The 72089-nt window shown below is 35.1% G+C and overlaps 2 protein-coding genes across 5 annotated transcripts in view; one reads left to right on the top strand and one right to left on the bottom strand.

Moving 5' to 3' along the window:
• The window catches only part of LOC106059550 (uncharacterized), a 17742-nt gene extending 2474 nt beyond the window's left edge, over positions 1 to 15268 (top strand). The window contains exons 1-6 of one of the 2 annotated variants that reach the window (XM_056039952.1): positions 1505 to 1651; positions 3691 to 3789; positions 4861 to 4978; positions 5491 to 5574; positions 10570 to 10635; positions 12781 to 15268. In XM_056039952.1, the coding sequence (XP_055895927.1) occupies positions 3691 to 3789; positions 4861 to 4978; positions 5491 to 5574; positions 10570 to 10635; positions 12781 to 13667 (1254 nt within the window). In that variant the 5' untranslated portion in view covers positions 1505 to 1651 and the 3' untranslated portion in view covers positions 13668 to 15268. Of the gene's footprint in view, positions 1 to 1504; positions 1652 to 3690; positions 3790 to 4860; positions 4979 to 5490; positions 5575 to 10569; positions 10636 to 12780 lie in introns of those variants that run through there. The other variant, XM_056039951.1, reaches the window with a different exon arrangement.
• Positions 15269 to 35762: 20494 nt separating this feature from the next.
• LOC106056693 (O-acyltransferase like protein-like) lies at positions 35763 to 61768 on the bottom strand. Of its 3 annotated transcripts, none has more exons than XM_013213511.2 (16): positions 61511 to 61768; positions 58871 to 59289; positions 54902 to 55059; positions 54350 to 54437; positions 52176 to 52269; positions 51273 to 51499; positions 50016 to 50183; positions 49126 to 49219; positions 48099 to 48191; positions 47299 to 47467; positions 46428 to 46507; positions 45392 to 45517; positions 44601 to 44715; positions 43795 to 43984; positions 42565 to 42707; positions 35763 to 41815 (listed from the first exon to the last, which is right to left on the bottom strand). In XM_013213511.2, exons 2-16 carry the CDS (start codon positions 59262 to 59264, stop codon positions 41693 to 41695), a joined length of 2262 nt encoding a protein of 753 aa, XP_013068965.2. In that variant the 5' UTR covers positions 59265 to 59289; positions 61511 to 61768; the 3' UTR covers positions 35763 to 41692. The 3 variants fall into 3 exon arrangements, with proteins under 3 accessions (XP_013068965.2, XP_055897658.1, XP_055897657.1); XM_056041683.1 differs by lacking the exon at positions 61511 to 61768 and adding an exon at positions 61308 to 61415; XM_056041682.1 differs by lacking the exon at positions 61511 to 61768 and adding an exon at positions 61304 to 61401.
• Positions 61769 to 72089: the final 10321 nt, after the last annotated feature.

Raw genomic sequence — 72089 nt, 5'->3', positions numbered from 1 at the left:
CTTAAATAGCAGAATTCGTTTACGGCGTCCAGCTTGTTATCGTCTATATATATATATATATATAGGAACCTTGGTCCTGTATAAGACGATATATTAAATTCCAATGCAAATACTGATTATATATTACTACATAAGGGCAGTCTAAACTAAGATTACGAACAAAAACTATCCTCCTTTAGTGTTAGCATAAAATTCTAGTCATTGCTTTACCGTGCTTACATCTGCAGTATTTAAAGTGTCAATACCACTGATTGGTTTTGCAATCTGATCAGTATAAAACTGAAATTAATTTCATAAAATCCAAAATATTGCCAATAAAGTCATTAGCAAAAAACAAATTATACTAATTTAGACATCTGTTTGATAAAAACATTTATATCTAAGATGAAAAGATGTCAGATAAAACATCGCCTGGGTCATTGTCAGGACTTATTTAATTTTTTATTATTAAATTGTCTTGGTATTAAAAATGTCATTTGGATTGCAATGAGCGTTTGTGTTATACTTAATTTCTTATTTCTTATTACTTAATAAATATATCAGTCCCAATGTTCAGCCTAACAGTCACACCATACACACCGAGTTGTACATAAACTAATAAACGATGTGTATGAGGATTTATAATTAAACTATAAATTTAATCCAATGAGATTTATACAATGAAATGACATATGACTAATAGGAATGAAAAGATATGACTACAAGTACATATTGCATAAAACAGTTTAATTAAATACTTTTATGTATTTCAAACAAAAATAACCACCTTAGAGTATGATTTCCAATCGTATTGACCTCAACAATATTTCATTTCAAGACAAAGATTCTATAAAATGATCAGTTCACTTCATATAAAAATGTTCATGGTAACATATGTATCTTCTAGATCAACATCTACAACAGTAAACTCTGGTTTACCTCACGGAACTGTCTTAAGTGGCCCTGAATGCACGGTGCTAAATTTCCGGTACCTATATTTCTAGTGCATAAATTTCCATACACTGAAATTAGTATCCTCAGTGTTAGACTCACGAGTTTTAATGCGGAAAAAATGTTAAGCTACGTGACCGCTTTAAAAAAAAAAAGGCTTTGGGTCCCTAAGAAGAGTTAGGGTAGTTTGAGCTAAGGGAGGACACGCCCATGATACTTTTTATACGGATCTAAGGGCCTTTAGATGCTGCTCTGTCATTACCATAAATTACCAAAAATAAGCATTATCACAATATGGGGTTTTCCATTAGCTTTGACCCCCACATCCCCTTTAGTTGTCGACCCTCTGGGCATTAGCCCACATGACCAAAATAACTAGCCCGCCTTTGATTGTGCACATTTTTCTAGCTAGCCATCCGCTGAACTAAACCTATGCGTTGGTCGGTGATGGTGAAACCAATCTAGCTGGAGTATGTCAGTGTCACTTCCTGATTAGATAACAAATTCAAGTTTTGAGAACGAAACTTGACAAACCAGAAATTCCTCTCAGATATCGAAAGAGTTTAAACTAACACATACTTGACAAAGTAACATTATCAGGAGTTGTTGACTACTTTGTGCTGCAATCCATATTGCATCGATCAATTTTATATAATTTAAGGTTTAGACCTTTTTATTCAATAATCTAGAAATCTAGCCTAGCGATCTATCGGATGAAAAGGTAACAGAAACTTAACAAATAACTTGACTGTTAGTTCTACGCCATTATTATTATAGCTTTTATATAGCGCTACTTTCATGCTTATAGCATGCTCAGAGCGCTTTTGGTCCAATCTCTTTTGTGGACCGGTGTGTGTGTGTGGGGGGTATCTAGGAGTTGGTTTTCCGTGGTGCCTTTAGGCGCTCAGTAAACACAACTCTGCCCGAGCCCCCTACTAGGTAGCCAAGCCAAGCCAAGTTCAAGCGCACTTGGCCTCTCGACCACGCTTCCCAAATTCTAACTATTCTTATCAGTCACTGATAGGGAACACGTTCAGGGTATCGAACTATTTCTGCACGCTTCTGTTCTGTGTGTCTTGACTCGTTCATAAATTTCGTTCGTCGCTCATTTCCTCAAGTAAACAACGACGCACGGGGCTAATTTGCTTTTTAATTCATTCGCTAATAATAAATATTTTTTATCTAGCTGTTACACCGTTTATTTACCTAGATTCAATTAAAAACTCGAAATGTAACTTTTGACAGATGGTTTTGAACCCGAGGCCTCTAGTGTCATGTCGCTCATGGCATTTTAATAGTAGCAATCCTAATTCTAATAAAAATTAGTAAATGCAATATTTTCAATTGTACTCAGGTTGTAAAAAGCGAAAAAAAAAATGTCTGTTGAACTTCGGACCAGTGGACTATTGTGTACTCGTGTGGACCAGTTGCGTCAGTAGGGGAGAGCGGGGGGAGCAATCCGCACCGGGAGACACCCGTTAGGGTGGATAACACCCAAGTGGAAAAAAAATGCACTTTTGCAATAACTGACAATTTTTTTAAAAAGTAAGTGTCATTGGCTAAATGTCGGAACCTGTTACTCACAATTAATAAATATATCTATATACATTTTTTTTTATAGATTTTGGTTAAACATATTTTAATTGTTTAATGAAATTCTTTTAAAAATGTCCAAATCGTTACATCATACTTTATTTCACAAGTAAGGCGTAAACCTTACTGTATACGATCACTGTTTGAGTTTGGAAAAAATGTTGGTTTTTTTTCCAAAGCAATTTTATCTAATCTATCAAAACAATAGGTATATGTATAGATGTGTATAACGTTGACTTCATTTATGTGGTCATTCTTCTTTTTGAGAAAATGCTTCTTGTATAACATTTTTTGATACCGCATTGGGTGACACCCACCGTTGTGACGCCACTGGTGTGTACTGGTGTAATGTGTGTGAGTGCCCTAGATAAGACGGTTTTGAAACATACATACTTTGAACGTTTGAATCTAATTGCAGTACACATATACAAATGAGTTGTTAGTTTCCATAATATATAGTTCTTGATCTATAAAGGTAATCTATAAAGTGTGGTTTTATTAAAAGTAAACTAGTTTATTATTTGTAAACGCCCATATTAACTAGCTCTGTATGTTTCTCACACAATCGTCATCAATTTTGCATACAAGCTCGTGTTCCATGACAACACATGAATCAAGAAAAATCAAACATTTAATTAATGTTATCTTTCTATAGACCACTTTCGGGGGCCCTAAAAGTGCATTTCGTGGCACATACTTCGTAACGTTAGGTAGGTCAATATAATGGGTAGTTCAATGTAATTCATACGGTTTGCATATCTTAAGTTAATACAAAAGGATTCACATGAAGATGTGTAAAAGTATTTTACTATTTTTAACAACATACAGAATATGGCGAAGTCAAAATTTCAATAGCAGTTTTAATTTTTGAGATGTTAATGTAACCAATAGACGAACAGACCGGACAGGCTACTGAGAATTAATTATAAATAATTATACATTTACTAGATGGAACCCTTGCTTTTTCCAAGTTGAAATAGTTTGTTCATTTTTTTTTTTTTAACAGGAACGGAATCCTTTTCTTTCCCCAAAGGGAATTCCCTCTCCCCCCAAAAAAGGTTTTTTTTTGACAGAATATTAATTTTCTAACTTCAATATCAGTAATTAAGATCATGCATTAATTTTGAGTTATCTTATCTAAACTCACTGATTTTATATTTCATTTAGATGAGTTCTTACTTAACTCTGGCAGACATTGCTTCAAAACTACACAGTCTGGAAGATATCGAGAAATCATTACAAAAACTTATTGCTGAAATACAAGCGGTAAGTAAATCAAAAGAATGAAAACTCTTATTGTCTGTAGTGTAACTTTTTTTTAAAACAGATTTGGATTCTCTCGTTATTTTTTTACTAGATCAATAAAAATATATATATATATATTATAGGCCTATAGCCCGTACATATATATGATAACGGTACCATACATTTGTGACACAAACAAACAAAAAAAAACAAATTAAAAAATAAAGATTAATTCATTCTCATTATTTATTTTTTATAGCCTTTTAAATATTTTTTTTTATTACATAATATAGATCCAGAGTTTTCATACCATTAGCGAATGACTAGATCTATCACGAACTATTAGGCCTACATGATACTACCGACACCGTCTAGCCGGTAGTGACCTTGTGACCTGATTACCGTAGCGATAGACGGCGCGGTGCTGCCACTTGCGTAACATTCTTCAAAAGGGTCCTTCGATGTAAAGTTTTACCATAAATTAAGATATTATTTTTTTTTATCAATGCCTAATAAATTAAGATATTTTTTTTTTACTTTTTCTCATTTGGTTTAACATATTCTGCCTGGCAGAGTTGGACAAGATTCATATGTCTTTCTACCATTCTATCTATCTATCTATCTATCTATCGATCTATCTATATCTATATCTATCTATCTATCTATATTAAATATATATATATATATATATAATATTTATTGTCCATACGGAAATTTGTCTTACAATTTGTGCATTACTCCAAACAAAAAACATTATAACTATAAGAAACCAAAGTGTACATTCACACCAGACTCACTCATAATTTACATGTGACAAAGTTTATACCAGATTGTTCTTATTTAATGATTTGATTGCCAGGGGAACAAAAGAGGGTTTCTGTCTGTTTGTCTGTCTGTTTGTCTGCCTTAAATCTATATATTCCTTTAGGTGCCCAAGATTCAAAACACGACAGCAAATTGATCCCCAATTGTGACAGCGTTAATCAATTAATTTGGTAAAGAAAATGTTTTTATCCATGCAATAGTTGTTATCAATTTTTATTGTTTTTATTTTTTTTATCATGATGTTGTGTTTTAAATTTCACTCTGTAGGCCAAGAAGATAGGTGAAACGTGGCTTCAGACTCGAGATGAATCTACATATACAGAAATAAAAGAGTTTCTAGTTGGTCGCACTAGCGAAATATTGCAAACATGTTTTTCTGTTGGAAGTAAGCTAATTGATATATATTTACACAGAAACGCCAGCATATTGATTTAAATTTACACACTTCGGGTACACAAATTGCGATGGGCCAGCTTTCATTCCTTGCCCCCCTCAAACCCATGCCGTCGTTCAGGAGGTTACGGTTAAAATATAATAAGCTTCATTTCAATTAAACTTCTTTCAGATCTATAATCGATGTAGACAATAGAATACATATTATTATCTTTTGCTTGCTTTGCCTGTGTCCCATAAGGTTGTTTTAACAGTCCAAGTGTCTTTAAACATATAAAACATTTATCAACTGTTTCAGAATGGCATTAGTGTATTAATTACTTTTCTGTACTTTATCACTCACAAAATCCAATTCACGATTGAATAGAATTTGCTAGACGGATAAATAAATAAAACCTGTAATAAAATTAGTATTACATTAAAAAATAAAGTCAATATTTTCATTCAAGTTCAAGTTTGTTCGTTGTTGTTTTTTTTTTATGCACGATTTTTTTCCCATTCAAGGTCAAAGCATAAATCAATCATCTGAAACTACAACACTTCAAACTGTGGAAGATGGTGAGTCTGCAACTGTCTCCGCTTATGAAGGTAAAGTAGATATATCTGAAAAGGTATCTGTAATGTATATATTAAACTGTGGTACGCGCACTGGGCTGTCGGCCGGTGGTCTCGATGGTTAACGCCGGGAACCCTGCCCGCTGCCATCCACAGTCGTGCATTTTTTAAAGATATATAGTACAAAACAAGATCACAAACACGGCACCCGTCGGATCTCTATAGGATCTACCTATTTGCAAGGAATATTCAAGACGGGATTTTGCTTTGATTGTCAAAGGTATTATGTTTTAAAGATTCATTTGGCGTTGGAAAAAAAAAATTTTCTGTAAAATATTGTACATGTTTCGGATATTCCTTCTAGGTTAAAGATAATATAAATCGTAAATATAAATCAAACCTCCCTCTGAACGACGGGTATGGCAGCGAGCAGCTATGAACCTGGGACCGTTGAAATAATCAGGCCAGTCCGCTAAGCGCACAACAAGCCATTACTGTTAACTAAATAAATAACTAATAAGTAATTATTGATAAAAAGATAAGATTACACATTTCGGCATGACAACTACCGAATATGTTCATATGTCAGACGAGCGACTTTAGATAATCTTTTGGCATCGTTTTGTAATTTAAAAAATATAAAAGAACAGGTTTCGAGCTTGTACTTTGACAACGTCTGTTCGAATTCCCAGCGCAGTTACCAAAAACGCTATAGACATTTTCATTTAAATGGAACTAGGATAAGGATGTAGATCTACCTAAACTAAACTTCTGATTTAGCACTCTTAATATATATATATATATATATATATATATATATATATATATATATATATATATATATATATATATATATATATATATATATATATATATACTAGCCTGACATTACCCGCGGCCTGCGGGTCTAAGTTTGTGTTTACAAATTTAGTGGATTGGATTTAGATGTATGTTAAACTTAGCTAATGATCCTTTCAAGTTTTTTTCTCTTTCGCTACGAAAATAAAATTAGGTTTACGAAAATAGGTTTACATACATTCATACATTCATATCTATTAAAAACGAAAAGAGCGATAGCTTTGTTAAATGAATGGGATTATTAAGTGAACAATTAAACGAAATAATTTTTAGTACGCGATTCATGAATGAATATAGATCTAGGCCTATCTCAACCCGGCTTCGCAGCTTTCGTAAACGAATGCAGTCTATTAAAAATGCTTTAGAAAACCAAATTTGAATGTTTATTTGATCAAAATAGGAAATGAATGGACTATAATTAGTAGTATAGTATAAAACTATATGTACTAAGAGAAGTTTTATCATCTTAGAGTTGAATTAGAGTTTTAGATCTAGGGATGGGATTATAAAGTAAACAATTAAACGAATTAATTTTTAGTAAGCGATTCATTACGGTATTGTCTAATGAAAGAATGTTTGTCAGGAAATCTGCAGTCGCAGATATAACGAACTAATTAATTCAAAAAATGCTTTTGAAACACAAAATTGAAGGTTAATTTTATTATATTATAAAATCAATGGATCTTCTGTTGTATTTTCATGTGTCAAAGTAAAAAACTATCTGCGCAAAGTGTATTTCTAAAAATTAGATCTAGGTCTAAATCCTTTCGATCTTTTCTATGTCAACATTGTAGACATGGCCTAGATCCATAAAATACTATAGCTGTATTAGAATTGGACAACTTTTTTTTTAGGGTCTTAAGTTTATTTTAGGGCTACAATACATACACTAAGGTCTAAGTTGGTACCTAAGAAACATTCCTGCCAAGTTTTATCAAGATTGGTCAAGCGGTTTTGATGTCTATAAGTAACATACATACATACACCTCACATTCTACTTTATAGTATATATATATATATATATATATATATATATATATATATATAGAGAGAGAGAGAGAGAGAGAGAGAGAGAGAGAGGGGGGGGGGGGAGATAGAGAGAGAGAGAGAGGGAGAAAGAGAGAATAGAGAGAGAGAGAGAGAGTGAGAGAGAGAGAAAGAGAGAGAAAGAGAGAGAAAGAGAGAGAGAGAGAGAATCTCAGATAAATCAAATACCGTTAATTAAATTGTTGGGATGATCTAGTATAAAAATCATATCTACCTTATGGAGAGATTTTCATAACATACTTTGGTGTTAGGAAGTTGTTTTCCTTAAAAATCCGGAACATAATATTACGATAAAATTAGATTTTGTAACGTTTAAGCTATAATATTAAATGTAGTGTAAGATAGAAGTGCGATTTTAAATAAATAAAGTTAAAATGTTTTTCATAAAAAATCCAGAACAGCCAATTTTTTAAATGAGAAGAAGATTATTTGTTTTATTTAATAGAAAAGGGATTTCAAACAGTTATTTGGCGTTTGTAGAGTTTTCTAATTGAATTCGGAACAATTTTGGCGACGATTTGTAAGATTATTAATGTTATATAGGTCGATTTCTTTTTCGAAACAAAATTCTTTACCGTTTAAAAAACTTTTGCTATGTTTCAGTAAGAAAATTTAATGTAAAATAAGTCTAACAAACCTAATATCGGCCACTAAAAGGGATTTTCAATAATCGTTTCTAGTAAACTACTTTCTTATTTTACAATCCTGAAGAACCTATTGTCGATATTTTTGAAAAAAAAGTCATTTGACATATATTTGTTTTAAGTTGAAAATACGGAACGATTTGATATTAATAATTAAACTATAGTGACGTATTGTTAAAGAATATAAGTGTAATGTAAGTCAATGGTGTGATTTCAAACAATCATTTCACATAGTTTATTTTTTATATAACAATTTCAGGAACAACTTTATAGTTAATGAAATATAAGCCCGTATAGAGATTTTCATTTAGCATTTATAGGCTATTTACATTAAAAAAAACAGAACAACATATGATTGATCAAGTGTTTTCAACGTTTAAGCCATGATATAAATATAATATAAATTAGAAGAGCAAACAGACACTCGTTGACATTCATATGTTTTCACAAACCCACCAGGAACAATCTATTATAGATACTTAAAACTATAGAGGTTTGGGAAGGAACATCAAAGGTTTAATCAGATTTTCAATGGCTTATAGTGCTGTTGTAAATTTTTAAATTTAAACGTGACGGACAGACCGATCAACAGACAAAACGCACAAAATTAAGCCGCTTTTATCCTGATGGGGCACTAAACAAAAAATAAATAAAATCTGATTTTTTTTTTTTTTTAAATTAAGGAATTAGTTTAGCGCCATATCACTCCGCGGCGTTACGCTACTGCACGAAAGTCGCTGCATAAAAAGTCCGTTTTAAAAAATGTGCGTAATATTTACATATAAAGTGCATTCTTAGCCTTTATAAACATACATAAATGTTTTCTTTTAATTTTAGCAGCTAGGTGATCAGAAAAAATACCTATAACTAATATTTATCTTTGTTGTGAACATTTCTAGTACATTTATAAATGTATTCGCCTTAATGATACTTAAAATACACAAATGATTGTCTTTCTTTGTTAACTTATTAGAACATTGCCTCCCTTACATTTACGGAATTGTTTTAGAATAGGTGCATTTTTATGAAAAAAATCGCTTGCATAATTCATTTTATAAATTAAACGGTTTGCTTTTTAGAAAACCATAAGTAACCGTTGCACCTAAACTTTTCAAGCCACATCGCATGGTGAAATAATATTTTTCGTATCTCTTCTAGTTTTCGAGATCTGAGTGTGACAGACGGACATTTTGCACAAACCTAATAGCGGCTTTTTCCCTTTACGGGGGTCGCTAAAAAGAGAATTATGTTTAAATTTTCTACGGCCGTCCTAGTGTTAAAATTAATAATATATATAATATTTCCACTTAGATCTGCTATTATTCATGTACACGTTATTCAAGTTTTGAGTATACTTAATATTGATTCGGGTATTTTACACTGACAAAGTGCCAGTTAAAAGAGTAACAAATAAAACTAAAACTAATAAAAACTACTTATTTTATTCATGACAAACCAATTACAAATACTAAAAACTCAAAATATCTAGGTGTAATAATATATAAAAATATATGGTAAAGTATCATATTGAAGAAAACGATAAACTAAAATGTTATTTAACATTGGTTAGGCCAATATTAGAATATGCATCATCTTTGTGGGATCCGTCAAGGCAAGAAAACATAAAGTAACTAGAATAAATACAAAATAGAGCAGTGAGTTTCATAACAAACGAATATTCTCATTTGACTAGAGTAACACCATTAGTAAAAATCTTTAAACTTAGAGACACTTCAGGACAAAAGAATAAAAAGTAAAGCAGCAATAGTGCATAAAACAATAAAACAGAATTTACAAATCAAAACAAAGCCTAATAAAATACTCTAAAATGCACAAAGATAGAGTCACATTTCTTTTTCCATATGATATGACAAATTCGTACAAGTGCTCATTCTTCCCTAGTGTCATTATAGAATGAAATGGGTTGCCTGAGCCAGCCAAGAAAACCAACAACTAGCAGAGTTTGAGTCATTGATTAACATGCATGACGCACATGAAGTGCGTAGGACGTAATTACCTTCTTTTTTTTTTTTTGAAGTAACGTCTTAAATTTATAAGATAAGAATTACATATTATTGCATATACATCTATATTCTTTTAAATATTAGAATGAATTTAAAAAATAATTGAACTAGAATATGCGGAAGTAAATCCTGGCGATGAAGATTTATTAGCTTTTAGAAGTAAAATGCTATCATTAAATATAGTAGGAAATGTGCGAGTGGAACTTTCTTTGCACTGTCTTCACGATGTTACTGAGTTCAAACCCTGTCCGCCATAAAAATAAAAATAATTCATAATGTCAATTAGACCGCTAGTCTGTCCATGGTTAGGAGACGTATTATAAGATCCTTGCATTAAATGTATTTATTCTGATTCGTCACCACTTGGGATGTTTTTACAAGTTATTTAGTCACTAAAAATATCATACACTTAGATGTATTTACTATTTAAATTTTATTTATTTATTTTATTACAGACTTTCTTTGCATACAGACTTGTCAGTCCTATGCCCCATGTGTAGAAAACTGCACTCATATAATAGGTAAGTATCATTAGATTTTAGAATGTACGTTAATGATTAATATGAATTTAATTTTTCATTATTTAAATGTATACTTATTAAATAATTTCATACTTAAACAGTATTTTCATTACAAAGTGATTTCATTGAAAGCTTGCTAGGTAAAATTTATATAATTATAACAATATATAACTCAGTTTCAAATGCAGTCATTGGAATATTATTTTCAGGACTTTGGTCTAGTGTTGTGTTGTCCAAACTATTAATTGTACTTTTTGTTTCTCAAATTAACGTAACATTGGCGTGTGTAAATATATGTTTCTTGAGTTTTATACTTTAAAACTAATTTCAAAAAATGATTAGTGCTACGATGAACAAATTCTCGTGAATTTAAAAAACAAAACGTGTACAAATTGTATAAATCGTATGTACAGTAACTGACTAGTAATATTGTTGCTAAATAAATTACAGTGAATAAAATTCATTCTGACGTTCAAAGACTAATGAGTGATGACCAACGACCAATGACTGCAATAGGCAATATCTAGCTTTGAATATTTTTAGAGTCAGTTAATGACTTTTCTGGATCGATTCATAATATGTGACTTTTTTTCTCAAACCTTCTATTAAGTCCTGACTACTTGTTCAGTTAAATATCTTTTCAATGTTTTCTTGAAGTTTCTTTTCATAAATAATGTACACAAACACCATTCTTCGACCAACACTATTGACCCGTCTCTACAAGCCAACTGAAGCGCTGAAGAGTAACATCTAAAGCTGATAGTTTCAACGCTAAGGGGCCACCACACTCGTTACATCCACCAAACATCAACTCTTCAATACCTAACACCGCAAGGTAGCGAGGGTTTGAAAACAGAGTACTTCTCTTCTATATATTAATAAGGCTTGTCTTCGAGTCCGAAGATTAATAAGGAATGCAGTATTACCCGTGGCTACGCACCCCCAGCTATGACCTACATATTTTGCCACATCCATGGCAAGCTCTTCTATGTACAAAATAAATAAAACACTACAAATAGAAAAACGAAACCTAATTTCCACATTTCTTATTCAATACGCTAGAAAAAAATCGTACAAGTGCTACTTCTTTCCTAGGAAAACCTACGACTTTGCAGAGTTTAATTCAGTGATTGACATGCATGACTATATTGACACATGAAGGCATACGACGAAATTGTCTTCTTTTTTTTTTTTTTTTGAAGCAACGTCTGTGATATATAAGATAAGAATAAGATATATGAATTGGTTAACAAGAAGACCTCCATCTCTGAAATTCTCCTGGTATCCGCCTTTACCATTTTGTCAATAGGATCAGTTTCGCCGAGCAGGCCAGGTAGTTAAATTGGAGTTCTTTGAGAACGCTATCTTCATAATTATTTTCTTAGATGATGTTATCTCCATTGGGATTTCCCTCCATCTATAATACCAGGAAACCAAAACGAATACTTTCGAAAAGAGAAACAGCTACTGGTTAAAATAACAATTTAGAATACTAGGCAAAAAAAGTGTTGCTGTTTATTATCTTACTTATAAATTACAGACTTTGCATCTAAAAAAGAAGATATATACGACATATGATATGTTAGTCAATGACTTAAACTCTGCTAAGTCGTTGATTTTCCTGGCTTATTCAGGCAACTCATTCCATTCTCTAGTGGCAATAGGGAAGAAGGAGCACTTGCATGAATTTGTTCTAGCTTATAAAATAAGAAATGTACCTCTATCTTTGTGTCTGAGTATTTCATTAGGTTTTGTTTTTCTATTTGTAAGTTATATTTAAGTTTTTTATGTATTATAGCTACATTGCTTTTTATTCTTCTATCCTGAAGTGTCTCTAAGTTTAGTGATTTTACTAATGGTGTTATTCTTATCAAATTGGAATATTTGTTTGTTATAAATCTGACTGCTCTATTTTGTATTTGTTCTAGTTTCTTTGTTTTCTAGAGTTGAGGGGCCCGCCCCAAACAGAGGATGCGTATTCTAATATTCGCCTTTTTCATGTGTGCATATTTCATATAAGAAGCAATTATACATTTTGTTGTATTTAAAAGGAAATGTAAAATAATTGAAAATATATAACTAGAGCTTTATTTTCATCTAACTAGGGTTACTCTTTTTAAATAATGCTTGTAATAACCTCTACAGGTCAACATGAACAGGTTATAACAGAAGACAACGTTGTTGATGTACAGAAACACCTGGCAGACTGTACGAAGAATCCAGGTCATTCAAAGTTTATACCTGTTGACTCATTTAGTGTTGACCATCTACCTGAGCCTCGCCGTAACAGTTATTTACATGCCTACATTAAATCTTTGGCTAACCTGACTGTGAAAGTAAGTGTCACTCTGGCCAGTCCACAGCGACCGAAATTCTGGCCAGGAACAGACGTTCCATATTTTTTGTACGCCATGAGAGGAAGTCGACATCTGAGAACAGGGAGCGGCAGAGTGAGCAACGTGTCCCACCACATCGACATAACCTGTCCATGTCAGAATTGTTTCAGTTCCAATGATTGGAACTCTGAGTGGTGGGAAGTCGAAGTACTCACAGCAGCGAATCTTGTTTTTGACAATGTCGAGGCAAGTCACACAACCGTGAGATTGTTTTATGATAACGAAGACAGTCCCGATGTTACTTTGTGCGGTGATGCCAGGGTGGGTTGGATAAACATCAACAAAGACAAGTGTTTATTGAAATTTGTGACCTGTGATGATAGACTGGGGGGAAAAATTCAGGAAGCCCTAAAGCATTACGAATCCGTAGAAAAACTGTTATATGAAAACTATCGCGATATTTATTCGGGAGATCAAAGATTTATGTGGATAGTTTCCCACCCACACGGAGGTTCAAAACAAATCAGCCTTGGAACCTGGAAGTATAACTACAGTGTGGCAAGTGAATATAAGCTTATCTACACAACTTGCACATGCCCAGGAAGCAGTGGAGCTCCCATCAAAGGAGTAAGATATAGGCTGAATGTCCACAGTGGCTGTTTAAAGTCAGGTCTAAGTTACAGCTGTTTAACATGAGTCATTTTACTATGTTTGTATTCATGGGAACTTCATGCCACTAATTTGTTTTGAATTGTATTAAGTAGAAGATACTTTTTTTCGCTACATTGTTCATACTGTAATGAATCTCATTATCCAGGCTCTCTGCAAACTGCACCACACGACACCATCAACTCCAAATTAACCCTTTAGAGCAGCGGTTCTAAACTTTTATTATAATTACCTGACCCCTTTAATATTATTCCCTGCTAAGCGGCAACCCCGCAAATGTAAAATTATTTTCATTCATAGTCCTAACTAACTTTACTATTGCTAAAGTTTTGAATTAGTAATCGTATAGCATGATGTATTTTCATTGTTAGAAACTGATCATAGCCACATTGTTAGAAACTGATTATACCAAAGCTTTATGTAATTTTAATGTAATTATTAAATTAAACCATTTTAACTTATTATTAAAATGTTCCTGGAATTGTCCTGAAATTATAAAATATAAGAAAAAGTCATGAAAATCTCCTGAAATTATTAAAATCTTCTGAAAACTGATGCAAATCTACTTAAAACAGACAAAATTGTCATTTCAGGGTGTCGCCAATCCTACTCGCAATTAAAAAAAAAACGGTATGGTAAGCTTTCATTAAATAAAAATGTAATAGTAAGCCGAATTTTATTCAAAACAAGAAGTTCAAATACTTAATTTACTTTAATAGTCACTGGCATACAAATATAGATCTAAATTTATCTCGACCTCTTAAAAAAAAACATCAAAAGCGATATTTTGCTAGTCGATAGTAGGCCTAAATCTAAAAGGCAGATCTGAATGTTTATCGGCTTTTTGTTGGGAAAACTACTATCTACTGTATATGGCTCGTAAAGTTAATTTGACAGTGATTTTGTACTTAGTAAAGTATAAATAAAATGCAAAGACGAATTTATTTTCTAATACAAAGTCTTAATTTTCACTTATTATTCTTATCACAATCCAAATTAGGCCCCGCGCAATCAGTTTCGCATAGGGCCCCGCAATCTGTAGGACAGGCCCTGACGCCCCCAAAATCCAAAACGCACACGAGAACTCTAATATCGTTATACGTTCCCTCTCCGGCCCACACGAATTAAAGGTAAGTCCTACGTTGCAATCTTTTACTGTTTTTTTCGGCTCTTTAATTAAATCTATATGTTCTTATGTTGCTTTTCCACCTGCCGCAACCCACACACACAAACGCTGTCAAATTTTTGGCCCTTTTTATTGCAATGACAGCCCTCAATTATTTTTTAGCTTCCTCCAATTGATCAAACCCTCACCACACACTTTTTAGCTTTTTGAATTCTAGATCTAAATACTGCACTGTTGGTTAGTTTGACCTTTTTTTCTTTTGCATCTTTTAGTAATACTAACAACATACGACACCGCTAACATTTCTATAGGCCATCATTTTTTAGGTCTAGATGGAAGAGATGCTTTTTTCTGTAGGCCCTTATTGATTTCCCCATTCTCGTTCCCAACACTACATTTATTTCGGCATTGTGCCCTCTAAATAAAAGGAAGTATCAATTTTTAGTGTTTATTTGAAATATGTTGAATGTAGCAAAACGACAGTGCTACATAGTATCATTCCTTGCTCTCTCTCTCTCTCTCTCTCTCTCGGAAAAAGAAAGAAATAGATATCGATCTATCTTTTTGATGCTATTAGGATAAGTTTCAATTTTTAAATTTAGACTCGTATCTAAAGGCACATTTCCATTATGTCGACTTTGGGAAAAAGAAACAAAATATGATTAAAAATACAGGTCTTTTTTTTTTAGTATTTATATTTATGCTTTACATAAAGAATGCGGCCTTTTGTGGAAATGCCAAAAAAACAAGGTTTAATAGAAAGATTGCATATGTTTGCAAATTGCAGTGCTCAGGCTGCGAATCTGTAAAAAACCGCTTCTTACCAAGTACGTTTATTGATAAAAGAAATATGTGTACGAAATGTCATGCGAATTCTTTTACTAGTTCAAGAGATCTTTGATACATAAATCAGTCAGTCACGGTTATTTTAAAAATATAATATAGATTACTACTAATTAGATTTTATCTTAATAACATGCCTTGTTTATATTCACCATATCCATGCTGCTTATTCATATGACCATTTGAAAAGCATATCAGAGAAGAGAAAACAGTCCAAGTAAACTACATTGATACAAAATTGTTGCAACAGTCTATGCCAACAATCTGATGTGAGTGCTAAGGTTAAGCTAGCTTCTGTTTCACCACAACATAAATTCTTCTGACAGTCTTTTTAACATCACAAAGACTGTCCCATCTTCTACATTAGGTTTACTTCTGTGTTTAGACTTGATAGCTAACAGGCTAGGAAACAGTGTTTCACGGAGATATGTTACTGGAAGATTGCGAAACATGATCTTAGACAGAACGGGATATAACTGCTAACACTTGATCCAAAATGTGTAAAAGACAGTAAAGAAATAAATAAACTCGAAGATATCTCCGGAAAATCTGTAACTATGACTTTGACTATGACTTTGACTGTAACTATGACAGTCACTTTGACTGTCACTTTAAATATGACTGTCACTTTGACTGTAACTTTGACTGTAACTTTGACTGTGACTTTGACTGTTACTAACCAATACTGTGACTGTGACTATGACTGTGACCGCATTTGTGACTTTGACTGACTGTGACTATGATTGTCACTTTGACTGGGGCTTTGACTTTGACTTTAACTGTGAATTCGACTGTGACTTAGACTCTAAATTTGACTTTGACTTCGACTGTGACTTTGACTGTGACTTTGACTTTGATGCAGAACTGTGAATTTGGTTTTGACTGTTACTGATGAATACTGTGACTTTGAATGTGACTATGATTGTCAATTTGGCTGTGGCTTTGACTGTGACTATGACTTTAATTGTGAATTTGACTTTGAATTTGACTTTGACTTCAACTGTGATTTTGACGCAGAACTTGACTTTGACTGCGTCTGAATATGACTGTGAATTTGACTTCGACTCTGACTGTGACTTTTGATTTAGGCTGTGATTATGACTGTGACTGTAAAAGGACTTGTGATAAACGCAAATGGCATGTCTTGAAATTTCAAAAGTAACAGTAAATTTCGCCTGCAAAAACACAATTTCAATGTGTACTCCGTTTTTCATGTTCAGTTACATTTTCTTCATTTAAAAATAAGTGTTTTATTGGAATGAAAAGATCGGAATTTTTCGAACCAATTGAAGTATGCTGCATTTGATCCTTGAAGTGATAAATTTAACTCCTCCAGATCTGTCTAACCCTAACCAGAAATGCTATTTTTACTGTCATGGCTATAAAGTGTATCCAACTATGGTTTTCTTTTCAGATTAACTCTTTCTCTCCATAATTATTTTCCCAAGCTTCTAAGGAATTTCTTCATTTTACTTATTACTATCTCACTCCCCTGTTATGATTAAGTTTCAATAGCTTTGTTGTTTGTTATCAGAAAATGTTGTATTTGGTATAGAATTAAAGGAAAATGCATGCTCTTTTTATATAACGCAAAGTCAAGTTTATAAAATTAATTTTTAATTTAAGTTATCGAGGTCAAATCAACGATTAGGAGAAAAAGAGTTAAATAAAAAAAATCATTCTCGACCACAATCTCAGCACAATGTAAGACCATTGTTAGACACATCTAATATGTATACTGCAACGCATAAAATGGTTGAACTCATGTGTGGACTAGAGCTAAATAGTATCAACACGGAGGACTATGACTTACAACTTAATTAAAAACAAATGGTCAACTAGTGGTAATGAAGGAGATTTTGGTAATCAGAACGCCTGCCAGGCATTAAGATATTTCTAAAATTATAGGTAAGATTTTTTATCTAGTTGGGAAAGTGATTTTAATGCCCTTGACATTTCTTAGTTTGTTGTGTCTCAATCTACAATGGGCGTTTTCTTGTAGACTCTTTCTTTGTACATTTAAAACATTTTAAATGAATGCTATGATATTACTTTATTACACATGCATATTTGTTGACTAAATGTCTTCGAAGTAGCAACTTCTCTTGTGTTACTACAGAGCAATTTAAAAACAAACAACAATGAGCAAACAAACACACACGCAAACAAACAGACGAAACATGGTAATGAACATTTGAAGTTTGGTCTAAAGGACGATTTTTATACCTAAGTAAATCGCAGTTTTTAAGATCCTACAAGAGGAATAGTATGAAGAAAGAAGAAGGTAGAGCGATATTGAGAAATATTGCGCTGATAAAATAGAACCTAAAGAAAAACATTTTGAAAATATAAGGGAGAGAATTTGAAATAGTCAACCTAAATCGATAGCTCCATCACTCTATTGAAAGATTACTGTTGCCAACTATGTAGGAATTTTTTTTATTTCTACAAGTGGAAAAACAGACAATTTAAATCTTTATCTATATAGATACTGCATTGACAAAAATTTCACAAAATTATTTTATTCTTTTTTAGAATAAATAACTTATCAATTTTTCCGATTTCTAAACATCGGATACACTGAAGACACCATTTTTGAAAGTCCCACACGGATGCGATCAGACGTGACCCTTACAATTACTAACAGTACACTTCAAGATGGAAATACCAAGTGAGAATGAAACACTGATAAAAACAAAGGGCCAAAATATATAACACATTGTCTTTGGCTTCTATTATTAAGAAAAATCGCAAATTTTACCAGACTAGAGTGATCTGGCCCTTACCATAGGAGTGCCTAACAATGCGCAGGTAGTGAGGGCCACGTGCGAGCATCAGTCTTTTGAACCCAAGATCCCAGTTTATCAAACTTCACAAAATTCGCTCTTCTTGCCCTGCTCTCAGAGAGCTCAGAAGTAAATGAGTATTTCAAAGAAATAGAACACATTGAAAATTACTGTAAAGATAATTTTTTATTATTAAATGTAAAAAAAAAAAAAGAAATGATAATCGATTTTCGTAGGGACAAGAAGGAAAATGATATTGTTTCTGTAGCTGGAGAGACTATTGAAATTGTGCAAACCTTTAAATACCTTGGTACTATCCTAGACAATAAACTAAATTTTACTGCAAATACTGATTATATCAGCAAAAAAAGGGCAGCAAAGATTACGATTACTAAGAAAACTGTCCTCGTTTAATGTTAGCGAAAAGGCCTTGGCTATGTTTTATCACGCTCACATCTGCAATATTTTAAGTTTCAATATCACTGCCTGGTATGGTAATCTGAGCATTAAAAATAAAAATAAACTTTATAGAATCCTAAATGTTGCTTGTAAAATCATTGGCAAAAAACAAACCCCATTTGGGCAGTTGTTTGAGACAAACATCTATAAAAAAGCTAACAAGATCCTCGAAATAAAGAATCACCCTTTGTGTCAGGATTTTGTGATTTTACCATCACAAAAGAGATACAAGACACCGATAGCAAAGACAAACAGACACAAACACTCTTTTGTTCCCCTGGCAATCAAATCATTAAATAAGAACAATCTGTCACATATAAATTATGAGTGAGTCTGGTGTGAATGTACATTTTGGTTTCTTATAGTTATAATGTTTTTTGTTTGGTGTAATGCACAAATTGTAAGAAAAATTTCCATACGGATAATAAAGATTATTATTATTATTATTATTAAACCTCGTGTAAAAAGACCATGCACCATCAGCCCGATATCTGTCTCGAGCACCGAACCAAGAAAATCCGTAATAAAGCACAATGCGTAGAGTTACATGTATAATTGAAAAAATCGTTGCACAAGCCTAACGTCATAAACAAAGATTGTGTTTTGGAGTCTGCCGACTCAAGCTGAAAACACTGAAAGCATTCTTAACTACTTATCAAGACGTCATTGCGCAAAACCAGCATATCTATAATGATAATGATGTGCTCAGGATTTGGGATGACTTAAGAAGCTCAAAGTAGTATTTGAAACAAGAAAAGGACAACACTGGTCGAGGCTCTGTCGGGGTCGTCTGATACCCAAACAAGAACTGTAGTGGAAAGTGTATTCTCCCCGCCTACGTTGTCCAACCGATTCGAGTGAATTTATGATGTGGTGAATACATATGAAAAAAAAATATGTCCACAGATTGAACTAAACTTCCATAAGAGTTCGTAATGGCACAAAGGAATTTGGTTGGGAACGAAGGAAACTGAATAAGGTTGTCGTAGTTTTTTTTTAGTGGTACGCTCGTAGTGGATGTTGGCAGTGAACTTTGTCAGTTGAACTGGTTTGACCACACAGCTGATGTTGAACTGGTTTGACCACACAACAGATTTAGAAATCCTACAGTTGTCACATATGAACATGAAACGACTTCTATATCCAGAGCTGTGTGCACGAAAGCGCTCTCGTGAAATGGGGTGGGGGGGGGGGGAGGTGGTTAACACAAGCATTACAAAGACACACTAGAGAGATCCCTCAAGGAATGTGAGGTTGACATTCACGCTCCTCAGGTCGTGAAGCCTTAAGTGTCGGAGGCAAGGAGAGCGGTCAGCATGAAAGAACGATGAGCTAACAAAGGGTTTAGAAAAGAAGGCAGTAGACCCATCTTACCCATGCCATGTATCTGGCCGGCTTTTTAAAGCAAGGGTCGGACTTTATAGTCTACTTCAAATTCATAGGAACTGAGGAATGTGCTCACCTTTTACCACAGAGGAGAAGCTATGTATATAATAGCAGCACTAAGGTAACAAGGTTATGGAGAGAAAAAAAAAAGTGAAGAAAATATGGCGAAACATAGATAAGCCCCAAGGAGGACTGGAAACACGGACCCCGACCTGGCAGGGTATATGTTTAAAGAAGGCGCCTGTCCTGAGTCCGTGGGGCTTATCTATGTTTCACCATATTTACTTCACTTTTTTTTTCTCTCAATAACTTTGGTAGTTCACTGCTGCTGTTTTTTAATATTTTCTATGTTATTTGCATTCATAATTTGTTTCAGCGCTAAAAGTTTCAAACACCACTTATGTTTACAGGCATAATTATCATCTTGAACATTCTTAGAGATCTAGTTTTGTCTTAATGAGCTCCTACAAGAGATTACTCACAAAACTTTGTTTCGATCTCCTCTCCAGCCTCTATTCTCACAGTGTTATATATTCATGTCTGAAAGGTGTGATTTTTATTTTACTCGATGAAGATTTGTAAAACCTTAGCCCCAACAATGATCAGAGATTAAACCCAGAAACTAGGATCTTTTTTTTTTATAGCGCAGACCGCATGAATAAGCAACTGATATCAGTGGTTGATTCAGCAAAACAAAACTTATCTGTTTCAGATTTTAAAAAAAGGTGTTTCATATTGGCATGTCATTGATTAAGAGATTAATTTGATCATGTTTGCGCATTAACTTTTCAAATAGAAAATTGGCAGAATTGAACTAAAAGCATTGTCAACAGATATCGAAGGAAGCGATCACGTGATGTTCAGGAAGCGACATGCTAACGTCTGGTGATACGTGCGTTTATGTTGATTATGCTACCGTGATCTTATACATTGACATCTTTACTAATTGATAGAACAGAGGGATTGTTTACATTCTATTTTTAAACATACAACTTTACGCTATTATGTAAACAGTGTGTTTAAAAATAAAAATAATGATAAGTAATGAATCTTATAAACAATTGCAAGTCTGTGTTTTGTGTTCCCAGCAGTTCTATGGAGAAATGTTACGGTAAGTTTTTTGAATCTCAACATGAAAGAAAAATTTATCCAATATGATTTTAATATAAATATTTCAACGGTTTTATTATGTTCTCCTGCGTAGACTTCATTTGAAATTTTTGAGTTCAAGAATCATGTACAAAGTGGCCAAACTTTGTCATCAGTGTATCTATAGCATTAGTGAACTGATCACTATATATTTCCCACAGAGCCTGCACCTTAGTAAACTGATCACTCCATATCTCCCACAGAGCCTGCACCTTAGTAAACTGATCACTCCATATCTCCCACAGAGCCTGCACCTTAGTAAACTGATCACTCCATATCTCCCACAGAGCCTGCACCTTAGTAAACTGATCACTCCATATCTCCCACAGAGCCTGCACCTTAGTAAACTGATCACTCCATATCTCCCACAGAGCCTGCACCTTAGTACACTGATCACTCCATATCTCCCACAGAGCCTGCACCTTAGTACACTGATCACTCCATATCTCCCACAGAGCCTGCACCTTAGTAAACTGATCACTCCATATCTCCCACAGAGCCTGCACCTTAGTACACTGATCACTCCATATCTCCCACAGAGCCTGCACCTTAGTAAACTGATCACTCCATATCTCCCACAGAGCCTGCACCTTAGTACACTGATCACTCCATATCTCCCACAGAGCCTGCACCTTAGTAAACTGATCACTCCATATCTCCCACAGAGCCTGCACCTTAGTACACTGATCACTCCATATCTCCCACAGAGCCTGCACCTTAGTAAACTGATCACTCCATATCTCCCACAGAGCCTGCACCTTAGTACACTGATCACTCCATATCTCCCACAGAGCCTGCACCTTAGTAAACTGATCACTCCATATCTCCCACAGAGCCTGCACCTTAGTACACTGATCACTCCATATCTCCCACAGAGCTTGCACCTTAGTAAACTGATCACTCCATATCTCCCACAGAGCCTGCACCTTAGTAAACTGATCACTCCATATCTCCCACAGAGCCTGCACCTTAGTAAACTGATCACTCCATATCTCCCACAGAGCCCTGCTTTCCATAGAGACTACTTTTTCCTTCAAAACGTAAGGCCTGGGCGCCTTTCAATATCAGGACCTTGCTCCCTAGTGGTCTCCCGGAGAACCAATGCTTCACTTCGTTAAAGAAATACATCATGATGTATCTGCTAAAAACATATTTTTAAATATTTCGTCTTTTTAGTGAATATTAACTGGATCGAATATTTATTTTAATATGATAATAATACACTCGACACTTATTTTCAGATTATCAAAACGCGCGATGATCTAAATGGAATGCAATCAACTCATCCTATGAAATGTCCAAGCAAGAAGCACAGGTCTTAATGATTGGAGATTTTCTTCTTTAGCGGAGAACTTATAAATAGCCATCTTGTTGGTGTATCCGGTCACAATCCGGTGTACAAACTAACGGAAGTGTTGATGGGTTATGTTTTCTTAAAGTCACGTGATAATATTTGTGCAAACTTCCCATTGGAGGATCGAATTTTAAAAAATCTTTTCTCTTCATATATTTGGCAATTTAGTGGCCTTGACACTGTTTAGTTTATCGTGAATATCCCCAGTAGGCATTTAACTATTAGTATACATGACAGTTGAATATGAAATATAACAGTTCATGTTCAGATGGGTTGTATTTTATTTGGCCGTTCATCAATTATTTTCCTACGTCCAGTCTTCAAGATAAAGAGAGTATCTGGAGAGAATTTGAAAAGATCATGTCGTGGATTTTCATTCCTATTATCTCCCTTGTTGGCATTGTGGGCAACATGTTAAATATGAGTATTTTACTCCGAGGGAAACTAAAGAAGAGCTCTACTTGTTTAATTCTGGCCCTGGCTCTGGCTGATACACTTTACCTTCTGGGCACCAACAATTTACCAATACATCTTTACGCCCGTGGGGAACAGTTCGGATTTGATTACCCCGATCCCCAAGCGGAGGCTCTGTTTTACATGTACGTAGCTCAGAGGACGCTGGAGCAGTGCAGTAAAGTTGCGTCCCTAGTGCTGCCTTTTCTCATCACGCTAGACCGGCTGGTGGCTGTTCTACTTCCCTGCAGGTATTCGACGATAGTGACGTTAGGAAGGGTACGTGCTGCCATGTGTTTACTTTTAATTTTTTCAACATTATACGCCATATTTAGTTCCTTCAAGTTCACATTTCAATATATCACCGAGCCAAACCATAGCTCAAACAGCGCCCATGCACAAGAAACTGACAACTTCACTTCCTCGGGAATGATCGCCAAGTCAGACTTCTTTTTGGCTTACGGCAATGTAATGTTGCAAGTTGAACATATCATCATTATACTCTATGGACCAATACCGTTAATTCTTACAGTCATCGGGTGCCTTGTGGTTGCAGTAAAAATAAGAATTCAAGAGACGAAACGCAAATCATTATTTTCCAATGTTAAAAGTTCTCAAAATAACAAGGCCAAGAGCAAGTTCCTCTGGAGAAGTCTGTTGTATAGTTTTAACAAGACTATAACGCTAATTAAAATTATAACAAGTCACACAACTCCTAGAGGCATGCACTTGACAAAGGCTGAAAATCTGGAGTATAAGGAGAAACAAGAGAAGATAAGCGATGGCAGAACAGAACAATCTTATTGTGAAAAGAAATCATATATGGACATTGCTATTTGCAATGTGTATGATGAACATAAAAATAAATCGATGAGTGGCATAACACATGTGTCGAAATCTTGGAAGAATAAAACAACTAGAACATTGCTGTCAGTGTGTAGTGTGTACTGTGTCGCCAACACGTTCAATTTCATTGTTGTTTTCTTCTTTGACCAGAAAAACCTCAATGTTGATATGGCCATAGCCTTAGAAACTTGTCGTAAATTTGTTCTGGTGCTAAACAGTTCTTGTAACTTTTTGTTTTATGTTGGACTGAATAGAAACTTTAAGGAGAGTTACAGAAAACTTTTTGGACTTTGTTTCTGTTCTCGCAGTAAAAGAGTTATATCTGACTAACATTAAGAGAACTTTGTAACAATGGAAAAAAATCAAATACAATGATGGTTGCATTAAGTACAAGGGAAAGAAATTGTCTGGACCAGCTGAGAAAGGGGTTTGGAGAAGGGGTGAATACTACTGTGATCGCTTTTTAAATGCATAAAAAAATGTTCTAAGACTTGAATTCGAACTCAGGGCTGAAGCCTTCTAAAGGGAACTATTTTAACCTATACCATCAAATCTTTCAAGTGTAAATTCTTTCCTTTGTTCGATATCAAACAAAATAATAAATTATCAATAGTTAATTGACTAATTGGTTAATTTTTTTTAATTGATTTGCTTTGTCATATCTTAGTACTGATTGGGCAATATTTCAACTTCATCCAAGTTTGGGTGTGGGATAAATAACGTGTATACACTTTTTCCAGACAGACAGACAGACAGACTGAGTGAGTTGATATAAGCTTTGTAAATAGAACTAAAATGTTATTTAACCTTGGTTAGGCCAATAATAGAATATGCATCCTCCGTTTGGGACCCCTCAACTCAAGAAAAAAATTAAGAAACTGGAACAAACACAAAATAGAGCAGTGAGATTCATAACAAACGAATATTCACATTTGACTAGAGTAACACCTTTAGTAAAATCACTAAATTTAGAAAGCCTTCAGGACAGAAGACTCAAATGTAAAGTAGCAATTATACATAAAACACTGAACCATAATCTTCAAATACAAAAACAAAATTTAATAAAATACTCAAAAAGACACAAAGATAAAGGCACATTCCTCGTTCCATTTGCTAGGACAAATTTGTACAAATACTGTTTCTTTCTTAGTGCTATTAGAGCATGGAATGGGTTGCCTGAGTCAGCCTGGAAAATCAATGACATGGTAGAATGTAAATCATTGGTTAACATGCATGACTAAATAGGCACAGGAACACGGTTGGACGTAATCATTTTCTTTTTTTGACTTAACGTCTGTATTATAAGATAATATTAGTTGTCTTTGTAACAATCAGTTCATTAAATACATATGAATACTAACAATGTAATGATAATAATATATCTCCTTACCTAGTTGTATCATGTCGTCAGTCGATCTAACAATAAAATAATATCAGCAACACCTTCCATGCGTACACATGTCTTCTTTTTGTATTGTCGGAGATAGTGTTGTGGTAGTTGATAGTTTTCAGATCATACCTTCTGATATCCTTGCTGAAAATATTGAAACCTGCCTTTTACCTGCCTGAGTGGACCACATCGGGGGCTAATTCTGAGTTTTTGTTCCCACTCAAACTCTTTGTAACCTTGTTTTTTGTTCCTTTGTAATTTTTCCTTTTGTAATTGTATATAATTTTCCCTGCGCAACGGAATAATTAGTAGCTACTTATTAGCTAAATTTTTGGCCACACGTGAATCCAGATCTACCAAATCTCAAGACAAAGATATCAAACAGCTGTTCGGGTAGTACGTACTCTGGCTGTCGTCACGATATTTACAGGTTAGGACTCGGCAGCAATTTTCTGTAACTCCTGCAGGAGCTTTAGTTCATAAAATTGTTAGTTTTTTTTCCTAAAGGAAAGCTTGAAACTTTTACAAGACAGCATCGTCACTCTGGATTTAAAGTTTTTTGAGCGCTGAGCGTAGCATATTCATCACCATATCCATCATCAATAATGTAGCCATCCGTTCCTTTGAATTAGAAAAAATAATCATAGTTTCTTGACCTCAGGGTTTCTTATACTTTAACATTTCACACCCCCCAGTCCCAATAGAAAACAAGTTAAAGTTCGAGCCCCCTCCCCTTTCCCCACTTACCTAACTAGAGGACTTTGGGAAGCGCTTTAAACCCAGCGAGAGTATGTTTTTCTGCGAGTCAATTTTTTAAAATTATTATTGCATTATAAGTTGCAGGAATTAATTTTACTGGCGTCTACATTTCCTTGTTACGCCTTTTAAAAAACGCTCGATTTTGGAGCATCACATGTCTTGATTTCTCTTTGATCTTTTTATTTTTATTGTAGATCTAGCACCTTCTAAGACACCTTCCACAATATCGCTTCTTCTTTTCCTGATAATTTTCTATTCATACTCGTGACCATGGACATTGTGTCACTTTTTTAAAGACAACGATAATTTCTAAGTCTTAGCCTAAACGATGTCAAAGTTGAAGGTCGAGACGTTTATGAGCAGACACCAAGTTCCCATCATGCTCTAGCAACAATCCAAACGATGAAAATGGAAAAATGCTTTGAGTGCTGGGACATCCCAAAAAAAAAGCCCCACGAGTCTCGGAGCACACGAGGCACCCTAACCGCGCCTCCCCACGGCGGAGGCTGCCCATGTCGGGCTATTGTTGGTTCATATCTCGCAAGGTTAAGGTCAATCTTTTCTCTCGGTGCTCCATCTGCGGGGAGGGAGAGGAAAACGTGTTTCAAAATTCGTTTAGACTGTCCCGGACTGACTGACTCACATGACAAGCAATCTAAGCGGTTAAATAGTGAGTCCAAAGTAGTTGCTTTTAACGCTCTGATATAAAAACAAAGTGTTTGTTCGATACTTGATATCTTTGGACTAGACATGTGTCCAATAGTTGTGCATTAAATTAATCAAACGATACAATTAAGAACGTTGACGTGCCAAATCTCGTCTGCTGATATCGTCTGCTGCTGTCGCTTGAAAGTCGTAAAACAAGTCGTCTGGTTAGTTACACGTGAGTATATGATGATGACAATATCTCTAAATGTGCTCATGAAGCATCTGTTCTCTAATACAATTTATCACAGCATGGATGTTATCTTTTTTCAATGAGGAAATGTGGGTACAAGATAGTTACGTTCTCGTTGTAAATAGTGTAACTTAAAAACAAAAAACAATTTTAGAAACGAACATATTAATGTGTTGCGGAGTTGTTACAGTTATAAAAACTCTTGGTAAGCCAATTCACATAAGCAAATTTTATTATTACCGAAAAACTAGCATTTAAAAAAAATGAGATTTCTAAATGTAGTTACCATTTTCAGAACATAGCGAGCAGATTTATGAAAAAATTAATTAAGTACTTGGATTATCTTTCACAAATACGTTTAGAATTTATTCTAGACTAAACATGATCTATAACAGTTCAAGTTCAGATGGGTTGTATTTAATTTGGCCGTTCATCAATTATTTTCCTACGTCCAGTCTTCAAGATAAAGAGAGTATCTGGAGAGAATTTGAAAAGATCATGTCGTGGATTGTCATTCCTATTATCTCCCTTGTTGGCATTGTGGGCAACATGTTAAATATTAGTATTTTACTCCGAGGGAAACTAAAGAAGAGCTCTACTTGTTTAATTCTGGCCCTGGCTCTGGCTGATACACTTTACCTTCTGGGCACCAACAATTTACCAATACATCTTTACGCCCGTGGGGAACAGTTCGGATTTGATTACCCCGAGCCCCAAGCGGAGGCTCTGTTTTACATGTACGTAGCTCAGAGGACGCTGGAGCAGTGCAGTAAAGTGATGACATTTGTGTTGCCTTGTGTAATCACTCTAGACAGGCTGGTGGCTGTTCTCACTCCATACAGCTACACTAGAATAATGACCGTCAGGAGAGTGCGTACAATAATATGTATAGTGTTGCTTCTCTCATTATCTTATGCTTCGTTTGGGTGCTCAAAGTTCAAGTTTCAATACGTCAACACACATAGATCTAGTTCTGGATCTCAGTCAACTTATATCTCAGAAACAAATAACACTTTCTCTGGTTTGATCGCTAAGTCTAGTTTCTTTTTAACTCATGGCCATCAATTCATAAAAACTGAGCATATCGCCATAACTCTATACGGACCAATACCTTTAATTCTTACTGTAATCGGATGTTTTCTAGTTGGAATTGAAATTAGGATTCAACGAAATAAACGCAAATCTTTATTTGATCATGTGAACAGACATCAAACAAAGAATAAAGGTAAAACAGACAACCTGACTGGCGCAATCAACAAGTCTGTAAAAAGCAGCAAAACTAAAACAGACAACAAGACTGAAACAGACAACAAGGCTAAAACAGACAACAAGACTGAAACAGACAACAAGGCTGAAACAGACAACAAGGCTGAAACAGACAACAAGGCGGAAACAGACAACAATGCTGAAACAGACAACAAGGCTGAAACAGACAACAAGGCTGAAACAGACAACAAGGCTGAAACAGACAACAAGACTAAAACAGACAACAAGGCTGAAACAGACAACAAGGCTGAAACAGACAACAAGACTGAAACAGACAACAAGGCTGAAACAGACAACAAGGCTGAAACAGACAACAAGGCTGAAACAGACAACAAGGCTGAAACAGACAACAAGACTGAAACAGACAACAAGGCTGAAACAGACAACAAGGCTGAAACAGACAACAAGGCTGAAACAGACAACAAGACTGAAACAGACAACAAGACTGAAACAGACAACAAGACTGAAACAGACAACAAGGCTGAAATAGACAACCACTCTGAAACAAACACGAATTCTGAAACAAAAATATTTAGCAACAAAATGTTTCTATATTTGAAAAGTAAATTTTCTTTCAATATATTCAACAATAAATTCAAGCCAATGAAAAGACAAACACATATTACGACTTCTGTTAAAAACACGACATTGACCTATTCAGAAACTCTTGTTTCTTGGGAAACACAAAATGTTAATAACGACCAAACTGATAAGTTCTATTCTAAATGTGAAATGAAATGTCCTGTATATCATGCTTACAATATTGACACAGATCATAAAAATGTCGACTTTAAAATGGACATTTCAAAGTCAAAAATATCAAAAGCTTTAACCAATAAAACAACTAGAACACTGCTGTCAGTGTGTAGTGTGTACTGTGTCGCCAACACATTCAACTTCATTGTCTTGTTCTTTTTCGACCAATCCAACATGGCACCTAACAAGGCCATAGCCTTGGAAACTTGTCGTAAATTGGTTCTGGTGCTAAACAGTTCTTGTAACTTTTTGTTTTATGTTGGACTGAATAGAAACTTTAAGGAGAGTTACAGAAAACTTTTTGGACTTTGTTTTTGTTGAAGTAAATAGGAGGAATCTGACAGGAGTTTCTACACTCGTTCAGAATTTAAAGCACTATCCAATCCACAGACAGTATCTAAAGGAAAACTACCATTTGAGTAATTACGTCTGAAAACAAAAAGCCATCTAGTGACTTAAAGATAACATATTGAGACAATATTGTGGGGAAAAAATGTGTATCAATAAAATTTGAAAATGTATTGCATTATTTAATTTCTATGTACTTTGTTGTCAAATATGTATGCTTTTCTTTTTTTTCTCTTATGATTTTCACATGTTAATTTTATCTTAACTATTATATTATTTATCTTATATTATTATTTCGGTTGTAACTTTTAAACTTTGTGCCCAACATTATAGTTTGTCGTACATAATTGGCCTTAGCGTTCCACTATTTGGGTCTGTATGAGTGCTGTCATTTACTGGTTTTTTTTTTACAAAGCTTATATCAACTTTGTCTATTTGGTAAAAAGTGTGTACATCTTATTTATCCTACCCCCAATCGAATCAAATTGAAATTTCGCACAATTATTTCTTTTACCTGTAGAAAAAAAATCAATACAAAAATTAACCAACTATTTTGTTTGGTATCGAACAAGGGAAAGAAATTCTATTTGAAATATGTGGTGGTATACGTTTAATTTCTCTACTTTATACTTTGTATAGAGAATCAGGTCGTCGCTTAAAAGTTTGAAACTAAAAATAGATAACTATAAAACCTTCTATTTTCATAAGGCCTTCGCTGGCACAGTTGTCGGTCAATGGCTTGAGGTGGTTTAAACCAATGAGTTCGAATTCAAGTCTGTTTTCTATTTTTAGCAAGACTATAACGCTAACTAAAAATCTAACACATCACAAAACTCCTCGAGTCATCCAATGGAGACGAAGTGAGATAAAAAGAAGTCCCATTTATTTTAAAGCGATAACAGCATTTTAAAATTACGAGTAAAAAAAAACAACACACTATCTTGTTGAAGTTTTAACTAATCTGACATTCGGACAGGCTGTGTGTTTACCATGTTAAAAGCTTCTCTTTGCCATTGACATTTTGCTAATGCGTTGCCATGACAACATGAATACATTTTTTTTTGTTCGCAACGTTTTCAATATAGTGTTTAATAATTTAATAGCCGAAACACAAATATAAAGAGTACTTGCTACAAGTGCTTTCATGTATAAATCATTACGTATTGGTTTCTTGTTTAAACTTTAGCTATCTCACCGATGGAAGGAAATGTCAATTTATTATCACCAGGCAAGCTAAAGTATCAAAGGTGGTGGTGTTTTTCTTCGTTACAGCGTTGACAGCTCCAGACATACTAAAAAATAAACTTATGTTTTAATTATATCAACAGTTGATTGCTATCACTCTACAGCCTCCAGCAAAGTGTTGTGTTGACTATCTTGAGTCTTCAAAGTTTGGCAAGCTTGGCTTACGCCGAACATTATGCTTGAGATTAATGTGAAACTACCATTCGCTCTAGAGATTATTCTATAAGCTGGGAAAAGTTCTTCGCAGAATGGGGAATACTTTTCAGGAGGATAATGTTCCCTATTTCGTCTGGCCTCATATCAACTATTTCCCCATCGCTGAGAGTGAGGATGAAAACACTGTAAGCAGACGATTAGCAACGGCGATGCTGCGGATTGTTATTCCCGCCATTTCTCTCTTAGGAATTGTGGGAAATATTTCCAACATGGTCATACTTCTTAAAGGAAAATTAAACAAGAGTTCGACCTGGCTCATCCTGGCTCTCGCGGCTGCTGATACCACCTTCTTGTTTGGTGTCAACAACGTACCCGAACTACTGTACGCAAGGGGAAGAAAAATGGGGTTTGATTATCCAGAGCTACAGGCCCATGTTTTGTACTGCGTTTACTTTATTCAGAAATGTTTGGAGATAGTCGGGAAGGTGTCGTCCATGATGCTACCTTGCCTGATTACTTTTGACAGATTAATCGCTGTTATAGTGCCTTTCCGATATCCCAGAATAATGACTGTAAACCGGGTTCGTACTACTAGCATGTCCGTATATATTTTATCTCTAATTTCATACAGTTTTTACTGCCTAAAGTTCACATTCAAATATATTCCAGAGACTCAAATTAACATTCCGTCAAACCAACTTCTGAAGAATCCGGAAGTTAACTTTACTTTTATGGCAATCTTTAACATTACGTCAAACCAACTTCTGAAGAACCCGGAAGTTAACTTTACTTTTGTGGGAATCTTTGCAAAGTCTACATTTTATAATTCAAATACCCGAATGTATATGACAGTGGTTAAAACAATAGCCTTTCTTTACGGGCCAGCGAACCTTTTCCTAACAGTCATTGGCTGTGTTATTGTGGGCTTCTGGATACAATTCTATACAAATAACCGTACGAAGTTGCTAGCTGGCAAGAACGAGGCAAGGTCGGCAGCAAGTTGTTTCGGGAAGCTGTTGAGTTTAAAGAAAACTTCAGCCGGTGAAGACAACAAACATCCGGTTGCTCCCTGTGAAGATATTCATTACACAATATCTTCTGCCAAGGGAGAAGCCAGTGTTTTTATTCTTGATCAGCTTGTTGTTCATAACGAATTCTTAACTACAATGACTAGTATAAAAGCGACTAGTATAAAAGCCAAAAAAGTTAGCTGTGATCTTAAAATGAATATTTTTGTGACTGATCCTCTTCCCCAACGCCACGAGAAGACTTTAGCGACAGACACAAAAGCGTGTACACGGGACAATTCAAAAGCTGAACGTTTTAAAGTTGTCAAAAGACGTAAAAGCAAGACCACCAGGACCTTGTTATCTGTGTGCTTGGTTTACAGTGTTGCCAACATTATCAATTTTTTCGTGTTGTTTTGCTACGACTATAACTTCGTTTCATCCTCTGAGGTGGCCATTGGCCTCGAGTCTATTCACAAGACGATTATGGTGGTCAACAGTGCCTGCAATTTTCTCTTTTACGTCGGGCTGAATCGAAACTTCAAAGAAAGTTACAGAAAGTTTTTTTGCAAGTGTTGTCGTTAAGTATCTCATAAAACAAAAACAAAAAAATATTCATATTTCACTAGAGTAAAACCATTAGTGAAACCACTAAACATAGAGACACTTCAGGACCAGACGCTAGTCAGCGAAACGTGAGACAGGGGCAAGGTACTTTTTCATTGCATTTATAACGGAAAATAATAGCGAAATGACCTGAATTCGAACTTACTCCTCCTTAAGCCAATGCACTAGCCACTGTGCCAGGAAGTGCTTATGAAAGAAGTTTTTAGATTTATCTAGTGTTAGTTTTAAACTTTTCACAACATAGTATATAAGGGGACTAATACAAGGTATACCACCTTATCAGTCAAGTACGATATCTTTCCTTTGTTCGAGATACCAAGGAAAATAATTAATTACCAATAGTTAATTAACTGATTAGTTAATTTTGTATCGATTTGTTTGTATTGTCAGATGAAATAAATAATTGTGCCAAATTTTAGGTTGATCCGAGAATGGGTGTGTATTTTTATTATCTATCTTATTATTACATTGAATTCTGTTATACCAGTTATACTCATCTTACTTAGACTTAGACTTAGGTCCTCCCACGCCGTTCGGCGCATTGGGCGGCAAGCTGTCTCCATAATGATCTGTCACTGGCAATGTCTGAAGCCTCTTCCCATCTGGTGTCCACTGTTCTGAGGTCCTCCATGAAGGTGTGTCGCCAGGTAATACGAGGACGTCCCTGTTTGCGCTTTCCTCGTTTTGGCTTCCATGTTATCGCAACTCTTGGTGTGCGTAATTCATTTTGACGTAGAACATGTCCCGCAAACCTCATGCGACGCTCAGTCACAACCTCACTAAGTGTTCGACTCCCAGTTCGGCAAAGGATTTCCTTGTTTGAGATCCGGTCTGTGTAACTGACTCCCAAAATCCGTCTCAGCCATCTCTGTTGAGCCACATTTAGTCTTTTCTCAATTTTGACAGATGACTTCCACGTCTCACATGCATATGTAGCAGTTGGAATGACGATTGTGTTGAGAAGGTGTATTTTTGTCTCGAGTCCAATGGCTTGGCTAGTCCAAATAGGCTGCAGCCTTTGGAAAATGCTCCCTGCCTTTCCTATTCGGCACGCTACATCATGGTAAGCATCTCCATCATTTGTTATGATGCTGCCAAGGTACGTGAACTTGTCCAGCTCTTCAAGCTTTGACTCGCCAAGTCTGACGGGGACACCCTTTGCCTTATATCCCACTCGCATAATTTTAGTCTTATCCAAGTTTATGCGGAGGCCAATTTTGGGTGCCTCTCTGTCTAGGCTCTCCGTCATTTCTTGAATGCATTTATTTGTAGCCCCGAGTAGTGCAACATCATCAGCAAAGTCCAAGTCCGTCAATCGGAGTTGTTCATGCCATGGAATACCAAAGGCAGTCTGGTTCATTGCTCTCCTCATTATGTAGTCGATGGCTAGGAGGAAAAGGAAGGGAGATAAGATGCACCCCTGTCTCACACCTGTCTCGATTGTAAAAAACTCTGTTGTTCCCTCTTCTGTTTTAATGCAGCAACTAGACTGACTGTAAAGGTGTCGTAGGATCTGGACGAATTTTTCTGGTATACCGTATTCTCTAACTATTTTCCATAGTGATTCTCGGTGGACACTATCAAACGCTTTTTTGAAGTCCACGAAACTGATCGTTAGCCGTTGTTGGAACTCAAAACTTTGTTCTATGATATTTCGTAAAACGAAAATCTGCTCTGTACATGATCTGCCTCTTCGGAAACCTGCTTGTTCTTCTCTGAGCCTTTCATCTACAGACTGTTGAAGCCGTCTCAACAAAACAGTGCTGAAAACTTTGCCTGGGACAGAGAGGAGAGTAATGCCCCTCCAGTTGTTACAGTCTGCCAAGTTGCCCTTTTTTGGAAGCTTTACAATCACTCCCTTTTGCCAGTCCTCTGGGACTTTTGAAGTTCGCCAACAGAGATTTAAGAGATCAGTCATTCTGTTAACAATGCACTGTCCCCCATATTTTAGCATTTCTGCTGATATCATGTCTAGTCCTGGTGCTTTGTTATTCTTTAGCACTGCAATGGCCATGGTAACCTCCTCAGCAGTTATTGGGTCTGTCTTGACCTTGAGATCATTGTCTGGAGAGGGGTCCTTGAATATGTAAGTTATGTCTGGCGACAGTTGGTTAAGGGTCTCTTTAAAGTGCTCTACCCATCTTGCATCCTGTTCTTCTTTCGTTAACAAAGTTTTGCCTTGCTTGTCTTTTATTGGTGCCCCATGTCCACTCTTTGCTCCAGTGAGATCTCGGACAATACGATGGAGGGTTTTTGTGTCATTTCTGCTTGCAGCTGCTTGTGCCTCTTGTCCCTTCTGCTCAATCCAGTCCCGTTTATCTTGCCGACAGCTTCTCTTTACTTTCAGATCTGCTTCCCTATAGGCTTCTTCCGCTAGGCTGCGATCCTGTGTTTCATTTTTCTGATCTCGTCTACGTTTGGCCTCTTTCCTCTCATCTATCAATTTCCATGTTCTGTCTTGTATCCACCGTTCCTTGTATGAACCTCGCCTCCTTCCGATAACTTCTTCTGCGCACCCAACAGTGGTATCTTTGAAGTTGGCCCACTCTTCTTCAAGGGTCAATATATCTGCAAGAGCCTCATCTACTGTTCTGATATTTTTGTTTGTTATACGTGGGAAAAGTAAAAAAAAAAAAATAGATAAGCTTTAAATCATCTACCCTATATATCGCAGGTTCTGAATTTTTACAAGGCATATGTCAACTCACTCTGTCTGTCCGTCCGTCTGTCTGGTAAAAAAATACAAGTGTTCTTTCTTCCCTGGCATGGAGCAGTTGCTTGAATCAGCCAAGAAAACGAATGACTTAAGGATGTAATTATCTTTTGAAGGCACGTTTGTTATTTATAGCACAAGACAACAAATATTTACAAATCTTTCTGTTGAAATAATATAGTGAACTAAACATTCAAGAGTTTATTTGTCAATGAGAAATAAAGGGGAAAAAAAACAGTTTAGGGTTTGAACCCACGACAAAAGATCAAACATAAAAATATCGATCGACATCTACAAATAGCTTAATGCATCGAAAATAAAAATGGCTGCCATATTGTTCTCTTCCCTCCAAAGAAACGTACAATTAATATTGTAACAAATTCCATATTAATGAAGTGAATTTTCAGAAATTAGAATAAAATATGTGGTCAAGAGTTTATGAAATGGAAGATCGGTGGGCTCATGCTAAGTTGTCATAAATACATTTCAATTGTTTGACTAAACCAACAAAAATGTAAGCTCACATTATGAAATAAAAAAACAAACAAATAGGTCAAAGTAAAATCTTTATTTTTCTTCTCTACAGCAAAGTGAAACATTTCTTAAAGAAACATTACAAACAGAAACTATCAGTAGTAATAAACAGTTCTATGCTAGAGACGTGCAGACCTCAATGTTAGACATGAGTGTTACTGTTGAAGTAGACCTATGTCGAATTAGATAAGACGTGAGATGACAAAGTCTATAGGATAAAGTGACCAGATGCAATTTTTAATGCCAGATTCATTGTCCCAAATATAGACAGTGACCATAAAAAAAAATGACAACTATTACAATCCAACTCTACCCAGGATTCAGAAAAAAAAAAAATAACAGACCCACATAAACGTGTGTCAACAGTTCTAAACATGTTCAAACATCTTCATTCAAAAAGATAAGGGTTGGTCTACAAGACACATTGCCGCTTTTTTTTTTAGGTGGTGGGAGTGTAGGGGCTTGGAAGACCCAACTGTGACCTAAATTTTGTACACATCTGTCACACCTGAAGCTAATGCCTGTCTGAAAAGCACATGCCAGTGATCGCCTCTATTGCAGCCATTAAAAATAAAACATTATAGTCCTGTATCAACAGTCTCTATTAAAACAGGATAGCATGTCCATAGTCCGTTTTTAGAATCAGGTAAATGCATCAGGAAGCTGTCTTCATCTGTCTCAACATTACTTCCCCATTGTGTTGGTTGAGTATGCCCTACAGGACATAATGACAAGGAAAGTCCTACATGACATCTGACAGGGAGAGTACTACAACAATCTAACAAAGAATATCCTAGAAAACATCTAACAAAGAGTGTCTAACTGTGGCAGGCCAAAACATTTATTTATAATGTTGTCAGCCCAAGAGAAGGAGACTGGTCAGGGTTCTATACAGAGAAGACAAAAATGTCCAAAAATTAACAATGCCCTAAAGGAGCACCTTACAACCTGGAAAACTGAAGCTCCTTGCCCTAATGCTTTGTAACATTATTGAGACAAAAAGAATGCAAGATTCAATGCATGCCTACATTTTCAAGCCAGGAGAAATGGCTAAGGCTTACTTGTTGACATGAACACAATTTTCGACTATCTATTAGCTCCCTTGTGACTGAAGGATTTAATAACGTTTTAAACTGCAGACTTAATCTTTCCTTATGGTCTGAAGAGATCAAGATAAAAGTCACTGATTAACATGAAATTTAAACATAAAAAACACAGCTTTGTCAGCCTTAATTACATAGAACCAAACAAAAATGTGCCAAAAACACTTATAGTTGGCAAGTCACAATTTTATTTTTAAAAAATAGTAGTAAAAGCTAAGAATAACATATAACTCGAAAATTCATGTATAGACAAGAGTGTCTAGTGGCACACAGCAATCCACACCTACAGCTGTTTAAAACTAGGGAGAGAGATTTTTTAGAAATGAGTTGGTCCTAGAGGCATAATTTTATCAAAAAACTGCATTTAAAAACAAAACGAAAATAAATATTTCCACTTAGCCAGCTATTTCTAAAGAATCTAATTACATTTCTTGAGCAAACACAAGGCATCAGTGGTTCCCAGAATTCTCATTGGTTATAGCTTTGCCCAATAGATGGTTGTCTTGCCCATGTCGTATAACCACTCACGTCTGCTTTGTAAATATAGCAAAATACAATATTTTGGCACTTTACTTCTTATTTTGGGAACCACTGCAATGCTGAAACACTGTGACAATAAAAACAACATTTCACAGTAAAAATCAATTCTAAAAAGTCCACTGTTTGGCACAGGACTGAAGTTGTTTTTTTACAAAAATATAAAGACCTAGAGCCGACCACACACATGAAATAAATATAAATCTTAAAATAAAGAACAAATTTAAAAAATCAAATCTGTGATTAACTGGCAAGTGAAATAATAAACTTATCTAATTCATCAATAAGAAACTACTGACCTTTTCAGATGGTGGAAAATCACTGATGGTAAATCACTAGTGAAACACCATTTTAAAATTATTGTTTATTATTTTAACAAAATAGTTAATAAAAATTTCATAAAGATAAGATATCAAAACAGTCAGCACAACATTTTTTATATAGAATGTATTCCTATTTTAATATACCTTAGACCTTTACAAAGTGATTTGAATAAATTATTTAGAAGTTATAGACAATATAACAACAGATACATGCGTTAATAAAATACTGGTAAATATAGAAAGTTAGAATTTGAGCAAAAATAAAAATGTCAATGAATGTGTAAAGAATGTGAGCTGAGACAAACATGCCACTACAAACACATGCCACCACAAACACATGCCACTACAAACACATGCCGCTACAAACAAGCCAACATTTGTTAGAATCCAATAGTTCATAGACAATAAATCTTTCAAAAATATTTTTTTAAATATTCTAAAAACTGACAGAAATGCTGTCTATCTATACATAAGAAAGTACTGTTTCAATTTAAAAGCATGAAAAAGTTTTGAAATAAAAAAAAACCAGCTCTATATTTACATATATTTTAGAACTATAACGTACTGTACAACAAACTTCACAAAAGGGGAAAAAGTTGTTCAAGTAGTTGGGGTCTTACATCCGTAAATAGGCCATTCCCCTAGTAAAAGTGCAACATTTGGTTGTAATGTAAAACTGTATAGATAAATTGTATAAAGTATTTTTGGTTGTAGTGTAAAGTTACAATCACTGAACAAAAATAAATAACAAAGTTGTCTGTTTACCTCCATTGTGTGTGTTAGTACGGTACCAATGAGAAACACTTGGACTTGGAATGGTTTAGAATGCTCAGTTTCATCCTCTTTGTTCATGTGTTTAGGGAACTTCCCCAAGAAAAACATTTCTCACACAAAATAATATCAATAAATAGCAGAGCATTGGGTTAGGGTTAGTGTCTGGCTTCCCCTTTCACTCTATAGCTAGTAACAGCAGCAAGAAAAGTACTGGCCTCTGGTTTCTCTTCTGCTGCTGATGTCCTTGCCCTTGGCTATCCGGGCCAGTGTTGGTCTAAAATAAAGTAGCCATTTATTTCCTATATGTATATATCATGGGACTAGGTGAACAGGGGGTATAATTCATGGCAGCAACACCAAATACCCAAAATTAAAATCCTAGGGCAAATGTTAATTGATATAAAGGGAATACAAATTGCTTTTATTAAATATATTGAGAATTCAATTTATACAGCAGGCCAGCACGCACTTTTGTTTTTAAATTTTAGCAGTGAGTTAACAGGGATCATAATATAGCCAAAATGCTTTTGACATAAGTCAAATAAGATCTTTTAAATAAATCCTGAAATCTTCAATAATTGTTTTATAAAATGTGCCCCATAGAGAGAAAGGAAAATGTTATATACCAGGACCAATTGTTCAGGTTTTCTCAGCTCTCCTGGCAAAGTTAGAAGCAAGCAAAAATAAAAAGTATGACTTTAGAAAAGTACAATTACACTTTTTATAACCAAAAATTAAAAAAAAAAAAATGGTAAAAAAAAAGAGAATTTTGTGGAGATGAAGAAAGAAGTTGTAGAGATGTTTCACTTTGTTTGAGAGTCTGAGACTTCTCACAGCTCTAAATGAGAAATTGTTTTTATGTGTATAAGACAGAAACAGATCGGCATTACGTCTTTGAATAGCTCATCAAAAAAAAACAACAGAAAAAAACAGAGCACAATGTTCAATAATATAAACCAATCACAGGAATGCCACTTGTCACTGGGTAAGAAAATCAAGTTTAAACAAGAGAATTGTGAGTGATTACAGTTATGACCAATCTGAAATTTTCAATAAATATAAATCAAAAGTTCATCAGTTTCCAACACACAAGGTCCACAACAATACGTTAACCATCCTGTACTTCATCTCATCTTACAGTGTCTGTCACAATTAAAAACTTGGCCTAGTATAAATTGCTTTTTGTGACAGAAATTTTTCACTGTGATAATTTTTTTCTCATTTGTGGAGAATTATTGCTGACAAAAATTTGGCTATTCAGTCGATATAAATATTTGTAACAAAAATGTTTATCCACAGCAATTTAAAAAAAAAGTAGTCTAGCAAAAAAGTAAAATGCTTTCTTAATGTAAAATGAATTACAGAATACATGAACTTGCATTGATCATAACAAATGTAAACAAACTGACCAGTAAGATTATTATGAGTTAAAAAAAAAAAACAATAGGAAAAAAAAATAGTCCAACTAAATTTACTCTCAGTATAAGTTACTTTGTGAGTAAAAAATAGGTTAAGTTTCCCTTTCAAACTTTGTAATCCATGGGGGACAGATGATGTAAAGCTCATCTCAGTCATCTGTTTCTCTATTGTTATAGAAGGTGTCAAGTAGCCTACACTGTTACTTTAACAAATGTCATTTTCCCATTAGAGTTGGCTGGACTGAGAGGCATCCAAAATTTTCCTAAGTTCAAGATCCCGCTATTGTCAGGATTTGAACCCAACCTCTTTAACTTCAGCCTCGACGCCCTATCACTGTTAGCTATTGTAAGTTACTGTTAAAAGCATTTAAAAAAAGACAAACATAAAATGTAAACCATTTTCATTGGAACTCACTATCTGACTAGTTCATTATGTGAACAGTAAAATATTTCAGTGTTATATATAAATATACTTTGGGAGAACAGTTTCTATACTTTGAGCTCTGAGTAAATAATCAATATAAATATTAAGGCAAGCCAAGTCATCGAGAGAACAATTGACATGTAACTCATGTAAGTATTGAATGTGACATGTAACTTGTGTAAGTATTCAATGCAATGATGGACAGTCAAATCACCAAGAATGAGCTAAAAGATTACAAAAGAGGTGTACAAATATAGAAATGATAAAAGACAGAATTGAAACTACCATATTTATTCTAAGCTCTTAATTTCATAGCTTCTTTACTCAAAGTTAGCAAAGACACAAGAATGTAAGCCTATCATGCAAGCAAATGATTTTTAAAAAAAAAGACTCCTTTAGAAATGAAAATGATTCTTCAAAAATAGTAAGAAACTATTTAGGGATTAGATTCTATGTGACTTAAAAAATTTAGAAGTTAGTTATTGTACAGAAAAATTAAAAAAAAAGGTTTCTAAGGTAAAATTGGTCAAAAAATCAAGAATGAAAGCATACAAAAACTTGTAATAAGATTCTACAACAAGATTACTGAATGTTTCATGTAGTAACCAAAATCATTCAATTACTATTTTAAAAAGCAAAAAAAAAAACTACCTAAAAGCATAGTTGTTTTTTTTTGCAATGGTAAATTTAAAATAGGTTAAAAATTACACACTTAAAATTAAAAGCTTTGGTATGAGCAGAACAAAACAAAACAATTTAGTCCAAAATATCATCAAGTGAAATTTAACTAATTTCTTATCACAGAGCAATAAAAAAAAATGGGTCTAGCCTCCACAAGTTAAATTATGAAAAGCAACTAAAAGGGCAGAAGTCACCATCATATCAATTTGATTTGACTAAACTAAATTCAACTACTGGCAAGTAGGCTCAACTGAAGAATACATTCTTGAGAAATAGATTTTTAAATACTGATTTATACTTTAATTTTACACAGGAGTTGCTATTTGAGTGATTAATTTATTGCTTTCAAAATACAATAAAACAAATTTATTTCAGTGCTGTTCAAAAGTCAATACTTTGAGACGCAAATAATTTATAAGACTACAGATATTTTTCTTAATTCACTAGAGATTATAATTAATAATGAAGTATATAAGTACATACATGTATCTTAAAAATACATTTTTAACTTTCATATTTTCATAAAAATGATTTGAGAACATGAATCTGATTGAGATGAATGTTTGACTTTTAAAGAAAAGAAAAACAACATTTTGACGACAAGGTAACAAGGCTGCCCCATAATCTGACTGTATGTACTTATCAATCTCCTGTCACTCTGAAAGGCACATTGCAGGATAGCTGTTTTCATCTACTCCTTGTGTTTCCTCCTGAGTAAAACCCGCTCCAGCCCAATCATAGGAGACTCAAACAGAAGCATCAGTATAAATGACACCAGGTAGGTGCAGACCAGCAAGCCACAGAAGGTCACAGCCTAGATCACAAATACACACATGGAATCATCACTCACAACAAAACATGATCAGCTTGATCATAAATACATTGTTGCCATTTATTTTCAGCAATACTTAAAAACAGTGGTTCCCAAACTCTTGAAATTCATGGTCTTTTAAGACTAGCCCAAGGTACCCTTTATCTGGATATCAATTTGTGAAAATTTTGAGAAATTATTGTTTTAAAAACAGCTAGCTTAGGGAATAATTTTTTTTTTAATTATAAAATTTAATTTCATTTTTTTTTAGCAAGAAAACTTTACTGTTGAAATTCTCCCATAGTTTTAAGAACACAGACAAATGAAAATATTTTCTAAGGACTTCACTTTTAGAACAAATAACACAGTATCAAGCAACAAATACCCAGGGCAAAATTATACATTAACTTAATGACACAGACATATATGTCATGTTTAAATAGATAACCACACTTGAGTCATGTTATGTATTCCTGAGCTGTCCCATTTTCCTCATTTTGGGGGGGGGGGGGGGGGGGTGTCAGGTTATGGTTTAACTTTATTTGAAAGCAGATGCCAAGCAGACAGGCAAGATGCAGGGACAGTTGGAGAGACTTGCCCAGGACCGAGACGCTTGGAGGAAGCTGGTTGGTGGCCTATGCCCTAGACAGGAACATAGGCAGAGATGAGATCTAAATATCCATTTATCCAAAAAGGAAGCAAGATTTAACCCAGATCAACATAATAATAGCAAGAGAACCAAAGAAACTCACAATACTTGTGTCTGTTATCTGAAACAGCTGATCCCTGTTTTGGTAATACACAGAGAACACACAGGGGTGGATGAGGTAGGCCACAAAGGTCAGTCTGCCCAGCACCACAAAGGGAGACCAGGACAGAAGGCTGTTCACAAGGCCTGGAACACAAAGTAGATGAACAAAATTTTTTTTAACTTTTAGAATATGTAACAGTATCATTTTATATTTCTTGCATATTATATATTGAATTTTTTTTTTAAATATTTTAATTGTTAGTATATATAGAATCTAGTAGGTTAAGTTAATAATTTAGTTTTCTTCAAGAAATGCAAGTCCAAAATCAGGTTAAGGAAGATACCACCTAGTTTCGAGGTGAGAAAGTGTATATTTGTGACCAGAACACTAAACTGCATTAGCTCTATAAAAACTTTGGAGAAATGCTGGGTAGATTCAGTCATTTTCCAACAAAACTACTGCTGGGAACATTGAATGGGACCCCCAAACATTCTACCTTGCCATAAATAAAAGTAACCATTAAGCAATCCTCTGTGGCAACAAGTGTATACAATAATAATATAATAGGTGAGATATCTAGGAGAGCATGCTAGGGTCTAAATAAGCTGTATATTGGTCTCCCACCAATAAGAAAATTATTTTTACTATGCTACTGGACATCAGCACTGGATTTAAGGGGGGGCAGGCAGGGCTACTTCCCTGAGTACTCCACAAGAAAGGTGCCGATACAACAGTGTAAAAATCCATATTTTTATTCAATATTTTTTTTTTTTCGCATTTTACCAACACTACTTTAAATCTTACAGTTGGCAACACTGTCCTGGCTAAAACATGTCCGCTCATAGAGTGTTCGTATTGTTGTAATATACTCCGGGTTTACTACATTGCGTAAACCCTAAATAGTTGTCATTTTTTGTTACTAAAATATGTATATTAAATAATTATATTTTTTTAAATGAAGGAAAATTTTCTTTTATTTATAAGTACGCTCTTCCTTTTATAATTTGGCATGCTTTAGTATTTGTATTAATAAGTAAGTGGATTTTTATGAAAGCTTTAAGTGTCGGGGACTTCACATACTTAAAGCAGGCCCTGATGGGCATTAGGATGAATTCAATAGATTGGATCTTTTTAGAATATGAATCTTCCTTTCCTTGGGATGATAAATGCCTGAACTGGACATAGGCACTAATGGACTTAACAAATCTGATACAGGAGAGTTTGGCTCACCTCCATAGCCAGATGTACAGGCCACTATGACCCAGCACACACAGACTGCCCAAGCTGTTCTGGAGACAGAGTTGTAGAAGGCTGCTGCACCCAAAGAGCTGGGGTTGTCTCCTGTCAGGTCACCATTGATACCATATACAACTGCTAATCCAATGGCAGTGGCCAGAATCCACCCAAGGATGACAACAAACTAAGATTACAAAGAAAAAAAAAAATGTTCTTTATTGGTTTTAAATTATTTAACAACATCTAATCAAATTTTGGGATTCTTTAAAACTTAAGAGGCTGACTACAACAATAGGTCATTAACTGCTCAGAAAATATATTTCTACAAAATCTGTATGATGTATATCACTTAACACAAAACTTAACGTAATCATAACATATTTCTTAACTGTTTGACTCAGTAATGATTGTTGATTTGACCCAGCCTCTAGTGCTTTACAACTTTTTTTTTCCCTCCAGTATGTATTTAATTGCTTAAAACATTATCTTGAATAGTTTTGCTTTGTTAAATATCCAGAATTTCCTTCTTTCAACAAGTTTTTACAGACTAACATGTTTTTAATGCGTGTTAGGAAGGTAGCAATGTAGGATAATAAGCTTAAGGCAATCATTTTACTTGGCTTTATCACTGTCTTCAAAAACAAGAACACACAAGATAGAACAATGCACCAGTGTTCAAACTGAAGCATATTGACAAAAAAAAAAAAAAAGCATTAAAACTCATTTTGTAATAAGTGGTAAAAAAAAGTTGATGAAATATTTGGTTCTCAATGTATCTTTAACATTGCAGATAAACATACCTTTGGCATGTGAATCCTTTTATAATGTGCCAGCATGACACCTGTGAGAACCCCTATGACGTACGGTCCTAGTCTGCACCAAGGTTTAATGTAGTAGTCCTCAAACCAGCTACCCCTGTAGATATCCAAACAAAGAAAAGGGTATAAAATTAGATCTACCAGTGGATAAAATATGACATTGTTAGCTTTATATCAGACAATAACCAAAACAAAACCTAAAAGCATTGGACGTCTATTGAATAGACATTTTTACCCTAAAATTTAAACTAATAATAATTTAACTATTTTGTTTTATAAAAGAATTCTTCATTGTTTAAAAAAAATGTCGCAAAGGCTACACTAGTAAGTGACACCCAAAATATTTACTACTGAAAAAACTTTAACATTATTCTACAATTTATAAAAAATAAATAGAGATTATGAAGATTTAGATCTAGATTAGATACCGGTATGTCTAGAATAGTCTAGTCTAGATTTAGTGTATGATGAAACAAACTTGTATATTATTAGTATCTACATCTAGAGTGTAGAATGAGGTCAATTAGATCTCTAGGTGTAGATAGATCTCTAGATCTAATACTAAGATAAATAAAAACAACAGAAATAGTAGATCTACATCAAAATATGATCCATGCTGGGCAATTTTCTTTTACCATTTCCTCTACAAAACGCCATGGCTACAAGTAATCCAAGTGGCACTCTGATTTATTAGTAGTCCAAAAAGGTTTACTACTGAATAAAAGTATAATATAAAATTAATAATAAACTAGGTTTGTGACTTAAAAACTTACATGAGAGAAGTAGTCCGCAAAGATACCAACGTGACTGGCCATGCCTTGTGAACAGAGAGAACAGCTGTGGTGATGATGGTTGCAGCAAGGAAAATCATACACGCAAGCACACCATAAACACGTTTACTGTTGATGGAAATCCAAATATTACAATTATATGTTGACATCGTTTATATGAGTATCTTGAATGAGACCCCTTGACTAAGGGAGTGAATGTTGGAATGTTATGGGTCAGTGTGTGTTAACCAAGTGTGTAAATAAATTCACTCAAGAATCTGGCATTATATTGGTTATATTGTTGGCGTTGTTTATGGTTATTAAGTGTTGTGTTTCTCCTTATCATATCTATTTATTCCCTAAAACTGCAGACAACTATTATTAGAATATCTGTCATCCCTTTGGGAAAACAAACAAACTAGAACAGACGCCAAACAGAGCGAGATATTGCTAACCAACACAAATATTCACATTTGACTAGAATAACACCTTTAGTATCTGAATCTATAGACACTTCGGGATAGAAAACTAAAAAGTAAAGTGGCTGAAGTACATAAAACACTGAACCATAACTTAAAAATACAATAACACAATCTAATAAAATACTAAAAAAGACACAAAGATAAGTTTTCTATTCCATATGCTAGGACTAATTCATAAAATTGTCCTTCTCCAGTGTCATTAAAGCATGGAGTGGGTTGCCTTAATTAGCCAGGGCAACCAATGACTTAGCAGAGTTTGAGTCTCTAATTAACATGCACAGCTTAAATAACACACAGATATATGCAAAGGGCATAACAAGATAAAATATGGTGGCCTCTGAAACATATATCAGCAAGAACCTTTTAGATTAGTTTTTACTAAAAATTGACTTCAATATAATATTGTAAGTCACTTAACTGAAGAAAAAGACAAGTTTTTTAAACAAATATGTTGTCACATTTTTCTCTAACTAGAAATCTGTTGTTATGGATTTTATATCACATTTGTTCTTTACAGGTTTAATGTAATAACTTAAAAACAAAAATGCACTACTTACAAACAGAATGGTATGATCAACAGTGGACTGATGAAAAAGAACTGCATGTCATTGGATAAGTACCAAGAGTGAACAAAACACTGAAAAAGAAAAAAAACACATTTTAATTACATTTAGCAAAATAGTTTTACTATTTTAAAAAGTCCACAGAAAGTTATAAATAAGAAAGAATAAGGAAGTTAAATAATATTCAGCATTGTGCCACACATTAAGTAATTTTTTTTTTTTAATTTCTATTTCTTCTCAAAGTGAAATTTACATCCGCAAGTTGAATTTTATTCAATGATGTTAATTGCCAAGGGAACAAAAGAGTTCTTTTATCTGTTTGTTTTTGTCATGGAATCTCCTTTGTGGTGGTAAAATCCTGAACCAGAGGGTGTTTTTTTTTATAATGCTGAAAATCTTTATAGCTTTCTAACATTGTTTTTCTTGAATATAAGTCCAAGGGATCTTGATAGCAGCATTTAGCATTTTATAAAGTTTATTTATATTGATAATGCTCAGTCTGCCAAACCAGGCAGAAATGTTGAAACTTAAAATACTGCAGATGTGAGCATGGTAAAAGACTTTTCACCAACACTAAAGGAGGATATTTTTTTAATCTATATTGTCCTCTTTTTGGTGATTGTAATATAAACGCCAGGCACACACAGAGACATGAACATTTAAAATAGGTTGATGTTAAAGGTAAATAATGTATGTCAGTTGCCATTAGAATCGGTTGGACTCAGTGGCATCTGAAAAGTCCCAAAGTTTGAATCACAATCTTCACTGGGATTGGAACTCAAGACACCTCAATTTGGAAGCCAATTGTTTTATCATTTGACCACCACAGATATAAACAAAAACAAAACTAGTACAGTACACATACCATTTTACTAGCACTGATTAAGTTGTTGACATAGAGTAAATTAGACCACCAGTACTCATTACAGTTGTCTCTGTCTGCAGGCTGGATTTCATCCCACAGAGCTCCAGAGCCAAAATATTGCTGAAAGCCCAGGACCATGAGCAAGATCAGCATGTAGGGAGGGGTCAATCTGAGAGGAGAATGCACAAATTATATGGAATATACTTGTCTGCACTTAGAGGACTTAATGACTAATACAATTCATGTATTATATTAAATTCTTAGTAGACTGAGTCAACCAAAGACCATTTAGAAAGATATAGTAGAATAAAGGGCATTCACATTATATATAACTCACACATAGCTATGAGCAAAAAAATGTTTTATAAAGCTCATCATGACCGACAGATAACGAGGGCATTGTGGCGAACACAACCAACCACCTTTATTTACCCAACATAAGTCAGGTAGCTATTAAAGTTTGGTGACTCTGGTGGTTCCTAAACATTTCGAATCCGATTTCAGTCTTCACCAGGATTCCACCTTAAGAAGCAAGTGGTTTTCCACTTCGCCCCCAGTTATTGAATAAGTGATGAACAAAAGAAATACACAGAGCCTTGCAGATTAAGGTATTCATTTTCAGAATGTTATAAATGTTTTTGCAGTTCCATTTATTACGCTGGGATCTAGTCACTACAGCCAAAGGCAGAGATCATTTAAACTCACAAGACTTATTGGTGAGACCCAGTTGTAAGAAGGCGCCACTAGGAAGACCAGATTTTCAAAATAAGATGCATCATTAATCCCCAACCATATCTTACCTCCAAATTCTGTGAAAGTAGAACAAGAGCCAGTTGATCCTCCACCCATATTTCTGAGTCATCTGGTAGGTCAAGTATGCTGTCAGTAGTCCACTGCAAAAGTTACAGAAAATTGTAAAATCAATTAGGGTTGTCACTAAAATACACAAGTCAAATTTTCTAAATTATCAGGCTTTCAAAACCTAACCTCAGTTCATGAGCTTCTTATTCCCTTGAAACTTGCAATATCATTTGTTCAAGATTCAAATATACTATGTGCAACACATTTTAAATTACATAGGATCATATATGTAATACCATATCTTGTCACATACTCAGACTAAGTTTTTGGCAGTCCTCTCTATTGGTTATTTGGCTGCATAATGAATAAAGATTACTGAAAAATATAAATTCAAGGGCCAGGATCTCTGAAGATTCATTGTATCTAAGCTCAATCAGCAAACAAGAAAACTATAACCCTCGCACATTTGGCATTTGCTCCAAGAAAAGTCTATTTGTCCTGCAATAAACTCTTTAGTATGTAAAAAGTAGATTGTGTTTTTTAAAAGTAAATCGGAAAAGCAACTCTAATTCACTCCCCTGTGGTGATTGATTATAACCTACTAACACAGTTAATAATATGCTATTCCCATATCTGATTAAATGGCACCAAGATTATTGAGAGTGGACTCCCTCAAGCTGGCATCCTTTAAACTATATTTCTGATAAGTGTTGTATTTTTATATACTCTGCCTCAATCTTCATATATAGCATGTGGGACTATACACTCCACTTTGTCCTCTTGATTTTTTTATTTTATTTTCTCTACCACTTCATTATACACCGAAACTATGACATTGATTATACACCGAAACTATGACATTGATTATACACCTAAACTATGACATTAATTATACACCTTAACTATGACATTGATTATACACCTAAACTATGACATTTTCATACACCTAAACTATGACATGAATTATACACCTAAACTATGACATAAATTATGCACCTAAACTATGACATCAATTTAAAAAATTACCTAAGAGTAAAGAAAGTATCTACTGATGCAAAACCGTTGGCTATCACTGTGAATGTCCATCGATTTAACAGTGTCTCAAACATCTCAAGATTTCCTGTTTGAATACAAGTTTTGTATTTGAAGGTACTTAGCTTGAAAACATAAGAATTCATCATGAGCAAATTACTTTAAACATCACATAAAGCATCTGATAATGTCCAAATGAAACATTGCTTTAAATCAATGTAAAAAATATTATTTGTCATCAATGACTAGTTCAGAAGACAAAGAGTAAAGCCTTATAAACCCATTTACAAAATTGCTCAATAAATCTAAAATTTGCACTCCTTTGTACATTATATTTTTATTCAAAATGAAACAATCAGCTATGCAGTAATACTAGTGTTATGCTGGCATAATGTGTACTTAATATAAATCAGCATTAGGTATTTTAAGTTCCTGGACACAAAAAAAACAAAAGCATAGCTGGAAGTTCTTGAAATGGTAACATATTCATTCAATCCACTGTCAAAGTTCATTGCTTTAATATCCCAAACTGATTAACTATAAACAATACTACAAGTATAACATACAAGTTATAAATAACTTACAATAATGAATTAACAGTGCTAGTTTCAAAATCAAGCATAACAAACAATGGATTATCCCCACTTATTGTCTTCCTATTTATTGAATACCCTGCTCTGAAAATAATTTCTACAAAAGCTAAGAAAAACAAAAAAAAAAAAAAAAAAAAAGAAATTGCGACACAAGAATGTTTGTTAATTTTAGCTTCCCTGGGCTATTTTTAACACAACTAAGTGTTAAGAAATTACCAGAACCAAATACTAGTCAAAACAATTATTAACGAGTCGACCTTGACACATTTTATTAAGTGACTAAATACTTACTGAAGAAAAAGGCTCCGAAGGCAAAGGTATGACACAGCATGACCCAAGACATACTCAGAAATCGTATTCCATGGACAGCACCAAGAGAGCCTGGTGGCTGAGACGTGTTTAAAACTTTGGATGCATTAGTGTAGACTGAAAATGATACAAATATTTTCCCCAACAAGCCTGAAATGATAATTATATCCAAATATGTTATTTAAACTATAAACAGACGCATTTATACCAATTTCAAAATATTAGAAAAAAGTCAAAAAGTGTTTCATATGTTTGAATTGTTATGGCCTAGTACCAATGGTCATCAAGTGAGTTGTTTTTGTCAACACATAATGGAGATAAGAAGACAACCTTACTAGACATCACCAGTACATGGCATGCTAGACATCACCAGTACATGGCATGCTAGACATCATCAGTACATGGCATGCTAGACATCATCAGTACATGGCATGCTAGACATCATCAGTACATGGCATGCTAGACATCATCAGTACATGGCATGCTAGACATCATGGGTACATGGCATGCTAGACATCATCAGTACATGGCATGCTAGACATCACCAGTACATGGCATGCTAGACATCATCAGTACATGGCATGCTAGACATCAGTACATGGCATGCTAGACATCATCAGTACATGGCATGCTAGACATCATCAGTACATGGCATGCTAGACATCATCAGTACATGGCATGCTAGACATCATCAGTACATGGCATGCTAGACATCATCAGTACATGGCATGCTAGATTTCAATGGCTTAAGTTTCGGTAAGTTTCCACCAAGATTTGGACTATTTCCAACAACAGATGTAACACCAACATGCACAATCTGTACATCTGATGAGCCAGCAAACCTAAATATTGCCAGAGATTTTCTGACTTCCTCCCTACTTCCTTATTTTGCCTAATTTCTCCCAACATTCACATAGTTGGAAAAAAAATAAAAAAATATTGAAATCAATAAAGTCAATATTAATTTCTAGTAGTAAAGGCAAGTATGATAAGTTTATTGCGCCATTGCAAACAGTTAAAAAATAGAAACACATGTAGGAATTAAAAGTCAATGAAGAGTAGTCATTAAATAAATTATGTAAAATTTTAGAAAACATTTAAAGTCAACAAAACATCCAAATAAAAAACTAGAAAACCTTAAAAAAAAAAACTACTAAAAAAAAATCCCACCTCATCAATTAAAAAAAATAAATTTTAAAGGCTCAATTTCCACCATTAAGAAAAATTTGCAACTATTACCCAAAGTAGGAGTTGGTTTCACAATTAGCAAGGCAGTCTCATCCACATCATTGTGTCCAAGCAGCCCTTCGCCTGACCCCACTGCACCATACAAAGATCCTACACGGTTGGTGTTGGTCAGCATATCAGCATCTTCTATCTCTTTCTTCCACTTAGGACACTGGACATAGACAATGTCGATGACAGTCCCAGAAAGCACCATAGCCAAAATCAAACATAACACTGTTCTGTGTAGAGAAAGAAAGTAACACTGTTATTGTAATAGAGGATCTGACGAAAGGAAAATCCCATTATTCTCATTTCCATGAAGGTTTTGGTTTGCTAGGGGATTGATTTTGATGTTGAAAGGTCTGAAGATCTTGAAAGACATGCCAGGTAAAACTTGTTTTTTCTCACTTGCATGTCATATTTTTTGTTTGTTCTAGAAAACATGATTCTGGACAAAGTGGGTTAGTCTCTTATATGAAGTTTTCAAATTGTTGAATTTGTGAAGGGACCTGAATCAAAAACGTAATTAAATTCAGGTCTTATGGTAAAGCCCACACTTAAATATAAGTCATTTCTTTTTAGAAAGCTCTGAAGGTGGTGTCAGAGTATTCATTGGATAACTTAGCCAATGGCTATTTAAGCTAGTTTACTAAGAAATGAAAAGCCTTTTAGAACCACTTCCCTCCAAAGTAAGTTATTTTTCCTATGGCACTGCAATAGAATGGCTGTCTTTACGTTCCCCAGTAAATTTCAGAATGTGCTAGGTGTCTTCACAAAATGACCCTCTGATTGATAGCCTATCACTTTAAACAATCACATAAAGGAACATACACTTTCTCCAACATCAGGCTGAATAGAAAGTTTTACTATAAAGTTAAGAATGTGACATCAGAAAATGGACGTGAATGTACTTACATGGCTACAACTGTAGCTGTTGTCATTGGTCTCTCATCACTGTGACACTTGGCTTGAGTGGCTACCAGAGTTCCATTCATAAATTTTCTTATAACTGTAGGAAGATACAGGGCACATTTTTAGACCTGACTGGCTGCCCTATGGTAACTTAAGACACAAAGCTAGAGGTGCATTTCAAAACATGTGTCTAGCAAGCAAATTACATTTATATAAAAAAAAAGACAAAATTAACTTTAAATAACTCAATAAAATTTTCTAAATATTTACTAAGCAGCTCAAGGGACAGCTTGTGAGGTAATGCAGAAACGTATGATGAATACATGGTATATATAAAAGCTAGGGACTGCATTTTTAATGAGGAAAAAATGGCGAATTGAAAATAGTGAAACATTGGACAGTCCGGACCAGATCATATTCCATTTATGCTTCACACAGCAGCAGCATAGGAATAGGGGCATAGATTACTCAACTATCCAGATAAATAAAGAAAGCCTTTACAGCCTTGAAAAAAGTTTTGTTCTTTAAATATCTATTATTTTCCCTTCATTAAGTGACAACCCTAGCATTTTTTAAAATAGATTTATTAGTACACAGATGTACATTGTACTAGAAAGAAGTAATTAAAATATATATACAGATACAGATGTGTGTACCATATATGAATTTATTTTAGGTAGATATAGTGCACTGATGTAAAAAAAAAAAAAAAAAATTACTCATTCTCTCCATAATTATTTTCCACATTTCGACGGAATTATTCATTTTACTCAAATATATTCCACTACCCTGTCATGACTTACTTAGACTTAGATTTAGGTCCTCCGGCTTATTGGGTGGCAAGCTGTCTCCAACATAAAGATCTGTCATTGGCAATGTCTGAAGCCTCCTCCCACCTGGTGTCCACTGTTCTGAGGTCCTCCATGAAGGTGTGTCACTTAGTAATACGAGAACGTCCCTGTTTGCGCTTTCCTCATATTGGCTTCCATGTTATCGCAACTCTTGGTGTGCGTAATTCATTTTGACATAGAACATGTCCCGCAAACCTCATGCGACGCTCTGTCACAGCCTCACTAAGTGTTCGACTCCCAGTTCGGCATTATCCATCCCAGTGGCGCTACAGCCCATGGAGGGCTCTGGCCTGCTTTAACACATCCTTCCATTCAGATCTCTCCTGGGCCTTTTGTCTCCACGCCCTAACCCCAAGCTGCTTCAGATCTGCTTCCACATCATCTATCCATCGCATTCAGGGTCTGCATTTGGGTCGCCTGCCTTTTGGTTTTTGCCTGTATACGATTTTCGCCCCTCTGTTGTCTGACATTCTTTCAAGGTGACCTGCCCAACGTAGTCTGTTCTTTTTTATTTCGTTCACTATTTTTGATCTCCCATCGAGCGCCTCCCCAGGTGACGGATAGGGGAATGCCCTCCAAATATGGTGGGTACTGGGGAAATAAAATACCTGGGGTGGACCAAAATCAAACCTGCTGCCTTGCAGGAAGTGGAGGGATCCACAAAGGCTAGGACACCTTACCCGAAAATAAAGGCAGCTATCCAGAGAGCTGAAAGGGGCAGCCCCCCAGATGGTTATGCACATGGCTAACAACTCTGTCATATAAAAAAATACTGTTACGAAAGCTAATACACACAAGAAAACCCAGTTCGCATTGGATTTCCTTATTTGACTTGTTCCTCAAACAAGGAAAGCTTGTCATGAATTAACTTTAATAACTTTTTTGTTTCTTATCAGAAAATGTTATATTTGGTATACAATTCCATCAGATGATCCATAGTCGATTCGCGACTGAAGGAGGCCATATATATAAAGGGAAATGCACTCCCTTTTTAGATAATTCAAATTGATGTTTATAAAACAAAAATAAAAGACTTCGACGTTAAAACTTATTGACTGTGGATTAATCTCCCTTAAAACTAGATCTCAACTAGATCTAGCAAATATTTTATGATCCGAATTAAATAAAAAGTCTTTTTTTTTAAGATATTTATTTATATTCTCACAAAACGTAATATATAACATATTTAAAACATTTATATTAATTGTCTTGAGGTGAATATCCCATGTCACACCTCCTATAAAAATTAATATAGAAAAATATAGCCTTTAAAATCAATGATGATATTGTCGGTTAAGAGAGAAGAGTTAAAGTATATCTACTTACGCTGTTCTGTCAGCACGGTCAGATCTGCTTCAGTACAAGTGTCTGGCAGGCAGGTACCTACTGCAAGGCCGAAAGGTATATCACCGGGCTGTAATTATATTGTACACAATTATCATGACATTCTTTAATATAAATTGAAAGTTGTTGAGAATTGTTCATTAAATTCCATTATCTGCATACTTCTCAAACATTAGTTAAAACTCTGTTAAGTGAAATTAAATGTTGGTTCTAAATAGATTACTCAGAAAAATTTTAAGAATTAGTTTTAATTTGTAAAAATTAGTGCATTAATAATCAATGTATTTCGCTGCATCTAATTAATATATACTAAAAATATTTTAAATAATTTTTACTTTGGGGCAAGGGTTGAGTGATAAAGCTCTTGATTTTAAAAAGCAAGGATCTAATAGATTAAGATTTAAAAAAATGGAAATTTTAAGTTTTTAAGTCTAGTGTTACAATGATATTAAGTTGTTAAATAAGCTTGTTAGAATGTGAACCTTTTCATACTCCAGCAGCAAAGTGAAAATGAAGTAAAGACTTAGAACTCACAGGCTTTGCCATTAAGGCGCAGTAGTTTCCCTTGAATCCTTTCAGGCCAATTGATGTGTTAGACGGTGCCTGAGCATTCCTGCACTGTTTATAATCACCAACAAAGTTCACATGTAAAAGCATCAGGCCAGCCCCAGGCTTTCCATTGGCATCTAGAACTGTAACATGACCAAGTTGTGTTCAATTTGAAAAGAATTAAGAGTTCAAAATGTTTACTACAATGTTTGCATTTTTTTTTTCTTTGAAGAGAGTTATGTGGCAATCACTAGGTGAGGTGAACTCTAAATTAGATTTGATCACATTCACACAGCCATTTAGAAATTCAATTAAAATTGTTCACAGAAATGGAAATATTCTTACAAAAATTATAAAACAAAAAGACTTCCATTTGGCTAAAAACAGAAAAATAGCATTTTTATTTTTTACTTTTAATTGCTACTGGCCCTATTTCACTGGGTTTTTTCTCTCAGGCAAAATGGCCACTATGCCAGTGAACCACTATTTCAGTACTTCTCTATTTCATTTTTTTTTATATTCTAAAAGAGTCATAATATTAAAAAAAAAAACAATCGTAATTAAACTATATATTATAATTAGCTTTGCAAATGGCTGCGCCCATGTGTTTATGTTGGATGGGAGTGGTTTTACAGGAACATTGTTTGAAAATTTGCAATAAACATGAACTAGGGAGGTCTAAGCTTGCAATAAGCCTAAAGTTGAATGATAAAATAAGAAACAAATTTTGATTTTCATTAGATCTAGAGCTTCTAAGATAGTAAGTCAAGAGGGGTCTGGCCCTCGGGGCATAGCTTGTTTATGGGAATAAGGGCTGGTAAGGTTAATGCCATAAAATGAATGATTATCACATCATTTAAAGTTCATGAATTAAGCTATAAAGTTTGATCTTCAAATCTTAGTTTTGAAAAATAAATTCTGTTTTTTTTTTTTTTTTTTTTTTTTTTTACAGTTTGACAAAATATCACCAAATAAATGTATGCTTACAGTTTTTCTAGGGGGTCCTGGGTTTGAATCCTGGGGAAGACTGGGATTTTCACTTTTGGGATCTTTAGGGTGCCTCTGAGTCCACCCAGTTCTGACATTAGTTTGGGAAAAGTAAAGGCAGTTGGCCGTTGTGTCGGCCACATGACACCCTCATTAACCGTGGGCCACAGAAACAGATGACCTTTACATCATCTGCCCTATAGACCACAAGTCAAGAAAATCCCCTGGACCCGATAAAATAACAAATGAAATGATTTGGGGACTAGGACCACAGGCCCAAAACTGTATACTTAACTTTATCAACCATACATGGAAAACTGGAGACATACTACAGGAATGGAGAACCGCAAACATAATACCCATTTTAAAGAAAAATAAACCAACTGGAGACCCAAAAAGTTATAGACCAATATCTCTAACATCCAACATTGGCAAAATGGCAGAAAAAATGATCAATAACCGACTTTATTGGTGGCTAGAAAGTACTTGCTCACTCCACAATGCACAAGCTGGCTTCAGGAAAGCAAGTAGAACAGAAGACCACCTCTTTCGTTTATCCAGGACACAGTAGAAGGGTTTCATGAAAACAAGCACACTACAGCAGTATTTATAGATTTGCAGCAAGCCTATGATAGAGTGTGGAGAAAAGGTCTATTTTTGAAGATGAAAAAAATGGGCATCCATGGAAAAATGTACAGCTGGATCAGAGCATTCTTAAAAAACAGAACCATCCAAACCCGATTCGAAGGTGCCATCTCTAGTAAAAAAAGTTTGGAAGAAGGACTACCACAAGGTTCAGCCCTTAGCTGCACTCTCTTTCTAATCTTCATGAATGACCTCCCGGACCTCATTTCGGTCAATAAGGCACTTTATGCAGACGACCTTTTAATTTGGACTACAGAGAAATATCCAGTGCTGACTAGATCCAAACTAAATAGAGCCCTCACAACTATCTCCACATATTCAAAATTATGGAAAATGGAAATAGACAAAGAAAAGTCAGTTTATTCAATCTTTAGCCACAGCAACAAAACAGCAAAAAGAAACTACATCCTAAAAATAGACTCTCAGCCAATAAATAAAGAAGAAAATTCAACATATCTTGGTGTAAAACTAGACCAAAGACTGTCTCTAAAACACTTTTCTGGCAGATTTATGAGAAAAGGCATCACAAAGATTAAACATAATAAAACACCTAGCAGGAACATCCTGGGGAGCTGAAAAGAAAACCTTAAGACAGTTATACACTGGATATGTCAGATCTGTAATGGATAACTGTGTCTCCATACAAGTAGCTGCCAACAAAACATATCAATCATCATTAGATACAATCCAAAACCAAGCCTTGCGGTTAATTAGTGGAGGTATGAGAACTACTCCCACAGCAGCCTGTGAAATAGACTCCAATATTGAACCTCTTAAGTTAAGGCGCAACAGAACAGCATTAGAAGCTATTGAGAGATACAGAAGGTTGGAGGACGATCATCCAAATAAATTACTAACACAGAGAAATAGGAAAAACAACAAAAAAAAGCAAAGAACTCTGATCCAACTTACTGACGAACTAGCCCTAAAACACCACCTACCCAACAACAGAGAAAAAATTACCAGGTTTTCGAACATTACACCCGGACTAAAATACAAACAACCAACCATCAAAACACATTTACTAAATAACACCTTAACAAAAGAATCAAATCCACTGGAGCTCAAAGTAGGCACGCTTGAAACAATCGAAAGCTATCAAAAAACAGCTATCCATATTTATACAGACGGATCGGCTTTCAAAGCTACCATCAATGCTGGTCTTGGTGCCTTCCTGGTCTTCCCTAAAAATAAACACTTTGAGATAAGCACACCCTGTGGTGATTACTGCTCAAACTTCCAAGCCAAAATTGAGGCAATTACCAAAGCACTTCAGACAGTGGAAAACAAATTATATGAAGGAGTGCAACCACCATCAGATATTGTTGTCTTTACAGACTCCCAATCTACTCTGCAAGCACTTAACAGCAGCACCTCAAACAGCCCAAGAGAGTTGACAACACTCATTGTGATAATCCACCAGATGATATCAAAATTAAATATCAATATTACACTACAGTGGATCCCTGGACACATTGGCATCATGGGAAATGAAAAGGCAGATAAGCTATCAAAGGCAGGTACATCTATGGAACAACCAGATAGACCTGTTAACTACCTCACCCTAAGGTCAATGTTAGTCAACAATCACAAAGAGGAGTGGCTCAACCAATGGGCATCAGGAAACACAGGCAGAGCCATGTACAGAGAAATGACTACGCCTAACAAACTGGACAGTATTAACTTCCTCCCCCACAAAGAACAATCTACAATCTTCCAACTAAGAACAGGACACACATCACTATTAAATTACCACCTGAACAAAATAAACTCCACACAACTACCCCTTTGCAGACATTGCGCCCACCCCTTTGAAACCGTAAACCATATCCTCTTTGAATGCCCCTCCCTAATCCACCTTAGGCAGACCCTTCTTCCACTACAGCCCAACATAACCAACACCCTGTACGGCAGTGCTGAACAACAGAAGAAAACAGCACACTTTTTTTCCTTGGCACAGTCTGCAAAAGAGCTCACAGCTCAGCAGCAATAAAGCTGGCTAGAAGAAGAAGAAGAAGAAGACATCATCTGCCCTGTAGATCAGAAGGTCTGAAAGGGGACCTTCACTTTTTTTTTTCTCTCACAGCTTTTCAGTTATGATACTTTGTTTAATTTTTCAAATAATCATTAAAACACTTATTTATTGAATTTTTTAAAAATATTTAAAAGGTCATTAAACAGGACATACAAAACACTAGCCTTTTAAAGTAGAAAGGGATAACTTTACACCATGGATAATGAGACTTAAGAAAATAGTTATCCCAGTACTAAATTTAAATAAGGATGAAATACACATACAAGTATAAAAATGGATCAACTTACACTGTAACGACCATCTATCTTTTTTGTTAAACAAACTCATGACAAGTCTGCCGGTATCATTAGCACAAGCCGAGTTTGTCACAGACAATATGTCTTTGATAAGACCTGAATACTTCAAGATCTGGTCAGGTTTTGTCTCGTGTCTAAGAGCTAGAAGCTCAGTTTGAAGAACACTGAAATCAGCAAGGACTTCCCCTACTACCGATGACAAGTTGTTTTGTTCAAAGCTCCCAGCATGCCTAGCCCTGGCAACGGCATGAGTCAAAGTGTGTATATAGTTCTGTCTCCCAGGAGCTGGGTTGAGCCATGATGAGTCATCACTGAACTGAGCAGAAGTTTTCTGAAGACCTAGTAGCATGAGCATGATGAATGTAAAGCTTCCATACTTAGCCATCTGTGTGTTTGTGTAACTTTCTCACCTAAAAAAGAATAGGAACAATATTTTTAAAATATATTTTTTTTTAAAGACAATATCTCCATTATTAAACTTCAAATATAATAAAATAATTAAATAAAATAATTTAAAAAATTTTTAGAATAGAACCCGTAACACCATCAGCTGCTAGAACTTGCGCATTTTTTTTATTCAGCCAGCAAGCAAGGTATATAAGTTTGCGATTATTTATTAGTATGATCATTATATGGACATTTAGATCTAACACTAGACTTAAAGTTCTCATTTAGAACTCTTTAACATCTAATCTATATTAGACGTATGTTAAAATAGAAGCAACGCTTAGAAACTTCAATAAAATTGAAGCAAACTTAAATTTACTGTTATCGCATAATTACGGCAATATGGTCGACTATGCCATGTTGGCTCTAGACCTATATTATATCTTATCTTCTTATCTTATATAATACAGACGTTACTTCAAAAAAGAAGATGATTACATCCTACGCGTCATGCATTTAGTCATGCATATTAACCAATGATTTAAATTCTGCCAAGTCACTGGTTTTCCTGGCTAGCTCAGTTATAGGCTTTATATAGTCTCCAGTCAAATTTACATTTATTTATTTTTTACTCTGAAACATCATAACGGTCAAACAAGAGTTTTATCAGTGTGACCAACAAGCTAGTAATTGCTTTCTCAGCGATATATATCAACTGTTAAATTTTTAGGAAAATCGTTAGAGTCTAGCCATTTTTGAGATCAGCTGTCCAGGTTCCTAGATCCAGGTTTCCACGAAGATCTGACTTGAAAAGAGGTTATATTATAAAAACCATTTTAGCTTTAACATATAGCCAAATATTTATTAATTACAGTGTAAGTGTTAAGATGAACCTTTTACTTTATTATTATTTAACTTCAATGGTTTATTTATTAGAAATTTTGCTTCTGTCCTACTTTAGGTACCTCCCATCCCCTCAATCCAGTGATGCCTATAATGACTCTTCATTTTTTCCCTGCATTCTCATGATTTTCCTTTTTTTCATTAGGTTTGTAAGCTTTTCTTTTGTATCATGACGATGCACTTAGAAATTGTTATAGTTAGATCTAGTATTTTGGATAACGTCACCAATAGCTCATAGACTGAGAATAAAACATTCATAATATACATTAAAATTTTCAAATTATCTGCAAATTTAAGAGTGCCTAATTTTCTGGTGCCTAATTTTCCGCTTTGTCAAAAAGTGCCTAATTTACCAGTACCTAAATTGGTGTGCCTAAATTTCCAGACACCTGACCTGGTTTAAGAGTTTAACATTAAAACATCTAGATCTAGATGTCTAAAGAAAAAGCAAAAAAACAGTAAAAATTCCCCCCCCCCTCCCCCGCTATGCCCATGTACTAGATCTAGTACTAGTTACTTACTAGTATAGTGGTATATTATTTTTAGTATTTTAATTTCTAATTAGAAATTAAAATAAAAACTAGATCCAGTTCTATATAGAGTCTAGATCTGTAGTTTATTCTCTATGATTCTATGAAGATAGTGACTATATATATATTATAATATATAGATCTAGTCACTCTAGATCTAGATTTAAGATTATTATTATAAATTATAGATCTAGATCTAAGTCATCTTTAGACAGTTTAGAAGTAAAGTAAAGATATGGGTTTCTATCTAGACTAAATACTAATAGATCTAGACTTTGTACTTGATATATTTATATAAAATTAATTATTATAAAACATAACACAGTTTATTCTATTATAATCATATTATATTATAATTATTTAAATATGAGACACTTCTTTGTATGCTTCAACTTTACTATTCAATGTTCTTACGCTGAACATCAATGTATGACAATGAATGAATTGAATGTTCTATTGACTATTGTTCATGATTGACATAATTCATGAATGATGATGCACAAGACTTGTGACAAGTTGTGCAGTTTACCAAAACTAGCCTTAACTAGACGTAGTTAAGACAGTCTTGACATAGATCTACAATCATTATTAATCATACACTCACTGACTCAAACTCAGTGTAAGTAAGATCTAGATCATCACAGTTAAATTGAAACAATGGCCTTGAATATCCCAATGCCGGCAAATGCAATAAATGATGAATGTCAGTGCATGGTACATGTGTACTGTGTTCTGAAGAGACCGAAGAGTTAGACAAGAGTTATGTAACATTAACATATTTAACATATAGATCTAGAAAAATATACCTTACCAAAGTCAATGTAAAATTTGGATTGTCACAGTGACATTTTGATTGTGGTATCGATAGAAAAGATTCGAATCTATAGTGACAATAGTCTATAGATACTACTAATTAAAGATAGATAGATAATCTCGATCTAGATTTTTTTTAGATTAGATCTAGAATCTAGATCTATTCTACATCTAGACTAGATGAATCTATGATCTTGATTCTAGATCTATTTACTTTTATGTCTAGATCTATTACTTTTTATGATTAGCCTATCTGTCGTTCTAAGTCTTCACACTATTTTGAAAATATTTATAAAAGTGACCTCCCTTTTGGGGTGACTATCCTACAATGGCAATGCTTCTCAAATTCAAATCACAATCACAATACAATTTTGAAATTAACATTGTTTGCACATTATAGATCTTGAATTTTTGTATATCAAATATTTGTATAGATGTAGTAACGATACTTTTTCTCCACTTTTATATTTTGTCCTCTTCCATTACAGTCACTTTATTTAGAGTCGTCGATATGTGTCACTGATAGGGCCTATATTAAATGATGTTAACACCATTTGTCATAACCACCGCGAACCAATATATAGATTTTTAATCATGTTAACACCATTTGTCATAACCACCGCGAACCAATATATAGATTTTTAATCAAGACAGCCATCCCCATTTCGTTGTCAATGGTCCCCGAGTTGGTCTTATTATATGTCCTTTAGCCCCCCTCCCCCAGTCGATTTCGTTAGTAATTGTTAACAATATTGTTTTTGTTTTTTTTTCTACTCTTTGGCATAAATATTTGCCCGAAAGAGAGAGATCTTTGAAAGAAAAAAAAAGATAAACACATTTATAAAATTAAACTTTATAAGGTCTACATCAAAAGTCTTGGAACCACCGTTGAGTACAACGAAGATGTAGACCTAAGGATATAGCGACTGGCATTGTCACATAGTCACACAACTTTGACAATTGCACTGACACATGCTGCACACAAATTAGGCTGACATGCGCATAGGACCTTACCTACTGCAAAACATACCCACACACGAATACACACCGTGAATAGGGCATATGACTGCTAGATCTATACAGTAGAAACTGATATTTTCTATAGCTCTGTCCACGGTTCGCATGCACTGTACCATTCAACCCTTGACCTTTTTGGGACTAAACTGACATGTCTACAGAGGTTGTAGATCTAGTTAGGATTACGACTGATTCAATAAAGCAAAGATAGTGAATTGCTTATATAAATGTTTAGGTTGTCAACGCAGGCGGAGACGTTCTTAGAGGGTGGCGAGTGGGTGTATCTAGTGATGGGCAAAAGTGAACTAAAAAGATAGAAACTTTTGGTTTACCTAAAAATAATTAATTAAAGCCAAAGTTTAACTAGATAAAAAATTGTTAACATCGTAGTTTAATATTTTATTTTTTAGTTACAAACTATAAAGTTTAATTAAAATGTGTAAAACTTTTCAACATGTGGAAACGGTTGAAACGCACACCCCTGTTTTCTGGTCATGTGATATCAACAACTTTGATTATTTAAAAAAAAATGATCCAGTTAACAACTATTTTGTCTGTCCCATTTTAAAATGGTAAAGTAGTCTAGAAGTTATGGGAGTCAATATCTGCACCTGAAAGTAGCAGTATTATAAAATGTTGTTAAACATTTTTTGCCAAACGCTTCTATGCAATATATACTATAGCGGGGTTGTTAGAATGTTTTTTGTAAAGTCACGTAGTGTTTTTTTAATTTCTGTTAATAGTGGGAATCTGATAAACGATTTAGGTCAAAATTTAGTGGTTTTAATCAATTCATTTGCGGCAAAAAATAATTTAACTGCAGGAACATCGAGCCCACCCTTTTAATAGCTTGAACCTTAGATAAAGCCGAAACGTATATTAGATTTTTGTCTCTAGACTTATTATTATTGAGATCTAAGTCTAAATTGACAGTTGCCTGCGTTAGGCCTAGCTATATAGCATTAGGATAACCAACTAAAACAAAAAACACACACATCTTAATCCACATTGCACCCTCCCTGACCAAAAAGTAAATAGACAGTGTCTGACCCATTTTAACAACATGGTCAGGGAGACATGTCATACACATGTAGGCCTACGTGTGTAGTCGATGATACTACAAGACTACCCTTGTGTTTTTTTTTTCTTTGCGCGTTATGCAATAGTGGTCAGACAAGAAAATAACACACTGGCATGGCTATAGTCAAGCATATATATGTACGTAGATCTACGTACCTATTTACACTAAAATAGTTACACACCCTCACTGCCCACAAAGTAAATATGATAGACTAGCCGTGTGTCCGGCTGATTTTAACAACCCGGTCAAGTCAGATAGATGTACACATGTAGGCCTAGTGTACTGTAGTGTGCAGTCCATATATATAATGACAAGACCAACCCGCGTTTTTTTTTCCTTGCGCGTTTACGGTTATGTGTTAGTTGTACGGTGAGTGATAAAACAAGAAAATAACACATTGGGTGACATTGGCATGATTAGTCTAGCAAGTTACACAAGTCAAATGTTGTATAAAACTGTATAAGTAATTAATTAAGATGTTCCATTATATAATAAATATTTTTTTTTGTAAAGTACCCTTCTTTTCTAAAGGTTTTAATATAAGGCAAAATATATAAAATGCACATTTATTTAGACTTTGTTTTTTTCAAATTGTGGGCCTATTGTGCATTGACGTTTATGTAAGAAACATCTTCCTCTAATCATTAGTGATTTTATATATGGATAAATATTTCTACAATGTTAAAAGAATGGAGATCGAACCGTAATAGGCATACAGTTGGATGATTATAACTAGGTCTGGATCAACCCCCCCCCCCCCCAAAAAAAAAAAAAAAGTTATGAAAATGTTTGTATAGTTTAATTAATTTTCTTTAGTTTAACTATATTTTATTTTTAAAATTCATGATTAACTTTTAGTTTAATTAACTTGTTTTTAGTTGAAACTTAGTTTTAGTTTAACTTTTTAAATTTAGTTTAGTTCCCATCACTATACGAGTGGGGCAACCGCTCCTTTCCTCTAGCCTTGGGCCGGATTTAAGGGAGAGCAGGCGGGGCAACAGCCCCGCGGGTAATCCACAAGAAATGGGTCTCCACAAAAGAGATAAAAAGCAGGCTCACAATGAGTAAATATAGTCCCGGATTTACGACAGTGTGTCTAAGAGCCTTACCCTCCACAAACTAAAAAATATACACTTTTTAAAACTAAAATATACATATTAATTTTTTTTTTAATTTGAAGGAACGTGAGATTAAATTTCTAATGACTCTATTCCTTTCTTCTAAAACATAGCATGCCTTTAGATATAATATAAGTGGATCTTCATTAACTCTTTCTCTCCTAATTGACGATACCATCGTCGTTTTGACCTCATTAAATTAAATTAATGTCTAATTTTATAAACTTTACTTTGTGTTTTTATAAAAAGAACATATAAAAAGAGCACGAATCCCTCTTTAATTCTATACCAAATAAAACATTTTCTGATAAAAAACAAAAAAAAAAAAGTTATTGAAGCTTAATCATAACATGGTAGCGAAATAGTAGTGAACAAAATGTGGACAAATAATAACGGAGGGAAAGAGTTAAAGCTTTCAAAAAATTGTAGGCGCCTCCACAAAAAGCCTGCCTCTACATACTTAAGTCCGGCCCTTCTTGGTGGAGATTTTTTTTTGTCACCATCAGTTCATCGTACAACTGCACAAATATTCGTGTCCTGATATTACACTCACTAAGGGTCCCTCGCACTGCTAAGACCGCCTCTGATCGGTGCTGGAGCGGCTAAACGGGAGCAGTGTCGTAGGCTACTATGGCAATGATCTCAACCTTTTCGGTCTGTGGTCTATGTAAATTTCCCACATACGTGTCTAATCCTGTATTTGAGAGTTACCGATGACGTCTAGTGTTCTAGTGGTATGATGATGTATGACGATGTATGACGATACCCAAACCTATCACATATCGAGTCCAGATATAACCCTAGACCTTGCGGCTTCATTATACATTGTGTTTAAAGTTTCCAGGGTCGGGTGTCACCACGTCACAGGCCGCATCTGGCTCGCGGGTGGCTGCCTGGTTGGTTGGATATCATTGTACTATTAAAACAATAGACCTTATACAGGATTAGACAGTGAATGAAGTGGGAACTGGTCTTATGTGCATATTGGGCAAAAATTTTGGAAAAAAAAAGTATGTGTGTATGACTAGGTTTTTTTTTTTTGGGGGGGGGGGTCTAGCTCAGATGTTATTTGATATACTTGCTTGTATAAAGGTGTATACGATTTTGCACTTAAGTAGTTTCAAGTTATTAAAGATAGACTGGGCCTTCTTATTTATACACTAGAGAAAATATAATGTAAGCATTCACCTTAAGATCACAACAAACGACCCCTCTTTTACTTTCTTCACCTAAATCTCAGGTAACCATTTGAGTTAGGTGGAAGCGCCCTAACGATCCCAAAATTCCGATTGTTCAACCGATATTTCAACCAGTAGCCACTTGGTTTGGATGTCAAGTGTTTTACCTCTCAGCCACCTCGGTCCCACCATCACAATATGCAAAAACAATAATAATCTCGAAACAGATATCAGAGAATGACAGGCTACTGTCTGTGTAACTGACTCCCAAAATCCGTCTCAGCCATTTTTGTTGAGCCACATGGTTGTGTCTTTTCTCAAAGTTGGCAGATGACTACCATGTCTGACATGCATATGTTGCGGTTGGGATGACGATTGTGTTAAGAAGGTGTATTTTTGTCTCGAGTCCAATGGCTTGGCTTGTCCAAATAGGCTGCAGCATTTGGAAAATGCTCCCTGCCTTTCCTATTCAGCGCGCTACATCATGGTAGGCATCCCCCATCAGTTGTTATGATGCTGCAAAGACAGACAGACAGACAGAGTGAGTTGATATGAGTTTTGTAAAAACAAGACTATGATTTTAGGAAGATTAGCGAACAATAAACAGGCTACTTTTGGCGGCTTTAGGGAGAGGCAAGTTTTATGGACGTAGAGATTTAGCTAGACAACGTTCGACAGTTCCTTTCATTGGTATAAATCTTTTTAACTCTTTCTCTCCGTAATTATTTTCAACGTTTTGACAGAATTCTTTATTACCTTTTTATGATTAAGCTTCAATAACGTTTTTGTTTGTTATCAGAAAATGAAATGTTTTATTTGGTAAAGAGTTAAAGGGGAATGCATGCTTATTTAAAAAAAAATCAAACCTTAATTTAATTTATTGAGTTCAAATCTACGATGGTATCGTCACCCGGACACTGTCCGATTGGTGTTACCTCGAACGGTGGAAGGAGAATTAGGACACACGGTGTTGCCATTGCATGGAGAACGACGAAACAATAGACCACATTCTTTACGAATGCAGAGTTCTGGGACAAAGATTTGATAGAGAGACAACTGGTTCATGGCCGACACAAAGGCTGTCCTTGTACGGGGACAAGGCAACCTTAAGACTCACTGCTTGCTTCCTCTCACGTGCTCTAAGGGAGTAATTCCCAGCATGTTTTTCGCTGCCAATGGTGTTTCTGAATCAATAAGGAGAGAAAGAGTTAATCGACATTGTTCATCAGCGTCGAGTACCTTTATATTGTTGACCTTTCACCTGTGTTAGTTCGTTATTATAGTGATCCCTCCATTTTGGACTTATCCACAAAAGACACAGCGTGGAGGCGCCCAACACTACTGACGCTAGACATAATTACATGAATAATTTGAACAACGGAGTTATAAAGCTCATCTCTAGACTTCATATTCCAGCCTTACGTCACATATGTTCAAGTCGCTTGAGCACACAGTGTATGGGTGTCTTGCCTTGTTAGAATCTGTGTATCTAGGTCGCTATTAATCAAGTTCTGAAACATCAACATGTGACAGTCACACGTGACAGGATCTAGTAAAATAGTCTCTTGATCACAGATGCTCACAATCAAATGGTTTAGGAATCTACCACTTACCTCCCCTACTGGGAGAGATCGATAGTAACAGACAGGATTTTAACTGACCCATATCTAGGCTAAATCTACATCGGACTGACATGGTCATCAATAATCACCGACTTTGCGGTGTTAGTAATTCAAAAGTTGTTTTTTTTTTAAAGGAAAAAAGAAAAAAGTGTAAACTTACGCTTGGAAATTTGGCTGGTATGGATGTTAATTTCAATATTTTAAAACAGAAAAAGAGACTGTGCTCCATTCAGTCCATTGATAGGTTATAATCCAATATGTTTTGGGTTACATTAATAAAGTGTAGTAAATAGATTTTAAATTCCACCTACAATTGTTTGATACAAAAGTAAGAAATGGCGCTGCAGACACCTCAGAACATGCATTTCTAAGTTTCGAATACAGGTCCCCGGGGGAACTTATAGCACTTCCATAGGTCCCCGGGGAACTTATAGCACTTCCATAGGTGCCCGGGGAACTTATAGCACTTCCATATGTCCCCGGGGAACTTATAACACTTCCATAGGTCCCCGGGGAACTTATAGCACTTCCATAGGTCCCCTATACTTCAAAAAAAAAAAAAAATATATTTGACTGTGTGTGTGTACGTGTTCAAAAAAATCCCCCCCCCCCCACCAAGGAAAAAAATTTCAGGCCATGTTTGTATCGGTTTTGTCTGCATTGGATGTGGCAAACGTTGTAGATGACAGCTAGGTCGGACTGAAATACTCTTTCTTAATATCTTGAGAGAAAGAGAGAGGGAAAGGGTATGTGTTTATGTGGAGAGAGAGGGAGGGAGAGGGGGGAGAGAGAGAGGGAGGAAGAGAGAGGGAGGGAGAGAGAGAGAGGGGGAGAGAGAGAGGGAGGAAGAGAGAGGGAGGGAGAGAGAGAGGGGGAGAGAGAGAGGAAGTGAGGGAGAGGGAGAGAGGGAGGGAGAGAGAGAGGGGGAGGGAGAGAGGAAGAGAGAGAGAGATAGGGGGAGAGAGAGAGGGAGTGAGAGAGTGGGGAGAGGGAGAGGGGGGGAGAGAGAGATAGAGGGAGGGAGAGAGAGAGAGGGAGGGAGAGGGAGAGGGGGAGAGAGAGGGGGGGAGAGAGAGGAAGTGAGAAAGAGGAAGAGAGAGGGAGAGAGGGAGTGAGAGAGAGGGAGAGAGAGAGGGAGAGAGAGAGGGGGCAGAGATGAAGGGAGAGTGAGGGAGGGAGAGAGGGAGGGAGAGAGAGGGGCGAGAGAGAGAGGGATTGAGAGAGAGGGAGAGGGGAGAGAGGGAAAGGGAGAGAGGAAGGGGGAGAGAGGGAGGATAGAGGGGGAGTTAGAGAGAGAGGGAGAGAGAGAGGGAGTGAGGGAGAGAGAGAGGGGGGAGAGAGGGAGGGAGAGAGAGGGAGAGAGAGGGAATGAGAGAGAGGGAGTGAGAGAGAGAGAGAAGGAGTGAGAGAGAGGAAGGGAGTGAGAGAGAGAGAGAGAAAGGGAGAGAGAGTGAGAGGGAGAAGAGGGAGAGGGAGAGAGAGAGGGAAGATATTTTTATTAAGAAGGCTTAGGCTTTACGTCTTCATAGAAATAACTACATCTTTGTATTTTTTTCAAAATCCGTTTTCGGAATAAATGAAAATGTCTGGATGTTTACATTTCCCTTTTTTTTTTCCATTTTCAATTAATCAACAATAAAAAAGTGCTGATAAAAGGGTCGAAGTAGCGGTGCATATTCAACGGAATACTTTTAAATTTGTTTTAAAGATAATTCAAAGCACTTCGTGTATCTTCACTTTCGCTTTATTGTATTTAGGATATCAACGTGTCATGTAGTGTCAATTGCTCGAACTTATAAAATAACTTGAACAGATTTCTTTTGTGAACAAAAACTCTATATAACTGTTAGTAGTCACAGATCGAACTTCAGATGATAAAAAGATCTACCATTAATGAAATAAACTGGTTAAACAAATTGTTTACTCTTTCATGTCTCAAGATCTATCTGCCGTTTTACATCTGCACTAGGTACGCCAACTTCATCGTCGTCACTGTATCACCATCATCATCAATCAATCGCTTAACATCTTCTCACCTTCGCCTAGGAAACACACTCCATAACCCGCTTTAGTCAGGACGTAGCCCCCCCCCTCCCCCAATAACAGTAATAACAATCCACTATGGAATACGTGTATTATGTTTTTATATCAAAAGCTAAAAAGAGATTTAAATACCGTTATATATAACTAACCATGAAGTAGATCTCAAAAGGCCAACGCTGGACTCAAAAAAGATATTACAAACAACCCGCGAAAATTCAATATCATAAATGAATATACGCCTACGAAAAGACACATGGGGATCCCTCGATCTACTTCACTTGTTCTAATGTTTCCAAAAAAAAAAGTTCTTATGTACGAATATCGTTTGCTTGTTTGTTTAAGTGTTCAAGGGATAAAGGAATAATTAGAATGTAAGCATTTTTTTTATTTAACTAAATTAAAAAAAAAAAAGAAAAGATCTGTTGGGCAAAGTTGTCCCCTATCCCCCTTTTTATACACCCTTTGCCTAGAACCCCTGTTAGAGAACATTAGGTTAGACAAGGAAATTTTAGGAATAAAAATCCCCGGTCCAACCCCCGTAGTCAAAATTAAATCTTATGCCGACGATACCACACTTTTCCCCACCTCATAAAATAGCTAAAATTATAGAGAAATTTGCATTATTAGGGAGGGCGAGCGGGTCCAAAATAAACATTAATAAATCCTCAATTATGGGACTGGGAAATCCCCCCCCCCCCAACATCCCATTTGACCTTAAAATACAGAAAAAGAATAAAAGTATGTGGCATCGTGTGGACTAGCAACCCAGCACACTATTGCCATGAACAGTGGGCGGAGATTCTGGCCCAAACAAAGAACGTGATTAGATTGTTTCAGTACATGGCGACAACCATATTTGGAAGAGCTATATTAATAAACAACGTGGTCATCTCGAAGATAATCTACTTAGCAAATATAGTAGAACCTCCTCCTAATTTCATAAATAACATCAATACCAATATTTTATTTTCAAAAACACAATAAGGAACATAAAACATACAACACTCATACAAGACAAAAAAGAAGGAGGGATAGGCTTACAAGACATTCACACTAAAATCAAAACGCTTAGAATAAAATTTGTAGGGAAAGTAGTAAGGTCTCCCAATAACTTCCCTCTAGTATTATATTATTTTGGACTTATATTAAACAAACTCCTCCCCATTCAAAACAACATACACCATCGTTTTGGTAACCATACACATCCATTCTACAGATCACTCACAAGACACCTACTCAGCAATGAAAACATAACACACCACGACTCAAAAACAATATACACTATACTCAGAGAAAATTTGAAAGAAAACATAGAAGTCAGAATAAAGTGGGTCAGGGAGTTAGGGTTAAACCAACAAACTGGACAGACTCATTCACGCATTTACACAACAAATACATAACACCCAAAGCACGAGAAGTGGCCTACAGATTACTCTTCGGGATGACCCCAATAAAAGGAACTCTCAACTTCAACAGGGTCCAAATATACCTGTGTAATTTGTAAAAAAGAAAACCAAAACCCAGAGAAACACTTACTTCTGAATGTGAGTTGGTTGAGGAAGCAAAAAAAACTTTAGAAGATATTATTGACGCAAACAGTCAGACCTGTGCAAATGTAAATACAGCCATTTTTTTAAAATAAAGTACCTAAAGCCATAAATAAACAAGGTTACAAAAGACAGTTAGTGTGGAAACACAAACTCAAAATTGGCCCCAGAAGTGGTCCACCCAGGCAGGCTTCAATATTTTCAGAAAGAACATCCGAATGAAATTATATCAAAGACAAATGAGAGATAAGAATGGAGAAAGAAGGTTGACAGATCTTGTGTAGTACCCCAACGGTCCAGCAAATCAAAGGATAGGTGAAAGTGAATGTAAAGTTAGACGTGAACCTGGCCTAACTAGTTCCCCTTATAGACCTTGTGGTCTATAGGTCAGATGATGTAAAATTCATCTGTTTTTGTGGCCTACGGTTAACGAGGGTGTCATGTGGCCAGCACAACAACTTTTCCCCAACTAATGTGAGATACCCATTAGAGCTGAGTGGACTCAGAGGCGCCCAAAGATTCCAAAGTTAAAAATCCCAGTCTTCACCAGGATTCGAACCCGGGACCCACGATTTGGAAGCCAAGCGCTTTACCGCTCAGCCACCGCACCTCACCTGGCCTAACCGATGTCTTATAATTGATCTAACTGTTTTGAAAAGGCTCAATCTCTTAATGTAAACTAATGAATACCGCAACCTTACGTTTTAGTGGAATCATATATATTTTTTCAATGGTTACGTCGTGATGAAATGAAAAGCAATCCCGTTGAAGTTAATAATACTCCTTCCTTGACTAGTACATGGTATTGAAAGTGTGTTGTCGTTATGAATCACCCCTTGACGTTCTCGCACGTAAGAATGTTAAGAAAAGAAATTATAATGTCGATATGCTTTTACTGCAATAGTTCAAGCGGAAACTGAAAAAAAAAAAACGGTGCGTTATTTGTAATGGATTTCTTTGACCCGAATCTA

Source organism: Biomphalaria glabrata, chromosome 9, assembly GCF_947242115.1.
Source record: "Biomphalaria glabrata chromosome 9, xgBioGlab47.1, whole genome shotgun sequence".
Taxonomy (NCBI): domain Eukaryota; kingdom Metazoa; phylum Mollusca; class Gastropoda; family Planorbidae; genus Biomphalaria; species Biomphalaria glabrata.
Note: the sequence above shows the minus strand (reverse complement) of the source record. Positions and strands in the feature narration are given on the sequence as shown.

Bases quoted from the DNA above. Each gene is read 5' to 3' on its own strand.
- LOC106056693 (XM_013213511.2), bottom strand. From the start codon at position 59,264: ATGGCTAAGTATGGAAGCTTTACATTCATCATGCTCATGCTACTAGGT. The intron at 52,270-54,349 runs GTAAGTAGATAT...ATCTTCCTACAG, and splicing joins GACCGTGCTGACAGAACAGC to TTATAAGAAAATTTATGAAT. The intron at 42,708-43,794 runs GTGAGCCAAACT...TTTGTGTTCCAG, and splicing joins CTGTACATCTGGCTATGGAG to GCCTTGTGAACAGCCTTCTG.